The sequence below is a fragment of the Schistocerca americana genome, chromosome 11 (genome assembly GCF_021461395.2).
Source record: "Schistocerca americana isolate TAMUIC-IGC-003095 chromosome 11, iqSchAmer2.1, whole genome shotgun sequence".
Classification (NCBI taxonomy): domain Eukaryota; kingdom Metazoa; phylum Arthropoda; class Insecta; order Orthoptera; family Acrididae; genus Schistocerca; species Schistocerca americana.
The window spans coordinates 148,492,522-148,564,610 of record NC_060129.1 but is presented as its reverse complement, the minus strand read 5'-3'; the positions used below and the strand labels follow the sequence as shown (position 1 = coordinate 148,564,610).

General features: G+C 36.8%; 1 long non-coding RNA gene across 1 annotated transcript; it reads left to right on the top strand.

Moving 5' to 3' along the window:
- The first annotated feature begins 44,353 nt into the window (after nucleotides 1-44,353).
- LOC124553853 lies at nucleotides 44,354-69,459 on the top strand. The gene is made up of 4 exons (XR_006968151.1): nucleotides 44,354-44,421; nucleotides 46,762-46,848; nucleotides 53,107-53,169; nucleotides 69,365-69,459. It is a non-coding gene; the product is annotated as an uncharacterized LOC124553853 (long non-coding RNA).
- The last annotated feature ends 2,630 nt before the right edge of the window (nucleotides 69,460-72,089 follow it).

Sequence of the window (72,089 nt, the reverse complement as noted above, 5' to 3'; positions counted from 1 at the left end):
ATCATGGGTCGAAGCAGATGGGTGGAATCTGACGCTTCTGTATTTGTGACTGACAAGAAAAGGCATGAGAGATCCGTTTCTGGGAAAAGGCTCTATAGGAAATTTTAGGCTGTGCAGGGCTCAGTGTGATCCTTAGCATATTCCTTCAAACCACATTGTTTCCCAATATTCTTAGCTGGTGGAGTCTCCTTACATTTCCTTTCCCCATAATACTCTGTATCAGAAAAATCTACCTTGGACACCTACAAATTCTTTCATCACCACCACTATAGTTTGTCGGTAAACTGAAGAGCGATCGAGCGAGTCCCCACTCTGCCTACCCAGCTACGTCACAAGGCGCTTCTACAGGCTGTTTCACAACGTAGTACCGACGCTGCCGCGGCGCGCGCTTTAAATCTGTGGCGGTGCCGTGTACAGATGCATCTCGGCTGCGTTCAGTTTTAGACCATAAGAAATACAAAAAACAATACCTTCTTCCGAAACACAACATTATAGAGTAAATAATATTAAGATAAGAATGGAAAGCAGGATTATACTACAAACATAGAACTGAATGCCTTTTCATGTGAATGTATTGCATGTTCCTCTTTTGCTATTCATATAACGAACCCCGTATAATGAAATCAATCTGTAGAATTTGAGGCTTGTTCTTACTTTGTGTTTCTACTAAAAGGTACAAATTTTCTTTGAAGGACTGCATTGAAACTTAACAATTTTTGCAACACCAAGAGTGTTTAAAAAATAAGTAGAAATTTACAATTTTGCGTGTTGTATTAGTCCGATTTGCACTACCTTTTTTGTCACTATCTTCGTAAACATGTCTCTAAAGTATATGTACAATGTTATGCATATTGAGTATTTACACTGTTGTCAGCTGTCAATAAGGTTTCATGTGTTTTGGTAGCATCAACGAATATTTGTTTCGTATGAAAATAGATTAGAGAATCTGTATTAAATTTTGTTATCGGAATGGAATGAAGTGTATGAAACTTTTAGAAATGTTAAATATTGCTTTTGGTGAGCCTGTTATAAGTGAACCAAGGGCATACAAGTGGTACAAACATTTCAAAGCAGGCATTAAAAAACATCGGTTTTACAAGCATGGATGAGATTAAAAATACACAGTTCAGAGACCTATTAACTAGCCCAAAGAAACTGTTCCTAAATAATTTCGGGAATCGCAAAAAGTACTGGCACAAGTATATAGTACGCAATGGTGAATATTTTGAAGAGGATAACATTGCTGTAGATTAACAAATAAAGTTCTTACCAAAAAATAAAAATTAATACATGAACGCATCTCATACGTCAAGCTATTTGCTTAGAAGTCCAGAATCGATGTACATGTTTCGAAGAAAATTTCAGCAGTGTTTAGAATAGCTATTGCCCACAAATTTCAAGCAATATGTCTCAGTGTCAAATGAATAGTGACCGAGATAGAGATTTAATGTTCCATAAGCATCAAAGGTTTTACGTGATTTTGAAACTGTCTATAATGATCGGTTTCCTCCCAAGGTCATTAGTTTTCCATCGTGGCGATTCCACTAAACAATGCCGCTTATTTTCGCGTTCCTTCCTTGTGCGTCCTATTGGACGAGGCTAACGTTTGCATAAATTGCAGCCCTTTGATTGTGACTGGTACTATAAGCCAACAGTTCTTCTTGGGTCGCCTCTTTAATGTACGATGTAATAACATTAGAGACGATCGAACGCTCGTTACTCTGCAAATACCTCCTCTTCCTCATATTCTGCACATTTTCTTGCAATGCTAGACGATTATCCATCACTTCCCAATATATCAGTAATTATACATAGTGAACTGACTGACACTGGCAACTAAGATAATACAAACAGAAACGACGTATATCCCTGCACGCCGATCTACACCTCTAGACAGATAACGGGCAACAGAGGTCCTACTTGTTGCAGACTTTCGCAGTTGATGCTAACAAAAGCCTGTCAAGGCTACTTTTATAACATGACATTGTCTAGCATCGGTATACATTTGTGTTTTCACCGCTTCTAGAGAAACTCTCAAGATGAATAATGCAGAGCAAAAGACATCTTTACAGTGTCACATGAGTGTTTTGATCTAGCTACAAAAAACTAATTACAGCACTTTGATGAAGAAAGAAATTAAGGATATATTTTCAAAACAAGCTCAATGAGGAGAGAATTCTCTGTAAAATGTTGATGGCCACACACTGGAACTTAAAAATCCTATTCTCAGAAGTACTGAATCAAGAAGTGAGCTCTAACAGTAACTTTAGCATGTTTTAATTTGCCAGAAGCTGACAGTGACATTCGGCTATAATTACTTCTTTTATGAGCACCAAATCCATAGGCATATGTTGTGTGTTACAGATGTGTCATATTTGAGCCCACACAGTATAACTCTGTGATTATATTAACATTTATGTAATTTATGTGATACCAAATATTTGGAATGGTAATGTGAAGATCTACTGGTTAAAGAGTATTGCAAACATTCCATAGTTAAAACTGTAACACTCCTTTATTCTTATAGTATCAGCATTACCACCATTTCCTTCTTAGGGTTTTAAATTACACTACCAATTACACTTTCATTTAATAGTATGTAAGCTCCTCAAAGGATTTCAACAATAATTCTTGGTCGCCTACCAATTCCCTGTTTTTAATAGATTCTGAATACCTACTGACAAAACAAAAACAGAACAAGAATGGTAATATTGCTAACAAGAACTTTGAGGGTATAAAACCTATTAGTTGAGCAATAGCAAAAATAATACACCAGGAAAACAATATTGTAGGTCATGAGTTTAAATTTCTCCATCAGGCCCCATGACGAATAGACTGCTAAATATTGTTTTTGCTATAAATCCACATATATATCCCTTTTGTCTGAGAAAGCAACTCTGGTCAACTTAAAAATTGACCACAATTATAGCATCTGATTAATTCGTCTAGCAAGCCATACAACTGATCTACAGCAATAGCTAAATCTGCCCTCTAGCAAGTAAAGTCCTACACATATATTACTGTATCATATCCATTAATAATACCACTTTCTAAAAAAACGAACAAATCTAGACATTAACAACTCACCAAACCAAATCTCAAAGTAGAAAGTTAATTCATAACAAGTGATTGCTAACGCCACAATAATTCAAGAACATGTGACAATTTCCTAGTAGACAACAAACCTGTAATCATTAACTACTAGCATGCCAACATCACACTACCAATAAGCTACAGAAATTTTGAAACAAATTAAATATTAGAGAGCAGCATCATATACAAAACACCAATCCATTGCAAATATGTTGCACAGCCAAACGTTACAACTTCATTTGGTCAAAAATCAAATCCAACAGCCAGTACCAAATTTTTTCCGACAAACAACAGGACATGTCATCTGCGTGTTTACACACCACTTTGCACAGAGAAATTAATGAAACAATGGTAAAAAATACAAAAACCTGTTTACCAAGGAGCCTGGTTCAGCATATACTTCATTCTTCTCTTTTTTCAGCCAACTAGTTCCCTTGCAGTCCATGATTGCCCTCCTAAGCCACCGAGAAACAAGAAAGCAGAAGTGATTTGTTTACATTATTACTATTGGACATAGTGCACAGGCAGTGTTATCTGGCTGCAGCAAATGAGTCAATGCATATGGAAAATTTAAAAATGGCTGAGGAACAAAGAACCTGATAAAAAAACTGATTTACAACTTGTTGGTTATAAGGACTCTGAAGCCTCACTGTCATTAATGGAAAACAAAACTCTATTTGAGAGAAAACAAAAACCATACACAATGGAAACAAATGACTTTAAGTTACTGCTTTTACTTAGTAGCATTTGTTTGTTGTATACAATCCTATCCTGAATATAGTAGCTGACATATCGTGCTTTTTCCACATAAATTTCTAGCTGTCATGTGAAGCAACTAAGATGAAGTGAATTTACCAAACAAATCTATTTACTGTAGACAATTTTACGTATGAAGAATAAAAGATTAAACTGAGTCTCAAGCTATATCGAAGTTTGTCAATCTAGCCTGCAAATTAATTAATATATAGAATAATCTAAGAGGTTTATAATTATGTTCTCAGTAATGTATGCAAGGACAGAATAGAATAATTTCTCAATCATACTGGCTGCACTTTCAGTCAATCTATAAACCCATATTTGCTCACGGTATTTAGAAAATAACAGCATGAAAATCCCTCTGTGCAGACAGAACTTTCTTTTTTTTTCAGTCCGTTTAGTATGTATTTTTAACAATTGTTTCCTTATGCTGTCATCTATATTCAACGTTATCAACCCAGTATAGAGCAACGCTGGAATCTTTACCCAGTCACTTAAAAACACGCACTGCTGCCTACACGTTGCATAGCAAAATAAATGATTCTTGACTGTCAAGGTTTAACACCGATTAAATTCGTCTAACAAGACTTACCGAAATTACTTTCTCATAAGAGTACCTATGACAATGTTCTGTGGTGCTGTGATGCTTTTGTCGATGGCAATTACACATACCCTTTAGGCCTTATAGAGTGAATTATATTTCCCATATCCTTCCATAGACTGAAACTGTACATTACTACAAACAGCAGTTAACACTATTTACTAAACTACGGAGCACATAGGCACATTGAAAAAAATCCATGGAAAACAACACAATGAATCCTCTCTACAGCATTCTCTTTCATCCCAACATAACCAATCCCTGGTACTCTGTATTAACGTGTGCTTACAAATCTGATGTATCGGCAGTACAACTGTTTGCGCTACAACCCGGGCGAACTACAGATCAGATTACAGTAAACTCTTACTCTTCCTAGTCCTTCCTTTACAAATATTGTTACCGAACGTCGCATGCACAACGGAAATCAATATAACGATATGAATGCAGAGGGTATGTGAAATTCATGAGGGTCTTTTTTCGTCAATCACAAAGTATTTCATTTGGACCTTCACTTTCTCTAACTACCACAGCATACAGACACTTTTCCGGTAATTACAGACATCCGAAAATTTCAGGTGGTTCTTTTGCTAAATCACGGGAAGCATTTGGCAGTTTTATCGGACGGGATGAGAACAGCAAGCACATTACATACACGTCGATCTGGTATTTTTCGTAATTGACAACAGCACAGGTACATAATGTGCACTAATATGTGTGTCTAGTCACTAGTCACCTCCTGCTCGCAATGCAGGAACACAAGCTCACTGAAAATAACAAGTGCTTGGTTCTGATACACATAATCTGAAATAATTACTTATGAAATTCTAAGGTTACCTCAAATCAAACCAGAGGCGCCAATGTTGATACAACAATTAAATGTGGAATAAACTTACGGTTCAAATGTGCCCAATAAATGACATTAAACCAATGTAATAATTGTATGAACAGTTACTATAGCATTATTACAAGGCATTGGCAAACTACTTCATTCGAGGCAGTTAGCTATAATGATAATAAAAATTAAGTACTGACTTAGTACCAGACTCAATATGCATCGTTACTTGATTACCTGCCTCTATCATCAAATCACTTACATATTACAAGGAAAATGCAATGCAGTTCCCTACAAACGCGTGATGTGAAGTACTAAACTTTAGAAATTACAGGCATCTGCTGCTGTGGTCAAAGTCATTAAATGGCGAAGAAAGAACCTACCACGGAGGTCGTTCTAACATTCTTGGAATCAGAGCTGAATATCTGCTAGGAAGGGAAATGAAAGTCGTTTGTTGGTTAATTTTGGGGAGGGGACCAAAGAGTGAGGTCATCAGTCCCATTGCATTAGGGAAGGAAGGAAGGAAGGAAGTCAGCCGTGACTTTTCAAAGGAACCGTCCTGGCATTTGCATGAAGTGATTTAGGGAAGTCACTGAAAACCCAACCAGGAGACCTGGACTCGCGTTTGAACCGTCGTCCTCCGGATTGCGACTTCATTGTGGTACAACTGTGCCACCTCGCTCGGTCATGAAAGTCGTATGGGAAACTATATGTTTTTTATTACTTTTTTAATAGTAGCAAGTATCGTTTCAAAATCTATAAATAATTGTACATTATTTATGGCTACTATGGTCACACAAATTGAAAAAAAAACATTATTCATCCAATCGGCAATATAACAACTAAAACAATATTGTGAAAAATATATCCCATACTTACTAAATTTTAAAAATAATACTACTAACTAAAACAGAGACTCATGGCTTGAGGTGTAATGTGGAGTGTATGATATGTCAGCTTAATACTGTATTAGGAACCATCTACCAGACTTTAAACAAATTCAAATAAAGCAATGCTTTATACAATTTTAGCATTCACAGAATCCCTCGTTCCTAACTTCATAGCAAATTTGAGAAAGGGAATTTTCGAGCTTTGTCTTTAAAATATTGCCGGTAAATTGAGATTCAAGTACAGAATAAAAAACAGTTGAACGATTAATTAAAAATACAGAGAAAAACCAATCAAACAAGTTTGAATGGATGGTGTCCATCAATTAATGGATAGATTACCTGTAATTAATGGAGAAGGATTAGATGGGAATAAAAAGTATGGTAATGAAAAACTAGGAATAATTTAAGTGGTAACAAATAAATTTAGTGATTTTATTATTAAAAATCTAAGAAGAATTCCACTTTTAATTAGATTTTGAATGATCTTCCTCACACATTTTGGAAAAGTGAAAAATATGGAAAACGCTTAGTAAACAATTTGATTAACAAATTACCATTTGAAATGCATCTACTAAGCTATACGTACTGTGGTCCTGGACCCAAAGAGATGAAAGATTAGGTAGAGACAATCCAGGAATAAATGAATTAGATGAAACTTCCAAAGAGTATGACATCGCCCATCACAACTGTAAATATTCAGAAAAAAGACATGATGCCGATAAAGAACTTCATTTAAATGCAAAAGAAAAAATACACACTTCCAGCGCCTCATTAGCTCAAAAATTTGTTGCAACTGCATTTAAAGGGATAATGTATGAAAAAGTAATATTAGGTGTGAGCTTAGGTGTGGTTGAAAATGGTTGGCGAGTGTAAAAAATGTTGATCCTCATAAATTTTTATCTATATAGATGAATAAATTGAGCATTGATTATACTTTGCTGTCTAATGGCAAAACTAAACCGAAATCAGTTAAAGTTAAGGTAAATAATGAACAACTACATAGTATTGATCAATTTTTAACTGATCCTCAAAAAAGATAGATTAAAAAGCTGGTGGAAATTTACATATTACATTAGGTATTCCAGTTGTGAAAAATATTATCAAATAACTAAAAAAAAAGAAAAATGGCTCTGGAGAAACGAAACATGAAGTTGGATTATTACCATTTCTGCTTCCTGCATTACTGTATTTAGCTGCAGCTGGCTCAATAGGTGGAGGAACTGTTGCTATAGCAAACGCAGTAATAAATAATAAGAAAGTTGAGAAACAATTGGAAGAACAAAAACGTAATTTAGGAATGAAAAAGAAAGGGACAGGAGTAAAAAAATTGCAAAAAATATCCCATATGTGGTCATAATAATTTAAGTAATTTCGATATAGAAGAATAAGTTAAACAATTAAAAATTAATCATTTTGGTGGTGTATTCATGACTGATGAATTACCAAGTTATCCTAGAGCATATGAAACTGGAATAGTTAATGTAGATACATCTGATCATGTTGGTATTCAACAGACCTTTTATTAGAAGAATAAAGGAATAAAATTTGTTTTTGATTCGTTTGGTGGTAATGTACCAAAACAATTAGTTAACTATTTGGAAAAAATGATCTACACAATATTAAAAGAAAACAAAATGTTAATGATGTAAAATGTGGTCATTTCTGTATATTTGTGATAAAACTATTAACAGACAATTATAAGTGTAATGATATTTTGGCTTTAATAAATGGACATTTTTGGAAAGAAGTTACATCCTAAAGACAGTCGAGAATTTTAAAGCAATCAATGATTTTCAAACAAATATAGAAATGAAAATTATGGAACAATTAGCATCAGAATGACAAAAATTAAAATCATCATTAGAGTTGTTTCAAATCAAATTTAGAGATATTCAGTAAGTAGACACAAAAATACATAATGATCAAACATCTTCACAAAGAATTACACATCATTTTTAAAGTAACTATAGGTTATGTTACTTTTAAAGGTAGAATAATTATGAATATAAGTGATACAAATGTTGTAACAGGTGTCGTGAACAAATTATATTTACAGGATGAGTTATCGAATCTTGTTGGAAAAACAGGATACACAAGTATTGTAATACACCTGAATAATTATATCAGTTAAACAGATTTTTATAAAAATATTAATCAACTTAATAAAACTGATCTGTCAAATTACTTTACTAAGATGGAGACAAAGCTTTTTCAGATTATTTCCCAGAATCTCTATACATACATGAGTTAAGTAATGTTAAACACAAAGAAAATTATAAACAATTAACTGAATTTATATTTATACTGTAGGCGAACAAAGAATGCACAGATATGAAACTCCCTGGCAGATTAAAACTTAGTGCCCGACCGAGACTCGAACTCGGGACCTTTGCCTTTCGTGGGCAAGTGCTCTACCATCAGAACTACCGAAGCACGACTCACGCCCGGTCCTCACAGCTTTACTTCTGCCAGTATCTCGTCTCCTACCTTCCAAACTTTACAGAAGCTCTCCTGCGAACCTTGCAGAACTAGCACTCCTGAAAGAAAGGATACTATGGAGACATGGCTTAGCCACAGCCTAGGGGATGTTTCCAGAGTGACATTTTCACTCTGCAGCGGAGTATGCGCTGATATGAAAATCCTTTCTTTCAGGAGTGCTAGCTCTGCAAGGTTCGCAGGAGAGCTTCTGTAAAGTTTGGAATGTAGGAGACGAGATACTGGCAGAAGTAAAGCTGTGAGGACCGGGCGTGAGTCCTGCTTCGGTAGCTCAGATGGTAGAGCACTTGCCCGCGAAAGGCATAGGTCCCGAGTTCGAGTCTTGGTCGGGCACACAGTTTTAATCTGCCAGGGAGTTTCATATCAGCGCACAATCCGCTGCAGAGTGAAAATCTCATTCTGGAAACAACCCCTAGGCTGTGGCTAAGCCATGTCTCCACAGTATCCTTTCTTTCAGGAGTGCTAGTTCTGCAAGGTTCGTAGGAGAGCTTCTGTAAAGTTTGGATGGTAGGAGACGAGATACTGGCAGAAGTAAAGCTGTGAGGAACGGGCGTGAGTCGTGCTTCGGTATCTCAGGTGGTAGAGCAATTGCCCGCGAAAGGCAAAGGTCCCAAGTTCGAGTCTCGGTCCGGCACACAGAGAATTATTGTTGTTGGTAAGAATATTAACAAAGATCTGAAATTTGATGATTTTGATATCACTGTAAGTGTATCTGATAGGCTATATGAAATAGATAAAAGTAACCAATCAACAGTGGTGTTTAAGTGAAATTTTCTTATTGTAAAATTAACAAACAGTTATAACTGTTTCTGCAGATGTAAAATTAATAATATTTGCTGAAAGAAATTAAATCTTCTACCATTTGAAGTGTAAAAAATTCTCTAAAACACATGATCCTCACAGAGTCACCACTAAAAAGACTATAATGGAGTCTTTTGAAAAAATATTTTCTCAGACATCAACAAAAAATTTACAAACAGATAACAGGAATGAAATCTATAATAAGAAAATATGAGGAAAAATTTGTTCTTATTAGTAACTATAAATGGATAGAAATGGTCTCCAAATCAGTTATTGAATGTGGTATCCCAAAACATTTAACAGTAAAAATGAATCTGATAGAAGCTAATGAAGAGTATTATGAGCTGACTGTTGTTGCAGCTAATGAAAAGTCGAAATTTGAAAGAGGTGATAAAGTTAGAATCAGTAAACTTAAAGAAATATTTGAAAAAGGATACATTGCTATTTGGTCAACAAACCTTTTTCAAATTCAATCTGTTATTAATTCTAAATCAATCATATAGCAATCAAGAGAATTAAATGATGAAGATCCTAAAGGAAATTTTTATCAACAAGAATTGATGAAAACAAAATATAGAGATTTCTATCTTGTTGAAAAAGTTTTGTAAAAGGATGTAATAAAGTATATGTTAAATGGTTGGGATCTGATAATTCATACAATGGTTGGGTAAACAAAAATGATATTATCTAATAAAAATCTTTATTCATAAATGGAGTTCCTTAAATATAATAGTAAGATATATAAAATTATATTGTTCAGTCTGTGAAGAATTAACATTAGAGTTTCTAATTGACAAATTGTTTGTTTGGCCTACTTTAAAATTATTAAATAAAAAATATCTTTTTGAGGTGACCTTTAAATATAACAATTTTTAGTTTTTTGTTTAACCTTGTCAGTAAAGAATATCATATTCATATTGAATTGCTCATGTTTTAATTTTTATTTATAATTCTTTCCTTACATTTTTGATTGACAATTGACTTCTAAAACATATAGCTAGCTGTTCTTTATCTTTATATTTTCCCATATAGTCATTTGTAGTTTGTATTCATCATATTGTCTAATGAAGATAAAACTTCCCTAGCTACCCATTTTATAACTTCTGGGTCTCTTCTTTCTCAGAAGATAAAATGAAAATGTAAACAAAATTAATTTACAAATAATTGATATCCTTTTAAGTCTGGCAAATCACTGGTGCTGGAAATATCTTCACATTTTATTTTATCATAAACATCTATATGTTTACAGACTGCATCATTAATCTATTTAGTGAAAATACTTTCAATGCGTTCTGCAATTGTAGCAGTTAAACATATTCTACAAAATAAAATATTACTCATTTGTAATGTAGTTTCAAAATAATGAGATTTTGATGTACAAAGTATTTCTTAAGTAGTAAACCCATAATGATACTGAGTCGGCGGTTCTGTTAAATATAATACGTTACTAGGTCGACTCACAAAATGGTTATTAGTCAGAATTCGTAATTTTCCTTCATCTTCAGTGTTAATAATAACATTTAAATAACAATTTGTACACAATACATTGTATAGAACAGGTTTACGCATATGATCATAATGTCTAAGATAGTAATTGTGTGGTTGGTTCAGTAATATTAATTTATAATTTACATTCATAATTTTAATTTTATATCGTAATTTATGCATTTTATCAAATCATGTCCAAGTGATGGCACTCCAATTAAAATGTCTTTCAAATTCTTTGTTTCTAGTAAATAATTTATGAGTGGTATTTGGTACAGATTTCATTACAGTGTTGTCATATAAATAGCTTGGATATCTCAAACCTTTTAATACTGTTGTTTGTCCACCATACTGCAAGTCTCTTTTAGATACAGGTACTTTTTCGTCAATACATGCGGCCCGGTCTGCACAACAACGATTATATATTTCACTGTTTGGCCCAATGTCTATAGCATTTGTTCATCAGGTAATGACTGCAATCGTTGTTCATTTCAACTGTCCCTTATACACCTACTCGCAACTAATCTCTTTATTTCAGCAATGTCTTTACCTTTAAACAAGGTTTCATTACATTTATCAACAATAACACACACTTGCTTGTTGTGGCATGCAATCTTGTTGTTCTGATTTAATTAAAAAACATTCATTTCAGCATTACACTTTCTTGCAATAGCTGCAATTTATTAAAAATAATTTTTATTAATTCATGAATATTATGAATATAAGTGGCTGCAATAATAATGAAGAAACTTGCACTTTCATTCTTTCTAAGTGTTATCCTAATGAAGATATATCTGTATTTAATAGTCAAGTAACTTAAAAAATTTGAATTCTTTAAATTATCTAACAGATAATGAAACCTGTATTGTTTATGAATACTGTAAGAAACAATTTAGTATCTAAAGTAAGTATGTGGATTATAGGTTTATTGATTTAATTAGGTCTCCTTTCATTGATTTAAATATTTCACAGTCCGCCATGCCAGACCTTGCAGTTCAATAATGAATTTATAGATAAAATTTCGTAAAATATTCCTTCCAAAACTATTTTCATATTTTTTACAAATTGAATACAATTTTTTTCTATATAAATGGCGAGTCAAAATATTCTAAAAGTCAATGATTTCAAAGAAAGAGCTGAGGAGCTGGGAGTTAATGGTTTGTCTACATTAGAAATCGAAAAAATTATTCTGTTGATTAATTATACTTTCGAAAATTTACGTTTTAAGGAATAATATAAATTGTATTCAACAACAACTTAAACATATAGTAACAATATCATTGATTATATTAAAAATGAAAATCCATCCAATGTATTTCAATGGGATTAAGTATCAAATTATTACAAATTACCGGAAAACTTTTTGACAGAAGATCAACATAAATTCAATTGTCAAAATGTATTACAAATTATCAGAAGATTTTAATAGCGAATTCCAAGATGAATCAAAATTAACTTCTACATCAAGTGAAAAAAAGGTCTTATAAGAGAATTTCAAGATTAATTAGATGGGGAAATTGAGTCATATCAAAAATAAGTGTCAGAAAAATACATAAGAGAATTTCCAGTTAAATTGGATTGGATAATATATCAGATTTTCAGAGTTTACCTGAAGGTCTTATGATAGAATTTATGGATAAATTAGATTGAGACATTATATCACATCATTAAAAATTGTCTGAATATTTTATGAGAGAAGTTCAAGAAAAATCATAATGGAAAAGTTATATCACATCACCAAAAATCTCCAAAGATTTTGTGAGGGGATTCGAAGATAAAGGAGACTAGAATAATGTATCAACAAGACAATTACCTGAAGATTTTATAATAGAATCTCAAGATAAAGTTGTTTGGGATTTTTTATCTGAATCATTCTTACAAATCAATAAAAAATCCTTATGACATAATGGATCAGTCTGAAAATAGTGAATTTTCTTTAAGTTTAACTGTGGAAGGTTATCAGTCTATAAAAACTAAATGTAGTCATGTGTTGCAGAAATAGTGTGTTGATAAATGTTGATGGGAAAAAATTCAAGTCTATTTTGTAGAAAAGTTATTAAAAAGATGAAATTAATTTTGACAGAGCAAGAGCTAAAGCTGTCTTTAGACTGCAGACAGCTAAAGCAGTATTCCGTTCGTCTCTGAATCAAGTTAATTCGTTCATAAATCAACTGTTATTGACTGTAACTATTAAAACAAGTCTGTCAACAAATAATTGTTATTGTTTCTTTCATTTGTTGATACAAATTTATTGAATTAGGATTATAATTAAGTTTTAAAATTTCTTCAAAATTTCGATGTTTACCTTCCATTCTGGACAATTGCTTTTGTAAATTTTATTAATTAAATTTTAAATGTAATAAATGGGTTGTTGTGGTTTGATTGATTCATGCATTGCTAAGATTTTTGTTTTGTTGTTGTATGCATTGTCACTAACATTCATTATAATTATAATTCATATCTTTAATTAAATTAATTATAATGAAGTAATATGAGTAAATGGTACTGGTATATTGTTAGCAAAAGTAAATGGCTTCATAAGACAGTCCTTCGACTGCTCAATTTGTTGAGCATAAAAATTAAATCCTTTTTCTATATCTTCTAGTTTTTCTTGTATGGAAAGCATTTTTGATCTAGTTAGCAAACAATATGCTAAATGGAAGGTAGTTCACCATAATCCTGTGGCCTTGATCTATATCTTCTCCAATTTTGCATTGGCAATGCAAACAATGTTATTGTATTTATTAAATAATAGTTTTAATTAAAATAATAAAAATTTACCTAAACAAGTGAAACTTCCAAACAGTAAAAATGTTGTGAAGTGGATAAATCAACTGATAATTTTTATTCACACAAGTGTACAAAGGACAGGCATACACATATTTCTAAGGAACGTGATAAAATTCTGAAAAGAAATATATGTAAGAATAAGTAAGTTCTTCTTGAAGAGATTATATCTAACTATAAGAAACTTTCAAGTGACAAATATTCCAAAAATATTATTGTCAATGAAAAAATATGAAGAACCACAAAGAAGTTAAAAATTCTACTTGTTTTTACTTTAACACTACATCTAGGAACAAGCTCTCTAATGTAAGATTTGACAACAAGAAGATAATAATAAAAGAACAATGGTGTGTAAATGTGGATAAGAAATAATTAACAGCTATCTAAAAAAATCATTTGACAGCCAAACATAACAAAACAACTCAAGATTAAATTTAATTTTGCTAATCCCGTTTTTCACTAATTTAATGTTTCTTTATACTACATAAAAGGAGTGATTTATAGACACCCAAATATGTGATTATTACAAACGGAATAATTTGAGAGGATATATCAGGCTACGGGAAGCTGTTTTAATCACCTTTATTAATGAAAATCACATACCTAAAGCAGGCTCTGCAATTAATGGCAATCTTTGGCAACAGCTGCTGTTTTATGAAATTGGAAATAATGATGAAATTTTTCGAAATGAAGAATCTAAATCACTGAAATATATCCATTTTATAATAGTGAATTTAAGAAGTAAAGACAAAACAACAATTAGAGATCTAGTTGTTACAGCATTTAAAAGTGGATTGCAAAGTATAAATTCTAAAAATAATATAATCTCAGTTGAGCCTAATCATTTCTTAAATGTGGCAATACCAAAAATGATGAAAAGAGAGAAAATTTAAAATTATTTAATGTTTTAAAAATAAATTTTAATATATCTTGTGATGACAGACTGCAGACAAATGATAAACTTTAGCAACCTGAACAACAAAAACAAAGCAGTACTAGCATTATCAACAAGGATTTGCTTAAAACATTGAATTACCAGAAAACATAAAAGAAGAATAAGCATGCCTTAATGTACAAATAACGATCAAAAGTGTTTTCTGTGGTGTACGAAATCTGCATTGTATCCTGTAAATAAATATTCGCAAACGGTTACAAAATATAAGAAAGTCAGTCTTGATCTTGATCAAAACTAAAAAATTTTGAATTTCCTGTGGTGTTTCACAGCACTCAAAAAACTGAGATTAGAAATAATTCATTTGATGGAAAATATCGAGTGTTTTCATTCAAAATTACAAAAATTAAGAAAAAAGAACAGGTAAATTTATTATATTCTAAAATCAATGGAAAGTGGGAAACTCATATTATTGTTGGATTAAAGATTTATCTCAACTCGTTTCGGCCCATATCTCAAAACATAAAGAACAAAATTTATTTGGAATATGTGCTTACCCCATTTCAGCAGTGAAGAATCCATTAGATGGAAACAAACCAAACTGCTTAGTTAACAAACCAATACATGTATAATTACCTTAGAAAGGATCATTTGTAATCGGAACACACTGAAAGTTCCAGTTGTTATCTAGGCAGATTATGAGAGTACATTAAAAAAGGCGATCAACTGTCAACGAAATCCAATAAACAAACTGAAGATTTCTATGAAGACACGAAATCGATGATTGATCACTTTGATACAAGTGACTATCGATCAGATAATATATGCAATAATCCACAACTCAACGAAAAAGTGTAGGAAAACTAAGAGATGAATGTAATGTAAAAATAATATAAGAATTTTTACAACTGAAAGCAAAACTGTAAGCATATAAAGTTGATGATAAAGAGAAAAAATCTAAGGGATTCTAGAAATGTGTTGTTAAAAATAAAACAAGTTTAGAAGACTATAAAAACTGTTTATTCAGCAGCAGAGAACAATACAAAAGATGAATTTGTCTGGAGCCAGACTAGAAATCTGTACGGTTAAGGTAAACATTGAGCACTGAGTCCTCATGATTATAAAAATATGTTCTGGAAAATAGGATAGATACATTATCATATTTAAATTCTTCATTATTATCATCTTCTGTATACTTTCCATATTCCTAATCATTATCTTCTTTAAAAAAGAAACCCCTTAATTCAGGTTTATTATATTTCATTTCTGCTACATATTCAACAATATGAAGTGGTGTAGAATTTTTATTGTTGTTTTCTGAGTCCATTTATAACATAAAATTAACAGTAAAAATATGAATAAAAATTTGTCTTCATAAATGGAGACTTTAGTGAAGAAGCTAACAATAGAAAATTATTATACAGTGCCTTATGGAAACTGAAGTTGTTCTATGACTTCTAATATAAAATAAAAATCCTTAGTATATTGAAAATAGTATATTTATAAATGGTATAAATTTATTAATAGATTTTTGTTGTAATCTCTTTCATCTAAATCTCTAGCTATTTAGTGAGAAACTTTTAAAAATAAAGAATTGACTTTAATATTATTTTGTAATATTTTTTATTGATAATTATAATTTGCTATTTTTTTACAGTCATAAAAAGAGAGAATCTGAAATTTCTATTTCTTCTCATATCTCTACATAAATCCCTTATAACTATCAAATCTAATTTTGTATTCTCCTTCCCCAAAAATTTGCTTCAATACATCAATACTGTTAGGATGGTCCTGACTTCTCAAATGTTCTATAATTAAAGGCGATTTAAAATATTTTTCTACAAATATTACATTCAACTTGTCTCTCTCGTGAATGATTTTTTCTCTCAACAAAAACGTCAAATTACAATTCCTCCCTTACATTAGTCATGTTTGTAAGATTAAAAACTTATAAACTTACTAAATTTTTAATTTATAAAAATGAATATTCTACTGAAGAAGTTTAATGACGCAAGTTATTGCAATTTGTTTAAAAAGATAAGAGAGCAAGAAGTAAATGAACTGTATTACAGTATGTTACAGTATATTTAAAAACTCGATATGGGGAAAAAATTGGTGTGAAGCTTAATAAAGGGTTTAAAATCATTTTGCCTGATAGATACTCAAAATTTATTACTGGTTGGAACTTCCAGTTCTTGATGATGCTACTATTAAACTGATGTATAAAGGAATGAAGAAGCCAAAAAATAATGATTACGAGTTCCATCATCTAAAATTTTTATTCAGAATCTGACTGTGCATTACTTTACTTCAAGTGTATTTGAAAGTATATTTTGAACTTCCTTATTAAATTTATACCTGTGAATTTGCTCTCATATGATGGCATGAGCGCGTAAATTGCGTTTATGTGGTTTTTTAATATGAAAATGCCGTTTTCTGTGTGCATATTTGCCTTTTGTTTTATTTAAAAAATAGGGGCTTTTGATTTTTTACGTTATTTGTGTATAAAAGTCCCTATTTGTAAAACTGCGCTTGTGTCCCAATATACATCTATTTACAGGCGTTCACAACCAGTAACAAGAGTCTTGAGCTCTTCTGTGAATGACCTTGCAGCAAAACATTGCAGCAATATATGGGAAGTATAAGTGTTTATACGAGCTCCTTTTTGGGGTGTAAGGGCAGATGAGGACATGGATACACAGTGATGCTCTCCTGCACACTGCATTTGGGTGCTCAGATTTTTGTGTTTTATTGCTCCTAGAATTTTTGCTGAGGCAGAGCAGTTGACATTTGTGACATTTAGGATTAGAAACGTTGAAGGTTTCCGATATTTCGTGTAATGAGCTCAGGAGACAGTCAGGACCACTTGGTTTTCATATGGGTTGAAGTTTAACCTTATATTCATTCAGTGTCCATTTTGAAAGTGCACACATGTCGATATTTAAATTCTCCACAGCTGTTTTCTAGTTTACTAGTTTTGCACTTAGATATAATTGGAGGCCACCACCATACATGTGGTATTTACAGCATGTCAAAAGTGATGATACATCATTGACATACAATGAAAAGAGTACAGGACCTAATGCTGAACAGTCAGGGGAGGGCAGGGGGGAAGGGAGGGGATGGGTGGAATACATGTTATTGCTTAACACCATTGTCGCATTATAGTGCTGGACACAAGATTTTGGGTGTGAGTAATCACTGCACTGCACTGGGCCAGAAAATTAGACACTGAGTTTGCCAAGTAAAATATCGATGACAACATCGAGAAAGGCTTTACTGAAGTCTAATAAGCGCTTGAGAGTCGCCTCTTGTCTATCTTTGGCAAGCTTGATACCTAAGTGGGGTGACAAGCTGCGATATTTATGGAAACCTGATTGGTATTCCACTAGAAGGTTGTTTGTAATTATGTAGAGGGTTGGCTGGTTGCAGACTATGTACTGTGAGGTCTTGAACAATGTTAGAAGGATTGAAATTGGTCAGTAATGAGAGGGTGCTGTGGCAATGTACTTTTTAGGTGGTGCCTTTACTAGTCTCTGTTATGATGCCTCAGGTGAAACACATGTGGCTAAGGAGTGGTTGAAAATATATAATGGGCAGTAGTGGCTAGTCATTTGGTGTGTCATACCATTGTGCCCAGTGGATGCTGTTCTGATACATTTGATTGCTCTTTTTGCAATATTGTAAATAGCATGCTTTACACAGAATTTTTCATTACTACTGTCATTTATCCCCATGATGTAATCAGTAAGTAACATTTTCGTTTGGGGTCAGCAAATCGTCATTCTCCTTTTCTACAACGCAATTTTCGATTTCATAAATAGTGACCGGTAGACAACTATTCGCTTTACCAAGCACTCAAAACCAGTTGAGGTACTGGCGAGGTCTATATTTTCTCCAGCTGTCCAATTACTATGACTTTTCATCCATATATTTGAGGTTTCACTATGCTTTTACACCTCACAACTCACAAAATTATAAGTAAGCCACATTCAATGCACCAGCGCACATTTAAAACTCATTGTAGACAATGGAAAATCGAGATATACTTTTATTTACTGCCCACAACACTCTCACAGCGTACAGATTAGCTGAATTTCATGACAGCGCACAATAGAGACCTTCGTGCTCAAATGTAACACTTATTTCCAGTAACCATTAAAAAATTAAGTGAAGACAGTTGTAGTTTTAATGATGATGTCTTCTTACTTCTACTGAAAAGTACTCATGAGCTGCCACACAGTACAAATGAAGACCCCTTCAGCAGATGAAAAGAAATGTAACACAATATGCTACTTTCAGTGAGTGTGTATGAGTTGTAGGTAATTATTTGAATTTAGAAGAAGTAAGCTTTTGTCGAGTATGTTTTCTTGTGCAACTGCTTTATTCCATAAATAGCCATTTGACGTTTATGAATATGTCCATTACAAGTGATGTGGAAACTGGGGATTGACTTTTCCATTCCCTAGGAAGACATTTCCGAGACAGAACTCTCACCACTGATGGGTTTTTAGGTGGATGGTGTACACATATAGTCTAGTAGTTTCATCATTCACTCGATCAGTAGCTTCATCTCACTGCATTATAGCTTATTAGTATCGCCCAGTGTTGGTCTTCCTTCCCTGTGAGCTATACAGTGTTCTTAAGCACTAAAATCTCTAATATTCTCGTCATAAAATATAAATTTAATTTTCCATTTTTCATGTTACTAGCAAATTCTGCACTTCATTTAATTTTTCAAATTTCATGTCATTATGAAGATATTTCTTCATTTTATGCATATTTGTGCTTAACATCCGTTTACAATACAAGAATTCATTCTTTTAATGCTGGCAGTAACGAACGAAAAATGCAAGTGCCTTGAGATAAACCACAAGACTGTATCAGTACATATAGTAAATAAATTCATGGTTTATCTGCTCAGCTCCGTTATAGCGTCACTTAATGTTGTCCTTGTTATGGGACTTGAAATGAACATATCGATACTGTAAGAAATGGACCATTTATTTGTGAAATACCATGTGCTGATCGTTTGAATTCCTTTTTGAAACTAAAAGAAAATATCATAGTGCAAACTCCAATTGTTTCAACAAATGCTAAAAGATTTCCTAAATACTAACATTTCAAGAACCTCTGAATCCTATCATCCACTGTTATAGCCCTAAGATGGTTATCCAACAGTTTTCGTACACACCGTGAAGGACAATTTAAAATCAGAGATGGTGACATAGTCTATATTAAACTGAGTGAAAGTCCAAATCCACACAAGCTGTTTATTGTGTTTTCCACTGTATGACGATCGTTTTCATATCACGAAAGTATACCTTCAGGTTATATCTGCATATAGAATGAAACTACAAAAGTAAAAGCGTTAATAGTCAACATAACCTATTGATCGAAGTATACAGTAAAGCGATGTACTCACAAAACTAATAGTTCATGTGCACAAATTCCAATGTACAAGTGCGCATAAAATCATGTGACTCCTTCGTAAAACCTTGGATGAAACAGCAGATGGGCATCCGATCCAAACCATACAAGATCAGTAATACACTCCAAAACACATTCAAAAGACGGGCAGCAGATGAAGATCTTCATATGATAGGATGAAACCTATGAGCAAAAAACATTGCAGAATAAACGTAATGTAAATTAAAACACACCTCACAGTTTCAGTAGTGTATAAGGGAGGAGAAACCTGCGAATGTCAAAATCCTTGGGAGAAACAAACAACTAAGACACACATTCCTTAGAACTCGTCACCATACTAATATATGTTGGTAAATGTCAAATTAAACTACACGTTACAGCACTAGCCACTCACTGAATACTGTGAAGCCAAGCACACGCCATCCCATTGCATCTTGAAGATTCCGACGTCTAGTGGTAGAAACCAAAATTAAAAGGACACACAGACTGGACCTTGGAAATCACAACAAAAGGGATCTCAGTATTAAATAACTATTCTCTACAACACACAGAGAACATTAACTATTACACTTATGAGAAGTAAGATACGCTTAAAATTACTTAGAGCTAAGGAAACCCAACCACCTGGTTACAGCCACAACCCAACTGAAGTCCTAGCCCTGGATAGCAAAATATATTAAACCAATAAAAATATAAAAAATATGTATAAAATACCTGAAAATATAAGAGATATAAAAATATAAAAAAAACAAAATATCTAAAATGGTGTTAAGTGATACTAGACCAGGTTAACATTAAAATCGACCTCTACCCTTTTTTAGTTTATGGCTGCTGTAAGAATGGATGATTTTTGGCATGGCTGACGTTAGACTACCAGAGACCGAATGGTTATCAGTTTGAGTATCTTAAAATAACTCTGACAGGCCGAGTGACACCCATAGCCACAGGTATAAGATTATCAGTTCAGCACTACATGTGAGATTTAAACACCTGCACTGGAAAGATGGTGAAGACATGGAAGCCTAATTAACGTTCATGGATTTGTTCCATGTGATGGGTCCATTACTAGCGATGCCTACAACGCAACATAGGATACTAACAGGATAGAATACTCCAGAGCATAGGAAGTCACACAGCATCCAAAATCATTTACAACCATTGATGGAGGAATTCACCTGCCAGCAGTTAGCCAATGTGATCATTGAACACAATGATATCCCTGAGGTGTGAGTATTTTCATCAAGCTCAAATATCACCAGATGGTACCAAGAACTATAGATTCTGTTGCGAGTGTGACTACCTAAATGGAAGGACTGTCCATGATGCACATAACATCCCTAAAATTAAGCAACATTTAACAATTTGGGCCAATCTAGACACTTCTCAACCATGGGTTTGTAGAGTGACTACCACCAACCTAAAGCAGATCGAAAATATTGGCCAACAGCAGCCTTTTCATGCGGGCATTGGCAGCATCATAGGATGGCATGGCTGGCTACATCGAATCAGTCAGAAGATTCAAGAAAAAAAGATGCTATTTGGCCTAAAGAATGCGATGGCTAAATTGCTTAGACTCTCGGACAGAGTGTTTCAGAAACTGAAACATAAAAAGAAGTGTGGTCTCCCTTGATGACATAATTGTATTTTCAAAGGATATGGAAGAACACGAGTCAACTAGAAAAAGTTTTTAAAAGACTGCAGGTACCACATCTGACACTTAAGTGCGCATTAGTGCCGTTTCACTACAATGGAAGTAAACTATCTCAGTTATGTAATTAATCAGGAAGGAGTAAAACATGATCCACATCTAATATCAGCAGTCTGAGACTTTCTGGCTCTGCAAACTAAGAAACAAGTACAGTCATTCTTAGGTCTCTGCAATTATCATAGACATTTTTGACGAATTTTGCACAAACATCCAAATCGTTGAATCGTGTATTGGGAAAGAAAGGAGTCAAATTCGAATGGTCAGCAGTGTCAAGCCGCATTTGAGAAACTGAAACAATCGTTGATGTATGTCCTGCCTCAGTATTTTCTGAATTTGAACAAGTGTTCATCCTATCACGTCATGTGATCAGAACAGCAATTGGTTGTGTTTTGAGCTAGATTTTGGATAAGACGATACTCGCAGTGGCTTATGTGTCAAGGCAGTAGAACAAGGAGAATGTAACTATTCCACTACAGAGAAGGAAATACTAGCTGTCATTTATTGCATTATCTACTTTCAGTGTTATTTGTATTGACAAACGTTTAAGGTAGTTACGGATCATACTTGCCTTTAGTGATTGTTGAGAGTGAAAGACACTTCCAATACGTTGACACAATGGGTGATGAAGCCACGTGGATTCAGTTGTAAAGTGCTGCATATACATGGGAAAAAGCACACAAATGCAGACACACCAAGCAGGAAGACTGGTGCTCTACAAGCACTGGATGAAAGTCTCTTACAATGGCAAAGGCACAACCAGCTGTAGTAGACTGTCAGGCATTTAGGTCGCACCACAGTTTGATACGCCTGAAGGTTTGTTATGCAGAAGAAGTACGAAATGCAGAGCACACATGGTGGTTCCCACACCAAAGAAATAAAGTATTATGACAGGCACATGACCATGACTACCATGGTGGACATATGACATCAGACAGGTGTGAAACTGACAAGGTTTGGTGGACCACCAGAAAACAAGATGCTCTACAGTAGATGAAAGACAGTGTGCCATGTGCACAAAGAGCAAAGATTGGTGGTGGTGTTAAAACCTTTTGAAATTCTGGGTTTGGATACCTGTGGATAATTTAGTAGGACAGCAGCAGGAAATAAATATATTCTGACGATACTAGCCACTTTTCCCAGTTTGTAGCAATGGTAGTGATTCCAGACAAATGTGCAAGCACATACGAAACGGATGGGTACCTCCTGGATACAAACATTTGGCATTCCCAATGCTACAATTGCAGATCAGTGTACAAATTTTGTGTCAGGTCTGTTGAAGCAGCTGTGTTGCCAGCTTCATATCAGAAAACTATGCACTAGCTCTTTTCATCCTCAACAAATGGGCATACTGAGAGAGTTCATCGCATAGTTTTTAGAATTTTGAGTCATTATGTAAATAATCAGCAAGGTAATTGGGACATGTGTCTTCAATACGTCTTCTCTGCGTATAATTCTAAAGTACACACAGGAACATGTCTTTTACCATTTGAGGTGAAATGTGGTAGGAAGATGCCATCTCCTTTAGAGATTTGGAAACTTAAATTAGGTTCTAATGAGGAATAGGTGGACAAAGTCGGGAAACATTTAAGAGAGGTTTGGCAGAAGATCAAATGAACAAAAAGAAAGGCACTTGAACATCAAGAATGGATGGGGAAACTTACTGCATAACTTCTGCCATATTGAATGGGCCAGTGGGGATTAGTGACAAACCGTTATACACCAAAGTGCAGAACAAAGAAGTTTTTAACTATCATACTTTATATCAAGTGTTGGTATAACTGAAATGTGAAGATGCAGCTTCCAACGAAGACATCTATTATTTATGCCTGCCAAGTCGAACCCCTGAGTGGAGTGATAGTAATTTGTTGCAGATCCCATCACTGTAGGGGCTACACAACAAAATGTGTGTGAGGGCAAAGAAGCCACTATTTTAAAATGATCAGGTTACATGCAGCACATCAGATACACTAAGACTGCATGATAGGTAAACAGTATTTAATTTCTTTAGTCTCGATATGTATTTTTGTCTTCTTGCTTCTGAAAAACAATAACTTATCACTGCATCAAATTCCAGTTGAATGACTATAAAAATCCAGAGCATACACTGTACTACAAAAATGACTGTAGAGATAATTGTTGCTTGATACTTCATTGTATTGTTACGGATCGTCATTCTACCATATTTCTAACATTAATTCCGAAGATTTCTTAATACTGTTGTACTTCAAACCATTATGGAATGAGAGTATTATATACTTTTCTTAGTGGGCTAAGGCTTCCACTTTGTTTTTCTTTCTTGTTTGTTAGTCATTTTTAGATGAACACAGGAGAAAATTCGAGGACAATTTTTTCTGGCTGGAGGGAATGTAGGCTGTATAATAATGATGTTTGATTTAAGATTGTGTATAATAATTACGTACCATGGTATTATTTATGGTTATCCGGCACACTCTGATGACCTGTGCCAGAAGATGCTGACCCTGAGGGTCGTTGGTTCGATTCTGAGATGGAGCGTGCCACACCATGTTGTAGCCGCTTGTTAAGAACGCAGCGACGCGCTGCAGAGTGTCCCAAGCATGGCACTGATGGAAGAATACGCCACCTGGCGCTCTGCTGCAACACGAGCCGTCGTCGTATCTGTGGTCACTGGAATCTGCGTGCTACAATCCTGTGTCGCTCTGCTGTCGCAAGGAATTGAGCGAGTCAGAACACATTGTATTACTCGGTTTGTTTAAAGGGTCTCATGTCTCAATAAATGACTGATAGTGGCACCACCAATGTTTCACTTACACCTCACCCACTGAATCAAGGAAAGAGCCCATCCACCGCCCACAAAGTGTCACTTTCCCTCTCGCCGTCCCCAACAAAATAATGACCTTTGCTCTCCTCTGTCACTGATGCTCAATGTCTAGTGTCACAAAAGCCCAACCCACTACAGTAGAAAGGTCACGTAGTTTAACAGGTATGACCAGCCACCCATAATAAAAGATGATAAAAGTACACTACATGTATGAATATAATAGCTGTCACATGTTCATTATAACTGCTTATGTGTCATGTAGAAAAAAAGGCTGGAAGGATCCATAGGCATAGAAGGCAGAGTATGTGTGTGGGAGAAAAATTTGTCTGAAGAAATCAACGGTGCATCTGAGCAGAGAACTGCAAATACCGCAGTCAGCTGTCTGGTGTATTGTACAAGAACGTCTGCATGTAAAGGGGCATTATAAAATGATCCGCCAGACAGCACATGTGACAACCATCTGGCAGTAGAACGGATGGAATTGAGAGAATTAGCAGACACATTATCTGCACTCAGAAAGAGATTGCAGTTCAAAACTCCTGTGAATTGCGCATGAACAAATTTGGACATGTACATTAGATGGCAACAACTTGCACGTACTCAGTTTATGGTCTGCTGTTGTTGACGTATGTGGTCAGCAGCAATAGTGAATTTAAAATTAGTTGCGACTTTAGATGTTTGGCTGACTGGACGGGAACGTGACATCCTTACCCAGTGCTGAGGTAACACCAATGGCGAGCTGGCTTTACCTACCACGCTGCCAGCGGTTCGGCTGGTAAAGTGTCCCTGTTGCCACACCATGAATAAACAGTACCACGTGATGTCATGCATTAGATCCATCAATGTTTGTCAGCTCTCGTTCTAAAGTCTTATTTCCTGGTGTGGAAGTATTCTGAAGTCGTGAGGTACTATAGTGTTGGCACTGCATTAATAACAACAATGCAGTATATCTGAACACGTGATTTTAAGTAAAAGTATCACCCAATAACACGTTCACTGGCTGGGAAGATAACGTTCTGCTGCAAAACATTCCTAGGAATTCGACAATAGTAATGGACGAAACGCCACACTGCTCTGCTGAGATGCATAAAGCTCCAACAATGCAGTGGAGACAAGTGTATATTTTGCTCTGGGTACAAACAACTGTTCCTTGAGATAAAACTAAACTTAGCATGTATAAGGCGAAGTTAGTGTAATTGTAATGCTGTAGAAGCCAAAATCTTGCACTACCAGGTCGACGAACTGGCTAATGGTAAAGGGAGTATTTTAATCAGACTTCCTCCTTATCATGCACATTTAAATCCGACAGAGAACATGGGCTTAAGTGAAAAGTAATGCGACAAAAACAACAAGAAGTTTATGTTCACTGAGATTGAAATACCAACAAAAGAACCCACTTCAAATGGTACATGGCAGGATTGATCTTGAGATGTCAGCCATACCAAGAAGTTGCGTTGAGGAGACATTGATTCATGAAGACTGTAATACGTTTTGAGAAATGTGTGTCTTCTCTTGTTGCCATATTAAAATATTCTTCCTTTGAGAAAACACAGTAGACTTTAGAAATATTCATCTCACTAAGATTCTAATACATACCAGTAAACGCATCACAAAAAAGCCCTTTGCTTGCAAAAATGGAGGTTGTTGTTGTTGTGGTCCTCAGTCCTGAGACTAGTTTGATGCAGGTCTCCATGCTACTCTATTCTGTGCGAGCTTCTTCATCTCCCAGTACTTACTGCAATCTACATCCGTATGAATCTGCTTAGTGTATTCATCTCTTGGTCTCCCTCTATGATTTTTACCCTCCACGCTGACCTCCAATACTAGATTGGTGATCACTTGATGCCGCAGAACATGTCCTACCAACCGATCCCTTCTTCTAGTCACGTTGTGCCACAAACTTCTCTTCTCCCCAATTCTATTCAATACCTCCTCATTAGTTATGTGATCTACCCATCTAATCTTCAGCATTCTTCTGTAGCACCACATTTCGAAAGCTTCTATTCTCTTCTTGTCTAAACTATTTATCATGCATGTTTCACTTCCATACATGGCTACACTCCATACAAATACTTTCAGAAACGACTTCCTGACACTTAAATCAATACTCGATGTTAACAAATTTCTTTTCTTCAGAAACGCTTTCCTTGCCATTGCCAGTCTACATTTTATTTCCTCTCTATTTCGACCATCATCAGTTATTTTGCTCCCCAAATAGCGAAACTCCTTTACTACTTTTAGTGACTCATTTCCTAATCTAACTCCCTCAGCATTACCCAACTTAATTCGACTACATTCCATTATCCTCGTTTTGCTTTGTTGATGTTCATCTTGTACCCTCCTTTCAACACACTGTCCATTCCGTTCAACTGCTCTTCCAAGTCCTATGCTGTCTCTCACAAAATTACAATGTCATCGGCGAATCTCAAAGTTTTTATTTCTTCTCCATGGATTTTAATACCTACTCCGAACTTTTCTTTTATTTCCTTTACTGCTTGCTCAATATACAGATTGAATTGCATCGGGGACAGGCTACAATCCTGTATCACTCCCTTCGCAACCACTGCTTCCCTTTTGTGTCCCTCGACTCTTGTAACTGTCATCTGGTTTCTGTACAAATTGTAAATAGCCTTTCTCTCCCTGTGTTTTACCCCTGCCACCTTAGGAATTTGAAAGAGAGTATTCCAGTCAACAGTGTCAAAATCTTTCTCTAAGTCTATAAATGCTAGAAACGTAGGTTTGCCTTTCCTTAATCTTTCTTCTAAGATAAGTCATAGGGTCAGTATTGCCTCATGTGTTCCAACATTTCTATGGAATCCAAACTGATCTTCCCCGAGGTCGGCTTCTATCAGTTTTTCCATTCGTCTGTAAAGAATTCGTGTTAGTATTTTGCAGCTATGACTTATTAAACTGATAGTTCGGTAATTTTTACATCTGTCAACACCTGCTTTCCTTGGGCTTGGAATTATTATATTCTTCTTGAAATCTGAGGGAATTTCGACTGTCTCATACATCTTGCTCACCAGATGGTAGAGTTTTGTCAGGACTGGCTCTCCCCAGGCTGTCAGTAGTTCTAATGGAATATTGTCTACTCCCGGGGCCTTGTTGTGGCTTAGGTCATTCAGTGCTCTGTGAAACTCTTCACGCGGTATCATATCTCCCACTTCATCTTCATCTGCATCCTCTTCCATTTCCATAATATTGTCCTCAAGGACATTGCCCCTGTATATACCCTCTATATACTCCTTCCACCTTTCTGCTTTCCCTTCTTTGCTTAGAACTGGATTTCCATCTGAGCTCTTGATATTCATGCAAGTGGTTCTCTTTTCTCCAAAGGTCTCTTTAATTTTCCTGTAGGCAGTATCTATCTTACCCCTAGTGAGATAAGCCTCTACATCCTTACATTTGTCCTCTAGCCATACCTGCTTAGCCAATTTTCACTGCCTGCCGATCTCATTTATGCAATTTTGTATTTTCTCCTTTTGTCAATTAAATTCAGTATCTCTTCTGTTACCCAAGGATTTCTACTAGCCCTCGTCTTTTTACCTACTTGATCCTCTGCTGCCTTCACTATTTCATTCCTCAAAGCTACCCATTCTTCTTCTACTCTATTTCTTTCCCACATTCCTGTCATTTGTTCCCTTATGCTCTCCCTGTAACTCTGTTCAACCCCCTGGTTCTTTCAGTATATCCAGGTCCCATCTCCTTAAATTCCCACCTTTTTGCAGTTTCTTCAGTTTTAATCTACAGTTCATAACCAATAGATTGTGGTCAGAGTCCACATCTGCCCCTGGAAATGTCTTACAATTTAAAACCTTGTTCCTAAATCTCTGTCTTACCTTTATATAATCTATCTGAAACCTTCTAGTATCCCCAGGGTTCTTCCATGTATACAACCTTCTTTCATGATTCTTGAACCAAGTGTTAGGCTCTGTGTAAAATTCTACCAAACAGCTTCCTCTTTCATATCTTAGCCCCAATCCATATTCACCTACTACGTTTCCTTCTCTCTCTTTTCCTACTGTCGAATTCCAGTCACTCATGACTATTAAATTTTCGCCTCCCTTCACTACCTGGAATAATTTATTTTATCTCATCATACATTTCATCAATTTCTTCATCATCTGCAGAGCTAGTTGGCATATAAACTTCTACTACTGTAGTAGGCATGGACTTCGTGTCTATCTTGGCCACAATAATGCGTTCACTATGCTGTTTGTAGTAGCTTACCCCCACTCCTATTTTTTTATTCATTATTAAACCTACTCCTGCATTACCCCTATTTCATTTTGTATTTATAACCCTGTATTCACCTGACCAGAAGTCTTGTTCCTCCTTCCACCGAACTTCACTAATTCCCACTATGTCTAACTTTAACCTATCCATTTCCCTTTTTAAATTTTCTAACCTACTTGCCCGATTAAGGGATCTGACATTCCACGCTCTGATCCGTAGAACAACAGTTTTCTTTCTCCCAGTGGGCATCAATTTCCTCACCACAACAAAAGCAATGTTTATTAAAATCAAATACCTTCTTGTATGATCGGAGATTTGAAGCTAGCTGAAAGTGAAGTGCACTCTTGTCAGAGGAGCACAAGAATGCAAACATAATTAGATCTTCTTTGAAAATATAAGTAAACAAAAGGCGCTGTGACATTACTCCCAAGAGATGCTCATATTGGAAGACAGAATGGATGCTGCTTAATTCAAAACATTTACAGCTGCAGGCTACTTCACCATTAGGTGGTTTTAAATTTTAGTGTGGCATATGGTCTGAAATGACGATAGAGCAAACTTTAATGAGGACAATGAAAGCGAAAGGTGGCTCAACTCACGGATGTCGGTTTTCAGATTCTTTGCTTTCAAACTCGACTTCAGGGATGGAATCCTTACAGGAGATTTGTAAAGAAATGAAAAATTCTCTGGTATATCATAAGGAAGAAGCGAGCAACATGTAGATTTAAGAGCTTCACGCACAGATGGAAATGTAGCAGACAATGACAATCTGAATAATTGGCTGTTATCCATCTTTTTCAAAATGTAATGTGATTACGTCAATAAACAGTGGAGTAATTGGTGATGAATGGGTAAACTTTCATGAGTTATTAGTAGAGGAAATCAAACGGATCACCTGAATTAAAAGAGAGAACTTGAAAAACATCTTATTTCAACGGAACACCAAGGTGCCTTACAACACTTGCGTCCTGCACTACGGCACTCAAGATAGGGAAGAGAAGGATTTATACCATAAACCCATTAACATTATTTTACAGACTATGTGTTACCAAGCAATCTGATAAAGATATGAAGTTCTGTTCCTCATTTGAACTTTCCCCATACCCCATGTCGTTGTTCACAGAAGATGGTCTCAATAAGGGTACCAAATCATATTGCTATGATGCATTCACACTTCTTCAACAGAATGAAGTACACAAAATAAAAAGCCTTGTTGTGAATGGGGGTCACCTGCACCGTAAGGTTGCTTGGCACGTCAAAGAAAATATTGGAATCATCTATATGAAATATTTTGAGGACGGAGATATTAAAATGCAACAGGCAGAAGAAGATGTGGATTCATTAATTGTGAAAACGGCTATTTCCCAAGTTACTGAGTCTGACAGTGTGGCAGTCGTGAGCTTGTACAGTGACTTGCTTGTTCTCCTAATGGGTCGACAAAACAACTACAACAACTTGTGCTTCCATAAACAGGGAAGAGGGAAATCAAGCAGGAGTGTGGTACTCCAGTAATTCTTTCACTTTGTACCCTGCATCTGCTTTTTCAGTTATGCCTTACAAGATGTGGTACCACACCTTCTACTGCTTTTGGCGAATGAAAAAGGAAATTAATAAGCCTTATGGAGCAACAGCCACACATCAAAGTGCAAGGTGCTGAATTCGTTAACACATTAGTCTCTCGAGACGTTATAGCACAGATAGGAGAACAGCTGACGTTAGCACTGTTTGGGAATTCCAACTGTGTATCTTTCTATGAGCTTTTTGTAAAGTCTTCCCAGAGAAAATCTCCCAAACTTGAAAGGCTACTGGCAGCATCTGACGCAGCAAGGCGCCACTCATTGTGATCCCACCATCAGGTTCAATCTTGACTGGGGAAGAAAACCGATCCACGCCAGCTGGGCTGGAAGGAAAACTTATCAGCCTTGTTTCCTATGGCGATGAAGAAAGATGCGGCAGCACTCACGTTACTGAAGATAGTTTCCTACACTTTCAAAACAGGATGCACAGCAATACTTTGATGTCGCAAATATGGACAGAACTACTCCTCCAGATACAAATACTGTTGTGGTTTATCTTGCGTGAATGCCCCAAAAATTGCGTTCAACAGGGCTGAAGAAGAGATCGAAGATAACTTACAGGACAAGGAAGTGGTGAACGTGTCGTAATGGATCCTGAAGATCGGACGCTGGACCGGTAACTGCTGCAGTCTCCCAAACGACCTCGATAGAACTGAAATTTCATGCAATGTGAACTTCTGTTATTTAAATTGTGCTTCTTTAAATACTCTCATGTGCTTTTATTTGTTCATGTGTACATACTTGTGTATTACTCGTATGTAAACAAAAACTGGCCATTACTACGTACTTGGTTTTCATTTTGGGAACCCACTGTCACCAATAAAGTGATGGATAAAAATGAATAAAAATACACACGAATGAAGAAACATGAAAAGATGTATGTAGAAGCACATATGTGCTCATTAGAGAGCCGTCTTCCCACGGGAAATTCATTTCATTGAATAACTTTGCTTATAAAAAAAAGAGATACCTTTGGGTTCAATAGTATGAACACTTTATAGCGACAAAAACAGCAAAACTAGATGCTTTCGTAATATGAAATTTCATGCTCTACAACTTTGGTGACGTTTTCCATTTGGAGTAGGCATTTTTGAGTTACAGGAGTTGAAGACGACTTTTTAGACCAGTTGCTAAAAATGAACGAACTTTGACAACTTACTGCAGCCAGATTGCTACACCGATATTGGCATTTACATAATCATTCGATGTAAAATTTAATGCTCCTTCATTTTGGTAATAGTAAAATTCTGAGTAGCATCCATAGTGACCGAGTAAAGGTGAAAACCCGAAAAAAGTACCAAAATTCCGTGGTTTTCTGTCCACAAAAATTGTCCGGAGGGTTTTAGAGGTCGGAAACTTGGATTATACATGCTCTCAACTATATGCACAAAATGGAAAAATTAAATATTCTATCCCAGCTTTTGCAAGCAAAAGCACCCTGTTACTGGACTAATACAGTTGAAATTGCGGCGGAATAATGACATAATGGATTATTAAACTAACAACTAAGTGCAAGTCAGGTCAATAGTTTGCGGAACAGCCGAGTCCCAGTATAGAGATAGACTTGTAACTTCTTTACTTGTACTGTTACAAAACCTACGGCAGTTCTCTTTTCACAAGTTATCTATGGTTCTCAATAATTACATTATTTCATTCAAAAAGCCTGGAGTCGCTTGAAGAGCGAGGCAGAAATGGAAGTTTCACATATCAATCACATGCCAAAACACTCTAGTGCTATCATTTGACAAAATCTTGTTTCGATATCTCAGACCATTTGTGACGTACGAGGAAGTTTTCACTGACACACGAGGTCGTGATGGAGCTCTTTAAATACATTATATTTTCTCGAGACTGGAAACAGACAGCGATATACTTCCAAGTTTAAAGAATGATTCAATATATTATCTACATTTAATACACAGCAACATGTAATCTGACAAGAATCAAACACAGATTCATAGCGGTACCTATTTTTCACTGCAAACTAAGAATTTCTTGCATAGTTCACCTACTAGCGAAATATCACAATAAATATGACCATTAACGAAATGCTAGGTGTTTCATCTTGAAACTGGCGCATTAAGTTATAAGATACACGAGAACGAGCGTTTACTACCGAATAGTTTCTTTAAAATCGTTTCAGAAAGATCGCAGATTGTCTGGCTTGAGCGGCAGTTAAGGGAGCCTAACTGGTTCTGCGCAGAGTAGGTCTGTACTGGCATTACACTGCGGTCACCTGCTCACCCGCCCAGGACCCATTAGCAAGCTGCACTTCTCTCCACTCAGTCCATACTGAACTGTTGAGAGTCGCAACTTATTTTAAACGCACTTGCACTTCAGGTTTCCATAGTGTAAATTTACCACAGTTTTCAGCGATTAAATTTTCATAAATGTAATAATTAAACAAAAGCTATATTTTGCCAACAAACTTTCTTTTACACAAATTGTTACCGGAAAAGAGTCTTTGTACTGATTATTTCGTATCCTGCAAATAGAAAGAAATAAACAAGCATTTTGTGGTATAAATCATGTGTTTGGTAAGAAAACGTGTCTGTATGGTCATCACAACCCACCGTATCATATTAAAGTCATTGGCAAACGTTTAGTTCTGAGTAATTAAGTATATAACATTATATCTGTACTTTCGATTTCTATACGTAGTGCCATAATTGCTGAAAGGTCATGTTTGATTTGATTTCATCTTTTGCTATATTTCAACATGCCAGGAACGAGAAACTGGCAAGAGTAGGTGAGAGTGCTCGATTAAAAAATGTGAAAAAATGATTAAATGGTTTAAGTCTTACTTCTGACTAGATGAAGGTGTCTCTAACATTACTCTATCAAATGTTTTTTATTTCAGTCTCTGATCACAATATCAATTCTTTAGACAATCACCGGTTTCAGTCCGTAATGACCATCCTCAGATCTTTTTTACACCATGCCCTAAAGTGATAAGGCCATAACGGCATCATCAAAACATATAAATATAATCAGCACTGCATCATCACATGGATCTAAAATAAGGTGTAGAATAGGCCACATCGTCCACATAGTGATAATTGCCACTGGCTACTCATATTTATATGTTTATATGTTTTAACGACAGCATTATGCTCTTATCACTTTAGGACACAGTGTAAAAAAGATCTGAGAATGGTCATTACGGATGGTAACCAGTCTTTGTCTAAAGAATTGATATTGTGATCAGAGACTGAGATAAAAAGCATTTGACATCATTGCATCACTGTTTGTGTACGCGATTATGTCACAATGGTGAAATTACTATATCAGTTGAGTGAATTACTTCCTGTATCATTGACAGCCGATGTCGAAATAAGCCGCCCCATTCTCATGAAGTTCCAGAATTCCTGCAGATCTGTGTCAGTTCCTTCATCAGTAGGGAATACATACCATCACCTTCCTCCCTTTTTCCCAGCCTGGTTTGAATCTAATAATATCTGGCTTGTGCTCATCATTATACTGCCCTAATCCTAAGAGTGACAAACACTGCTTGTCCAGTAGTTCCATAAACAACTGCATCCTCCATGTGCATAATGCTGTAACAGCACAGTTCAGACAAACATGTTCTTGTGATGCCATATGTCATAACTTAAAACAAACAGTTAAGCCCATAATTGAGAACAGATATAGTTCCATGATTGTTACATAAGAAAACAACAATTACTTAATAAATAATAATGACGAGAAGTAGAAACAATTACTTAGTAAATAGAAACTTCGAGTTCTCAGACATTTTTAATTTGAATGAACACCTTTACAAGAAGTCAGACAGCCCACCTCAAGATTTGCGCATAATTACCATCTAGTGTGAATGCCTGGACTCACACCAGGACTATTCTGTCTGCATCATGTAATCAAGTGACGTTAACCAATGTACACTTGGGGCTCTGCTGCATAGGCCTAGGACTACATATTAGGTACATCATGTAATACAGGCTTAAAACAATGCTAGCTACAAGTGACGACTTCAAGAGACTACAAGTGGAAGACAGTTTTTGATAAAGTTGGTTTTCAGTGATGAAGCCACATTTTGTGTGTCTTGAAAGGTCAATTAACCACACAACATTACAGAAGAAATTCGTGGTTCACCTAACATTAACGTCTTTTGTGCCATGTCCTCTTCAAAAGTTTACAGACTAATTTTATTCCTGGAGAAAACTGTGACTGGTTTCGAGTACCTACACACACTGCAGCTGTGGCTTATGCCAGAAGTACAGCAGACAAGTGAAGAGTTCATTTTGCAGCTAGACAATGCTCCACCTTACTTTCGTGAAGACATTTATGGTTATCTCGATACCAAACTACCTCAGTGTCGAAATGCACATCGTGACCCTCTTCTCTAGTGGTCCCCACGGTCGCTTCCCTTAGCTTCATATGATATGTTCTTATGGGGTTAAGTCAAAGATCCCCACGTTCCTGCTTCCATTGCCACTTAATTTGGAAGAGTTGAAAGGAAGGATTAAAATGGTCGCTGACAATGTAATTGGTAATATACAGCGACACTGCCTTGGACAGATTTAGAAGCATAGAAAACGTAACATTATGGCATAAAATAGAAAATTCGGTTTAAAGTTCTTTAGAAGGATGAGAAATGCACTTAACTCTTCCTGAGACTAGCATGAAAGAACGTGAGAAACCAATTTTTAAAAAATTGGATTTGGCTTGTATGCTACACAGTGATAAAAAAATTTCTCTGTATTCCTATCTGATAGTAAATACATAGCAGATAATGTGTATATCTGACACTGAAAAATTTCACAGGAGTATTAGTCATGAGCAGCATGACACCAGTAAATGATGTACTAGAGAACTAGACAGCCTTAAGGTACTGATAATTTTTTTGAGCAGCTCAAGCTAATATGAAGAGCCTAACACATTTTTATTCTTTCATTTTTATACAGTGCGTTTGTGGAGAAAGACGTGTTGCCCTGAGAGGCATGTGGCAGAGACCAAGTGAACTAGTTGTGACATGTTTACCACAAGCAGCCAGAGATGCTAAACACCACTATGAATTTCGAGTCACAAGGTTCCAACATGTCCTTCATTCTTTATGTAAATGTAAACAATGGCATAAGTGTGCACTTTTGCTATGCATTATGACTTTTAACAACTGACAAGCATCAAAAGAGTGCTGTGTTGGAAAGTTCCACAAGGTGCATTTTAGCTGTGTATGTTTTTACTTGTGACAAATCTATTTGTGATGAACTTTTTGACAAACCTGTGTGGAATGTGGAATCCGATTTCCACTCAAATGTGAATATCACATGAGTGATGAATGCACAATGGAACATGATGTAGACCCTAACAAGTTTTTAAAGATCTGAAGGTGACAAACTTAGCTGTTGAAACTGGTCAATAAAAAACAGTTGAGATTTAAATCTGGCCTATAGAACATTTCTTTAAAGTACATAGAGATCTCTGATTCTCATTTCTCATTATAAGAAACTTCAGAGAAGTTATGTGCCAGTTTAAGCTTAGGGAACAGATGTATAATGAGCAGGTTGCTGGAAATACGGGGTGAAGTATCACAAAGGTGCCATCAGAAAACAAATTTTGTGAACAAACAAAACAAAAATTTTGTACACCTGCTTGAGATGTAGTTATGTAGAAACCGATAACTGGCTGTAGTACTTTTTCAATACAAGGAAACTTTTGAAAGTGGGGTCTTCTTAATTGACATTATCAAATTAGAATAAAAAGTGATTGATGAACTTTTGACATAGACTTTCTTCTACCAGTATAAAGCTTCCAGTAGACGCTCAAGTTAATAAAACACACAGACTCTGAGAGGAACAAAGCACAAACTGAGTGTGACTTTACCTTCTGGATTCCTTTTATTTCTAAACTAATTTGTAGTATAAATGTGAAAATGGACAGTTAAATATTCATCTAATGCACTTTGCACATTTCTTTAACACAATTATTTTCTTTCTACATTTTAACGTTTCCTGTCATTGTTAGCACCTTTTTCAAAGAGGACATTTAAGTTTCATTTATCTTCATATTTTTTTCCCAAGGATCGAAGTTCCATGTGACTTTTCAATGTAAATACGTACATTACTTGTAACAATTATTAACAAAAGGTTTACATGAAGTAATTGTATTTTGAATGCTATTAATCGCTTCCTGAAGCAAAATTAAATCAATCGAAGAATAATTATAATTACCAACAGATGAAACTTCATACAGTTTCTGTTATGCCACTTGCAGTGGCGTCACTTTGGTTGCAAGTCACTCCTGCACCCCACATCAGTTAAATATGAGCCAATATTAAAGTTACTCTATAACGAATTTGGAATTATGCTTTGTGCAGGTGCACTTAAAGACACTCTGATACAATTCATTTGCACTGTTAAAAACTACACTTAATCTCTCTAATATCTTTCATTTTCTTTATTAAAAACTACACTTAATCTGAAGTTATACTGTCACTGCAACCTCCTTACGTCCTTCCTCAAATCCAATAGGTCAGTGTCTAACGCTTTGTACTCTGTAATGGAGACACAGGGCATCTGTTTACACTCATATTTAAATCGCCACCACCTTGGGGAGAGCGTGCCACAGAGAACTGCACAAGCCTCTTTGTGGAAACAATAAGGTCACTGACCAACTATTAGGATATACATTAAAACAAGGAGTGCACTTTCATGAAAGCATATTTACGTAAGCATTACAGTCCAGAACTTTTCATTGTGTGATACGTTTTGATCTCTTCCAGGTGGTCTGTTTCCGCTATCATTTTACTCGAATTATTTACAAGTGAATCACTGTCATTATAGAGAGTATGGTAATGGAAATCGTTGTTGTTCTTGTTTACGCCTTGAGATTTCTGTAAAAGCTCTACAATCTCTACCTCAGAAAGGAATGTATATGAAGAACTAGCCATTTTACACCTACTTACTTGAACATGGTAATTACAACTTTTCTGTCAACATTATGGATACAGTTCGACACGAGTTAACACAGACTTCCCTAAATGGGAAGCAGTCAGGTTCGAGAATGGCACATGTAAGAGCTACAAAAAGCACTGGCCATTGGAGTAGGAAGGATTGAAAGCACTGACCATTGGAGTGGGAAGGATTGAAAGCACTGAAACTACAAATCACCTTCCATTAACTATACAACAATATTTACTTACTTAGACAGAAATCTTAACTGTGCATAATATAATGGAACATCATAAACATTCTTTAATAAAAGAGAATATATCAACTGCAATATAATACTACAATGTTAACAACAAACCTGCGTTTCTTTCAGACTATTAACTGTATTTTAGTATGTATATGACGTTGTCTATTGCTGTAATGGCCAAATAACAATAAAATCATTATTATTATTATTATTATTATTATTATTAGTAGTAGTAGTAGTAGTAGTAGTAGTAGTAGTAGTAGTAGTATAAATTAACAATGACATGTCCCAACTGCAGTGGCCAAACATTTCATTGCTAGCAACCCTAAATGTAGAAAGTTAATATTATATTCCTGTTAAAACACATACCATATAGTCACAGTCAGGGTACATGCTGTTTGGAATAAAAACACACATGATGTTGCCAAAGTTACTTAGTACTCACCAATAATGAAATCAAACTCCACATCTCTTTTTCTTTTTTCTTTTTTGCTTAAGTACGGTAACATTACTATTGTGATCAAACTTTCACAACTATCTCTCTGCATTTCAATGAATATGTAGAATATTTTTCTAAATGCACATAAGATGAACTAATACTTTAAGTGGGCTATAATGTAACTCAGTTACAACAAAACAGTTGCAACATAACTTTTAGAAATCAGTCTTTATGGGTGCCAGTTGGACTGGCAGACACACCACTTCCTGTGACTCTAGCACTACAAACAGTACTAAAACCGACACTTTTCATAGAGATCTTTGATATGGTGTAAAACTGAATCTGCATATTATCCTAATACACAGGTATAAATATCAAAGCTACCTGTACTGCATACTAGCTTCAGAAGCACTGAAACCTTAACGACAATTGCTCGATTTACTTCTGACACTAATTAGTATGGGTGAAGGAAAGGGGTGCCAAATAATTAAAACGACTTTATCTTTTATGGCATAGCTAAAAGTTGCTTCACTTGAGTGATACCACAGTAATCGGGGTGCTGCAATTTCTGCATGGTTACAGTTTCCTATATAGCAGCAGCGTCAACTGAAATTATTCAGGCAGGTGTTATGTAGTAGTACACAGCATGGCGCTCAAATTGATTGAGTTAAGAATTAATTACACATGAAAGAAAATGCAAAGGATACCAAAACGGATTTCATACAGGAATAAAATGGAAATTACAAATTCACCTTTAATAGAATTACCATGTAAACATGAAAATTGTTTTATAAATCATTTCTGAATTACAAAAACAAATTTAGAGTACTTCTTGAATCATGTATCAAGCTCCATTTAAAGATGAGGAACACAATTTTTTAATGCAAACCCAGTTTGCCTGAAACTACAGGTGATATATACTGGCATGTCAGCGTTATAGTGCATCTACAGTGTCCTCAAAAATACAGTTTTAAGGTACTTATATGAGATACTGGATGCTGTTTACAGACATAGCAATCATAATAAAATTTTTATCTGTGAACCACTTTCGAATAACAAGAAAAAATGTTGCATAGTTGTAGAGCTGCATATTGGACACTCATAACAAAGATGCATTATAAGTTCGAGTGAAACCGCAAATGACACTTTGATATTTCACATGTGGCATTTACCTGTCGTCCCTCCAATATTTATATCATGTCCCCAAATACAAATTTTTAAATTTCGGCATGTTCTGTTGGATGCTGTTTGCTATGACCAGAAAACACATTTGAGAGCTACTATTTTTTCAGCCTTGCACCCAATGTCAGTTAAAAATGACAAAACATTAATGTTACTCTATAATAAATTTTGGAGTTATGCTTTGTTCAAGTGACTATAATATAATTGAACATTGAATATCCATGTTCCCGTATTGAAAGCTAGCGTCAAGTTAAAAATTTATGCCATCAGTAACCTTCTGTACTTCCTTTCTGAAATTCACTGGATAGATACTCAAATATAATGCGCCAGTACTATGATCTCAATACATTTGCCAATATTGTTTTGATTTTCATCATTTGTAGAATTCAGTGAGTTGCAGTGAAACTACAAATCGCCTTCCAGTAATTACACAATTACACATGCTTACACACAATCAGAACCTACCTATGTACCAGGTAGCACAGATATGATACATTTCTGCCATATAGATTAACCATTTGTGCTCATATCTGCAATCTCAAAAACTTTACCTATGAACAGCTTCGAAAGTAGGAAGTTGATATATGCTCCTATTGAAATAATTTAACTAAAAACACACAGATCATGTTGTAAGAATTGCTTGGTACTCACCTTGTACTCAACCTACAGAATGATACCACACTTCATATCTTCTTGTTGTCACACTGGCTAAGCAGAGTAATAACAGTATTTCTACCCAACTTTCGCAAATTACCACAAAATATTTTAAAGAAAATACAGACTGTTTACTACACAAAAAACAAACAAACACCATCCAAAGAGGCCTTGAAGGTTCAATAGTACTGACTGCCTCCATGTCATCCTCAATCTTTAAACATCGTCAGATGCGGATATGGAGGGGCATGTGGTGAGTACTGCACTCCCCAGCCATTGTCAATTTCCGTGAGCAGCTTTTGTAAACACACATAAAATAAAATAATAGGTTTCTGAAGTATAACTTTTTTCATGTAGTGCCAAACATTTTCAGAAAAACAATCTTTTTAGGTGCCAGATAAATCTGTACACACGCCACTATTCTAACAATTTAACAATTTGTTATGTTCATTGATTTAGACATAGTGGTTAATTCTTAGTTTAGCTTTTGGCACAAATAAATGACAACTGTAGAAAATTTCCCGTGTACCTATATCTACATCTATGGTCTGTAAGCCAGCCTGAAGTCAATGGCATGGGGTATGTCCAAATACCAGTTATTAGTGTTTATTCCCATTTCATTGCCATGGAACATGGGAAGTAGACAACGCCTCTGCATGTGCTGTAATTATTCTAATCTTGCCCTCAGTATACCTATGTGAGCTATGCATAAGGGTCATAATATATTTGCAGAGTCATCATTCAAAGTCGGTTCTTGATACTTTGTTAATAGCCTTTCTTAGGATAGTTTATGTCTATCTTCGAATTCTGCAGCTCAGCTCCTTCAGTATCTCTGTGAAACTCTCACAAAAATCAAACAAACCTGTGACCATTCATGCTGCCCTTTTCTATATACTTTCAATATTCCCTGTTAGTCCTGTCTGGTATGGGTCCCACACACTTGAGAAATATGCTAGAACCAATCACATGACAGATTTGTAAGCAATTTCCTTTATAGACTGATTGCACTTCCCCAGTATTTTACCAATAAACTGGAGTCTACCCTGTGCTTTCCCAACGACTGAGCCACTTCTTATCCCTACAATGTGTTACACCCAGGTATTTGTATGGCTTGCCTATTCTAACTGTGACTCATTAGTATTATAGTCATAGGATACTAAGCTTTGTCGTGTTGAAGTGCACAGTTTTATATTTCTGATCATTTAAGGCAAGTCGTCAGTTATTACATGCCTTTGAAATCTTAGCACGATTGGACTGAAAATTTACACAGCTTCTTTCAGACAGTACTTCATTATGGATAACTGCATCATCTGCAAAAAGTCTGAACTTACTGTTAATATTGTCTGCAAGGTCATTAATATACGCTATGAACAGCAAGATCCTAACACACTTCCCTGGTGCACATCTGAAGTTATTACTACATGTAACGACGACTGTCCATCCAAAATAACATGCTGCATCCTCCCTACCAAAAATACCTCAATCAGTGGCAAAATTCAGTTAATACCCCATATGAACGTACTTTTGATAACAAGCACAGGTGTGATACAGAGTCAGATACTTTTCGAAAATAAATAAATACTGCATCTACCTGACTGCCTTGATCCAAAGATTTTAGAATGTAATGTGAGAAAAGAATGAGTTAGGTTTCACATGACTGATATTTTCGGAATCCTTGCCGGCTGGCATGGAGGATGTAATTCTGTTCGAGATACCTCATCATGTTTGAACTCAGAATATGTACTAAGATTCTACATCAAATCAATGTTAAGGATACTGGAGACTGTAATATTGTGGATCACTTCTACTACCCTCTTATAGATGGGCATGACCTGTGCATTCTTCCAACTACTAAGCAACATGTTTTGTTTGAGGCATCCCACAACAGATTTTAGTTAGAAGTGGGGCTAACTCAGCTGTAAATTCGGTATAGAATCTGTAGGGACTCCATTGGGCCCTCTAGCTTTATTCAAGTGTAAACGATTTCAGTTGTTTATCAGCACCACTGACGCTAGTACTTATTTCCCTCATCTTTCCAGTGTTATGAGGAGTAAATTGTGGCATTTCTCCTGGGTTTTTCTTTGGAATGGAAAATCTGAAAACAGAGTTAAGTATTTCAGATTTTGCTTTGCTACACTCAGTTTTAGATCTTTACATTCCACCAGAAATGCTTTGGGTTTTGTGAAATATCATTCGACATCAGTGGGTGAGGTCTGCCTGGTCTCGCTTCAGCTGTGTTTATTTCTTCACAGCTCCACTCCAGAGTCACAGCATCGATAATCGACGTGGGCAGCTGACAGAACGTTTGACAATGTTCTGCTATGTTGTTGTTGAAAGCTTCACACATTGATCTCTTGACAGACAAATGCGTTTTATTCAGCAATTCTCTATCTACAGCTCTAAGCTTTGTTTTACATCTATTAGGCAGTAGTCTCTTTTCCTTTAGCAGTTTCTTTACAGTAACTGTATACTGTAGAGAGTGCCTTCTATTATGAACTGTTCTACTGGGTACATGTCTATCCAGTGCATGCTCAACTACTCTTTTAAACCTGAGCCAGAGTTCCTCTATGTACTGCTGCCCTGTGCTTAAACTTTCAGTCCCTCATTGAGATATGACACTACTGATTTTTTTTATCTAATTTACTGAACATATATATATATATATATATACACACACACTTGTTTCAGTTATTCTTTGTACTCTGTTAGTCACTGTTGCCACAACTATACCATGTTCACTGATGTGGACATCCTGAAAGAGCTCAGGTCTATTGTCGCCATTAGATACAAAATATTTTCTCATGAGTGAGGTTCTTAACTGTCTGTTCTAGATAGTTTTCAGAGAAGGCATTTGGTAATGTTTCACAGGGTGTCTTACCACACCCATCACTAGCAAAACTGTAATTTTCTCAATTGATTGTTGGATTACTAAAGTTCCCCCAATGAGTACAGTATGATTTGGAAACTTTCGTTCCTGGCGGAGGTTCGAGTCCTCCCTCGGGCATGGATGCGTGTGTTTGTCCTTAGGATAATTTAGGTTAAGTAGTGTGTAAGCTTATGGACTGATGACCTTAACAGTTGAGTCCCTTAAAATTTCACACACATTTGAACACTGAAACTTTCGTTCAAGCGAAACATTCTCACATGCAGCTTCAACTGCCATCATGGTGGCTTTCAGTTTTTTGACTATTGCAACAAATACTCCACCTCCATTTCTCATTAGCCTATTCTTTCGGTATACACTTAAATTTTACCCAGAAATCTCACTGCCAATATTTTCAGGCTCAACCATCCATAATTTTAAGCAACCTTGATGTCTAAACTTCTGTATTTTTAGTGATGGTTTTTGTACTTCCAGAAAAAGGTCGTTCCATACAGTTCAAGGATCTGTAATAGTGTTGCTAACGACAGGTCTTTAAACGTTTTTGGCACTCCAGAACGCACATCACACACAAGACAAATTTACGAAATGGAAACCAAATTACAGCGATGGTGCTTTGAAATTCAGTCAAAAGGACGCAGCCAAATGACGCTATGCAGTGGTGGGAATGGTAAGTGGAGTCACAAAGTAGAATGGAGTTGAACTTTTTGTTGCAAGATAAATGTTGCTTAATTTGTGTTGTGTAACTGAAAACTGTGTTTACACATGCAACTGCCGGGTCACTCCACTATTCCATCATCTGGGGTGTCATATTAGTTACACATGTGCACTGGGCTTAAATCATGAACGATGATTTACTACGAACTATTTCACGTACAGCACTATTAACTTAAGAAAACTCTCAGACATGCACTTTTGTTCATGTTGATATGCTCTGAAGTTAGGAATGAGGGATTCTCTGAATGCTAAAATTGTATAAAGCATTGTTTTATTTTAATTTGTTTAAAATCTGGTAGATGGTCCTAATACAGCATTAAGCTGACATATCATACATTCCACATTACACTTCAAACCATGAGACTCTCTGTTTTCTAGTATTATTTTTAAAATTTAGTAAGTATGGCATATTTTTCGGAATATTGTTTTAGTTGAAGTTTTGTTATATTGCCGATTGAGTGAATAATTTTTTAAAAAAATTGTGTAACCACAGTAGCCATAAATACTGTACACTTATTTATAATTTCGAAACCATACTCTCAACTATTAAAAAAATTGATGAAAAACATATAGTTTCCCATACGACTTTGATGACCGAGCGAGGTGGCGCAGTTATAGCACAATGAACTCGCATTCCGGAGGACGACGGTTCAAACCCGAGTCCAGGCCTCCTGATTGTGTTTCCAGTGACTTCCCTAAATCCCTTCACGCAGATGCTAGGACGGTTCCTTTGAAAAGTCACGGTCGACTTCCTTCAGCAACCTTCCCTTAATTCAATGGGACTGATGACCTTACTGTTTGGTCCCCTCCCCCAAATTAACCAACAAACGACTTTCATTTCTCTACGTGGCAGATATGCAGCTCTGATTCCAAGAATGTTAGAACGACTTCCGTGATAGGTTCTTTCTTCCGCATTTACTAACTTTGACCACAGTAGCAGATGGCGGTAGAGTTTAGCAGTTCGTATCATGCTTTTGTAGGGAATTGCGTTGCATTGTCCGTCTAATATGTAAGTGCTTTGGTGAGAGGGGCAGGAAACAAAAAAAAGGCGCATATTGAGTCTGGTACTAAGTCAGTGCTTAATTTTTGTTATTATTACAGCTAACTGCCTCGAATGAAGTAGTTTGCCAATGCCTTGTAATGATGCTATAGTAACTGCTCGTATAATTATTATATTGGTTTCGTGTCGTTTATTGGGCACATTAGATCCATAAGTTTGTTCCGCAATAATTGTTGTATCAACTTCGGCACCTCTAGTTATGGTTTGAGATAGCCTTAGAATTTCATAAGTAATTATTTCAGGTTATGTGTATCAGAACAAAGCACTTGTTATTTTCAGTGAGCTTGTGTTTCCGCATTGCGAGCAGGAGGTGACTAGTGCCTAGACAAACATATTAGTGCACATTACGTACCTGTGCTGTTCGTCAATTACGTAAAAGACCAGATCGACGTGTGTGTATGTGTTGTGCTTGCTGTTTTCGTCCTGTCCGGTAAAATTGCTAAATGTTTCCCGTGATTTAGCAAAAGAACCGCCTGAAAGTTTGTGTTTTCTGTAACTACCGGAAAAGTGTCTGTATGCTGTGGTAGAGAAAGTGAAGGTCCATGTAAAATACTTTGATTGACGAAAAAAGGCCCTCGTGAATTTCACACACCCTCTGCATTCATATCGTTATATTGATTTGCGTTGTGCATGCGACGTTCGCTAACAATATTTGTAAAGGAACGACTAGGAACAGTAAGAGTTTACTGTAATCTGATCTGTAGTTCGCCCGGGTTGTAGCGCAAACAGTTGTACCGCCGATACATCAGATTTGTTAGCACACGTTAATACAGAGTATCAGAGATTTTTAATGTTGGGATGAAAGAGAATGCTGTAGAGAGAATTCATTGTGTTGTTTTCCATGGATTGTCGATGTGCCTACGTGGTCCATAGTTTAGTAAATAGTGTTAACTGCTGTTTGTAGTGATGTACACGTTTAAATCTGTGGAAGGATATGGGAAATGTAATTGACTCTGTAAGGCCTAAAGGGTATGTGTAATTGCCACCGACAAAAGCATCACAGAACATTGTCATGGGTACTCTTATGAGAAAGTAATTTTGCTAAGTCTTGTTAGACAAATTTAATCGGTGTTAAATCTTGACAGTCAAGAATGATTTATTTTTCTATGCAACGCGGAGGCAGCAGTGTGTGTGTGTTTTAGTGACTGGGTAAAGATTCCAGCGTTGCTCTATACTGGGTTGATAACGTAGAATATGACTCTATAAGGAAGCAGGGGTCGACAGAAGCGTCCGATCCCACGCGTCGGCTTTGACCCGTGACGTAAGGGTGTTGTGTGTGACGTCATGACGGCGCGGAGTTTGGTTTGAGTGTGGCTGTCTGCAGTTCTGTTTTATCTTGTTTTATTTACTTTTCTGATCTGGTCGTTCTATCTCGTGAGATTTTTTTAAATTTAAAAACACTTATTAATTACTTTGATTATCTGTTTCCTCCAATTTCTGTTTTAGTTTATTATATTTATCTTTCTGATCTGTTCGTTCTATCCCGTGAGATTTTTTTTAAGACAAAAAACACTAGAATCAGCTTCTGAAGCATCTTTATTTTCTATGGGTTGCAGGGGTTACGACCCTTGGGGAGGTGGATGGGTATTCATGCATGGCTGTCTTCACTTACACGTCGTAGCTACGCAAGGCGTCTAAATTTGTCTATATTTAGTTTGCCCCACCCAAAACACCCCATTTTCCGTGCTTGTCCCGTTAGTGTCAATAGGCTTCTTGTGGAAAGTGTGTGTGTTTTTGTTTCCGCCATATTTGTGACGTCATGGGTCAAAGTAGACGGGTGGGATCGGACGCTTCCGTATTTCCGGAAGCAGTTGTTAAAAATACATACTAAATGGACTGTAAAAAAGAAAGTTCTGTCTGTATAGGTGGATTTTCATGTTGTGCTTTTCTAAATACCATGAGCAAATGTGTGTTTATAGATTGATTGAAAGTGCAGCAAGTATGATTGAGAAATAATTCTTTTCTGTCCTTGCATACATTGCTGAGGACATAATTATAAATCTCTTAAATTGTTCTGCGTATTAAGGAATTTGCAGGATTGATTGACATGCTTCGATCCATTGTGTGTGGTTTTGTTTTCTCTCAAATTGAATTTTGTTTTCCATTAATGACAGTGAGGCTGCAGAGTCCTTATAACCAGCAAGTTGTAAATCAGTTTTTTATTAGGTTCTTTGTTCCTCAGCTATTTCTAAATTTTTCATATGCGATGGATCATTTGCTGCAGCCAGAAAATACTATGTCGAATAGTTACTATGTGAACAATATCACTTCTGCTTTCTTGTTTTTCAGTGGCTTAGGAGGGCAATCATGGACTGCAAGGGAACTAGTTGGCTGAAAAAAGAGAAGAATGAAGTATATGCTGAACCAGGCTCCTTGGTAAATAGCTTCTTGTATTTTTTACCATTGTTTCTTTAATTTCTCTCTGCAGTGTGGTGTGTAAACACGCAGATCACATGTCCTGCTCCTTGTCAGATGAAAAATTTGGTACTGGCAGTTGGTTTTGATTCTTGACCAAATGAAGTTGTAACTTTTCGCTGTGCAACATATTGGCAATGGATTGGTGCTTTCCAATATTTAATTTGTTTCAAAATTTCTGTAGCTTATTGTTAGTGTGATGTTGGCATGCCAGTAGTTAATGATTACAGGTTTGTTGTCTAGTAGGATATTGTCATATGTTTTTGAATTATTGTGGTGTTAGCAATCACTTGTTACAAATTAATTTTCTACTTCGAGATTTAATTTGGTATGTTGTAAATGTCTAGAGTTGTTCCTTTTTTTTAGAAAGTGGTATTATTAATGGACACGATAAAGTTAAATATGTGTAGGACTTTACTTGCTAGAGGGCAGATGGTTTAGCTACTACTTTAGATCAGTTGTATGGCTTGCTGGCCGAATTGATCAGATGCCATAATTGTGGTCAATTTTTAAGTTGACCAGAGTTTCTTTCTCAGACAAGATTGATACATATGTGGATTTACTGCAAAAACAATATTTGGCAGTCTATTTGTCATGGTGCCTGATGGAGAAATCTAAACTCATGACCTACAATATATTTTTCCTGGTGTATTATTTTTGCTATTGCTCAACTTTTTGGTTTTATACCCTCAGAGTTCTTGTTAGCAATATTACCATTCTTGTTCTGTTTTTGTTTTGTCGGTAGGTATTCAGAATCTATTAAATACAGGGGATTGCTAGGAGACCAAAAATTGTTATTGAAATCCTTTGAGGAGCTTAAATACTATTAAATGAAAGTGTAGTTGGTAGCATAATTTACAACCCTCAGAAGGAAATGGTAGTAATGCTGATACTATAAGAATAAAGGAGTGTTACAGTTTTAACTACGGAATGTTTGCAATGCTCTTTAACCAGTAGATCTTCACATTACCACTCTAAATATTTGGTATCACATAAATTACTTCAATGTTAATATTATCACGGAGTTAAACTGTGTGGGCTCAAATATGACACATCTGTAACACACAACATATGCCTATGGGTTTGATGCTCATACAGGAAGTGATAATAGCAGAATGTCACTTCCAGCTTCTGGCAAATGAAAACATGCTAAAGTTACTGTTAGAGCTCACTTCTTGATTCAGTATTTCTGAGAATAGGATTTTTAAGTTCCAGTGTGTGGCCATCAACATTTTACAGAGAATTCTCTCCTCATTGAGCTTGTTTTGAAAATATATCCTTAATTTCTTTCTTCATCAAAGTGCTGTAATTAGTTTTTTGTTGCTAGACCAAAACACTCATGTGACACTGTAAAGATGTCTTTTGCTCTGCATTATTCATCTTGAGAGTTTCTCTACAAGCAGTGAAAACACAAATGTATACCGATGCTAGACAATGTCATGTTATAAAAGTAGCCTTGACAGGCTTTTGTTAGCGTCAACTGCCAGTCTGCGTCAAGTAGGACCTTCCTCACCCCCCCCCCCCCCCCCCGGTCACCCCACTTACCTTTCTTTCTATGAAGTTGGTGTGTCTAGTGTCTTGCTCATATTCAGGATCTTCATACTTCTAGTGGTATTGTAGGTCTTCCATTGATCTCAAAATGTTGGTAAAGGCAAATAGTAGCAGATTTAGCACACATGTGTTTGGTGTTACAATCTTCTCTTATCACTTCTTTTTGGAACAACTGCAGAAGTGAGGACTACATTCCACCTTCATGTCATGTGTTACATCTGTATTGTAAATGTATCTGTTTGTCCACTTGCTCAAAGCTATGTAACTGAGCAATTGCTGTTCAAGCTTTCAATGTGACTTATCTGAACTGGTCCAATGGTGACAAGCTAAACTTGGTTGCCTCTGTTATGTTTTCCAAAGAACAGAGAAAGTAAAATCAAACATGGAAAATGTCAGGATAGAATAATGATATACAAAGGATACATTCCTACTCAACACATTTGAGAAGGGCTTTGGTTGCAGGTAGATAGAATGAATTGACTGCTAAATATTTAAGCTTTTGGACAAACTCATTTATATGAAGTACAGAACACTAGGGCAAGGACATATCTAATGCAAGCAGAAATCTGTTGGAGTTAGTGATGGCGTAAAATGCTGTGGGGTGGGAAGTGAGGGATAGCAGATGGTGTGCAGCCTGTGGGATTGGTAAAGGACATGAGGGGGGGGGGGACAGAATGGGGCTGCTAGGTGCAGTGTTGGGATGCTGTATGGGGCATGGGGGGGGGGGAGGAGGAGTTGTGGGGTAGGTGTGTGCAGTGCCCAGTGCTAGAATGAGAGTGGGGTAGGGAATAGGTGGGGTCAATCATACAGACTAGTGAACGTTGAGGCTGGGGGGGGGGGGTTATGCGGATGAGTGATATGTTGTTGGAAGAGCTTCCATTTGCACAATTTAGAGAAGCTTGTTATGTGCATGCATTTTTTAATGTGCTCACAAAGATAGAATCTCTGCTCTTATGGGACACCATCTTCAGCCCGTTACAACCTACCCTACCACAAAAGACATCAGTCATTTCCTTTATGGAATATCCACTGTTACTGTTCCTTTACCACTCCGCACACTGCTCATCGTCAGCGCTATCACCCTCTATGATTACATCCCCCAAGACCCATTGCTTAGTCACTCAACAGTACCTTTCCCAGTGTCTGTCTGTCTCCTAACCTACAGCCCCTTCCTGATCGCCATGTTGAACTACATTCTCAGTCACAATTACTTCTCTATTGTAGGCATTACCTACAAATGCCTACAAACAAGTGTGCAGTACATCAAAGGGCATTTGTATGGCATCATATTCTGCTAATTTATTCATAGGCCACCTTGAGAATTCCTTACTAAACACCCAGAATCACAAACCCTTCACCCGGTCAAGATTTGTTGATGACATTTTTGTGATCTTATTGGTTTGCTTGTTTGATCTGATTAGGTCCATCAGGCCCTATATTAAACTGGAACACGGTTTTACAAATACAGTACCCTTTTTCTATCATATTTTTATGAACCTAAGTTTTAATGACAGATAGTATTACAATGATTTGGGTGTCTGAAGTAGCAGTGTCAGTGAATAATACTATGAACTAAAAGTTAATACTGGCAGTACTTCCACTACTGAAGTTGCTACCACTATTGGTGCTGGTACTGGTGGTGATGAAAGAATTTGTAGGTGTTCAAGGTTGATATTTTTCTGATGCAGAGTGTTATGGGGAAAGGAAATATAAGGAGACTCGACCAGCTAAGAATATTGGGAAGCAAGGTGGTTTGAAGGAATATGCTAAGGATCACACTGAGGCCAGCACAGCCTAAATTTCCTTTCGAACCTTTTCCCAGAAACGCATCTCTCGTGACTTGTCTTGTCAGTCACAAACACATAAGCGTCAGATTCCACCCATCTGCTTCGACCCATGACGTCACAAATATGGGGGAAACTGCCATACACTATGACTCTAATATGGCGCCTATGATGTCATTACGTAAACATGACAACTAACATGAAAATACAATTAAAAACTAACACACGCGTTCCACAAAAAACCTAATGAAACTAACGGGACAAACATGGGAAACTGGGGATTTTTGGGGTGAGACAAAGTAAATAGAAACAAATTTAGACACACACCACCATACTAAACCACACAAAATGGCGAAAAAACTGACAACACGAAACTCCTCAAATTCCACTAAACACAATATACTCTGGAATCAGATACATCCCTTGATGTACATAGCTCAACAGTAGCTCCCGATTCCACAAATTGAAATCAAACGCTTCCCTTGACCTGTTATTCATAAGACATCTCCACATAGAGCCGTCCCTGGTCTGAGACGCCAGAACTTTAGTAAGCTGCATTTCTTCGCGACACACTGAACACTTCACAACCTCATCCAAAAATCGAATAGTAGAAGAAATTTTATTAGAGGAAACACACTGTCCCCCATCATCGCAGACAACCAAAAACTGTTGACCGTGTCAGTCATCCATACCTACCAAGGACATAAAAAAAGCAGTTCACCAAAATTCACACGACGAACAAAAAATAATGTCGACATAAAACCAAAATTGTTAACTCCCTGAAAAATATTCTGCTTGAAGCACAGTCACTACAAATACCACACACGAGCAACACTACCACGCAAATGAACCCCATATGCTACATAACACATTACCCATAAAGACACCGCCAGAGAGCACCATTGATCACATCAAAACACCTACAAACATGCAACTCTCGCAAACTAAATTCCGCACCACGATGTCACACACCACAACAGCCTTACATCACAGCTCAAAGCCGACAGGTGGGATTGGATGCTTTGGTCGACCCCCATTTCCTACATACCCATAAAGGAGCACTCCCTTTGAAAATCAATACCACCCATGACTGAAGCAACTGAATCACATTCTCTGCCAGGATTTACCCTGTCACTCCAGCCCTGCTTCCAACCTCTTGCCTAATGTCTCATATCCCTGAAACAGAACTACATGCAGGACATGCATGTTTCCTCCAGCCCTGTCAGATGTCTCCAACACAAACACAGGGCTACCTGTGAAAGCAACCTTGTGATTGGCAACTACCAGCCGGCAACCACTGTGCTGTTCCCTACATAGGCATGACAACTAACATGCTCCGTCTGCAGAAGTGACCACTGCCAAAGTGTTGCCAAGAGAGCTGGACCACCCACTTGCTGAAAGTGCCCCCAGCATGATGTGCTTACATTCAGTGACTGCTTCACAGCTGGCACTATCTGGATTCTACCTTCTACCACAACATATTATTTTCTGTAACCCTTCTAGACTCAACCCATGCTAGTCCATGTCCTCTACCCATACCCATATCCATTTCACTGCTCTCACTTTAGCAAAACACACACACACACACACACACACACACACACACACACACACACTCTCACTTCTTTCCTCCCAGTGAAAGTACTATTTTCCCCTTCTCAATTTCTCTCCTCCCCTTCCCCTCCCACAGTACAGCTTCCCAAAACTGCCTTTAGCAACCCATACTGTCTCTGCCACATCCTTGCATGCTATCACATAGAACACATTATCTTGCCCTCACCCTTCCTCCCCCCTTTACACTGCTATCCTGTCTCCCTACCCTGTGCCTCCTCATACCTCACAACCCACCCTAACATATTGTTGCTCAGGCCAAAAGTAGATGGTCATGTCCCAGTTCCTGGAGACAGTGGCCATGTGTGTGTTCCTTTGAATGTGTTTTCTATTTCAGAAGGGCTTTGTCCAGAAGCTCAAGTTTTTAACACTCCTTCATTGTACCTGTCTGAGAGTCAGTATAGAAAGTAAATGTGCCAAATTTCATGTTGATTGGACAGTGAACTGGGAAAAACACACCAACCAAATCTGCAAGAAAAGTCCTCAAGATTGTTCTACCTCATGTGTAAACTGGGAGGAGTGTTTGGTTGTAACACTCTCTGTATGTCATATTTTGGTTCCTTTGCCAGATACATGTTTATTGCCCTGATATCACTAACATTAAAAAAAAGTCCGCGTGAAAGGCTAGGTGGAACATATAGTGCTGTCTGTATCTTGTTTGCCAGGCTTAGAATACTAACAGTTTTTGATATCTTTATGACTCTGCTGTTGGCATCTGGAAGAATGTTAAAGAATGGGTTGACAGAAAGCAGTTCATGAGCAAGATACTGTAAATAATACAAACATCCACATCCCAAGTCATAGGCTAGCAAGAACAGGAAACTCACGAAGTGAATGGCCTCAAAATCCACGTTACAATTAGTTGTGTGATGTGGGTATTGTTGAATGCAGTATTAAAGATTCTAGTTGTACCCACTGATTTCACTACACTACTGTTTTTTTATATGATGAAGCACATTTCTTATAAAATAGTTAATGATAAGTAAATAATGATTATGGGAGTAGGAAATACGATTGAAAATAGCAGTATAGGAAAATGAAGTGCAAGATGCAAATAAATTTTCAAATATGTTGTCACTGATCATTCATATAACTTTTAGATCACTACCATTGAAATGCACCTTACTGACTGTCATTGAGAAGGCCACTTTCTGAAAAGAAGGAGCCATTTATTCTGTAGAAGTGTCAGACTTAAAATATGTGATACTTTTTTGTAATATATGTAAAATTGACTTCTTAAACTCCTTGCTGTTTTTTTTACTGTTCACCACAGGTACAGTTACACACATCGATCATGAAAGTAAAAGAAGAATGGGATGAGCAATTGGACCAACAGGTAATTCTAGAATTTGTGAGACCGTATGAAATTAAGCAGTGTTAATGTTGTGGCTCAGTTTTGGTGAATATAATATAGATTGGCTTGATGTACTTGCCCATGATAGTCTACCCTCCATAAACCCATAAATCTCTGACTGTCACTTACTACATCCATCTGAACTTGCTTCTTGTCTTCATGTCATAGTCTCCCTTTACACTTTTTACCCTCACATATCCCTCTATTACCAACTTGACTCAGAATTAGTGCTATTAACAGGTCCCTTGTGTTAGTGAAATTGGTCCCTATGTTCCTCCCTCATTTGTTTCGCCTACCCATCAAATCTTCAGCATTCTTCTGTAGCACATTTCAGATGCTTTCATTCTCATCTTCTCTGAATTGCCTATCATTTATATTTGACTTCCATATAAGGCTGCACTACAAATAACTTCAGAAAATACTTCCTAAGACTTAAATTTACATTAGATATGAACAGGCCTCTTTATTAGCCATATGTTCCTTGATATTGCTAGTCTGCACTTTCTTTCTTACTTCGGCCATTGTCAGTTATTTTGATGCCCAAATAGCAAACTTTGTCTACTACATTTAGGGTCTCATTTTCTAGTCGGAACTCAACATTGCCCGATAGCTAGATTCCATTGCTTTTATTGATGTTTGTCATACAATCTCTTCTAGTGATACTATCCCATTTTACTCTTCCAATTTTTACCTCCCACACATTGCTTCATTGACAATTTCAAGATGCCTGTTTTGTTTGATAGAATTACATTGTTGTTGGTAAACAGTTTCCTTTCCTTCATAAATTTCTTCCAGGTTTCCTTCATGTCTTCCTCGTACAGAGTGCATGTCAGATGTAGGGTACAAGCCTGTCTCATTTCCTACTCAATGCTTCCCTTTCATTTCTTTTAGAAACTCTTACAACTGGAGTCTGGTTTCTGTGAAAGTTGCAACCAAACTTTTGCTTCCTGTCTATTTATTCTGCTGCTGTCCAAATTCCAATTCCACATTCTCAAAAGCATTTTAGTAAATCTGCAAAAACTGTAAACACAATTTTCTTTCCAGAATGAGATTTTCACTATGCAGCAGTGTGTGCGCTCTTATGAAACTTCCTGGCAGATTAAAACTGTGTGCCCGACCGAGACTCGAACTCGGGACCTCTGCCTTTCGCGGGCAAGTGCTCTACCAACTGAGCTACCGAAGCAAGACTCACGCCCGGTACTCACAGCTTTACTTCTGCCAGTACCTCGTCTCCTACCTTCCAAACTTTACAGAAGCTCTCCTGCGAACCTTGCAGAACTAGCACTCCTGAAAGAAAGGATATTGCGGAGACATGGCTTAGCCACAGCCTGGGGGATGTTTCCAGAATGAGATTTTCACTCTGCAGCGGAGTGTGCGCTGATATGAAACTTTTGGAATTTAATTTCTGCTCCAAATTTTTCTTTTTTCTTCAATGCTTGCTGAATATACAGATTCAATAGCATCAGGGATAGGCTACAACCCTGTCTCCCTCCCTTCCCGACCACTGCTTCCCTTTCATGCCCTTCGACTCATAACTGCCATCTGGTTTTTGTACAAATTGTAAATAGCCTTTTGTTCCCTGTATTTGACCCCTGCCACCTTCAGAATTTGGAAGAGAGTATACGAGTCAACATTGTCAAAAGGTTCCTCTAAGTCTACAAATGCTAGAAATGTAGGTTTACCTTTCCTTAATCTGTGTTCTGAGATAAGTTGTAGGGTCGGTATTGCCTCATGTTTTCAAAAATTTCTGTGGAATCCATGATTTATCCCAAGGTCAGCTTCTACCAGTTTTTCCATTCATCTGTAATGAATTGGTGTTAGTATTTTCCAGCCACGACTTATTAAACTGATAGTTTGGTAATTTTCATGTCTGTCAACACCTTTGTTCTTTGCGATTGGAATTATTATATTCTTCTTGAAGTCAGGGTATTTTGCCTATCTCCTACATCCTACTCACCACATGGTAGTTCCGTCAGGGCTGGCTCTTCGAAGGCTATCAGTATTTCTAATAGAATGTTGTATACTTCAAGGGCCTTGTGTAGACTCGGGTCTTTCGCTGCTTTGTCAAACTTGTCACACAGTATCATTTCATCTTCATCTACATTCTGTTCAATTTCCATATATTGCCCTCCAGTGCATCGCCCTTTTATACATCCTCTATATAATCCTTCCACCTTTCTACTTTCTCTCCTTTGCTTAGAATTGGTTTTCCATCTGAGCTCTTGATATTCATTCAAGTGCTTCTCTTTTCTCTAAAGGTCTCTTTAATTTTCCTGTAGGCAGTATCTATCTTATCCCTAGTGATACATGCCTACCTTACTAAGGTATGTAATACTCCACACACAGACATATAGACTGCCTGGCCAGCTTTTCCTGATTACATTCTTCTGAGTAGTCTCTGCCTGGAGATCTGAAAGGGGGATTTTTTTTACGAATATTTTGCCTAAGATAATTTTGTGCAATAGAGCTGCATGCTCTTCAGAAGAAACACACACAACTACAGTTACCCTTTGCTTTCAGCAATTTGCAGTATTGGCACAGGAATCTGGTTAATGTTACAAGGCCAGGTCAGTTGATCATCCAGACCATTGCTCTAGCAACTGCTGAAAAGGATTTTGCCCCCTCTTGAGGAACCATGTGTTAGCTTGATTTCTCCTCAGATAATACTTACCTGTGTTTGCACCTAACACTGTTTTCAGTATCGTTGACATGCAAGCAACCCTGCGTCAGCAGTGTCCATGGTTCATTTCGGGTGGGGCCTGTGCACTGATGTTTAAAGTGCTGTCTTTAAGCAGGAGAACTAGTTTTAGCATGTATATCTGTAGAATTACTTCATTATCTGTATGAATACAACAATTCTGTGAGACTGCATTGGTACCCATACAAACTAACAGATGAAAACTGTTGCTATGTCTCCGATTTGAGGCTGTAACTCCTAGTTTCAGGATCAGTTACTTCAACAACTACCCTAACCAAGCATGCCTCCAGGGCTGCCAAGGGGATGTCACTTGCGTGTCCTCATAGATTTTCATCTTAGGTTCAGGATTTGAAGGTCAGTGACCAGCCAAATATTTTGTGAAGCAGTATGACACTGTTCTCCGTAAAAGTAGAAACAAGGAATGCATATGGCAATTGGGTGATTTGTGAGTGCTGGTAAGTATAAAAAATTTATTTGTAGTTGTCTATAGCTGAATGCATAGGACAATAGTATAATAATCATGAAATTGGTGGTTCAGATCACACTAAGTGCTACCAGTTCTTTTAGTTTTATTTACATTCCATATGTAAAACGAATGGTAACTTTAATTCACGCTGAATCATACTTTTTAATACTTATTTTTAATTAAAAGTTACATAAAAAATGCAAGTTCTGTTGAGAAATTACATTTTGGTACAAAAATGAAGAGCATCAAATGGAAAATAAAGAAATCTAACATAAATTCATCAAAATATTTCTTTTAATATGTCAAATGATGAAAAAATAGGTAATTTTCACCAAACCATTAAAATTCAGTATTTGTTAAATTTGCAGTTTTTTGTAGTTTTGGAAGTTTTTAAAAAGTAGTAGTTCCTACTAGGAGATTTGAACCAGGAAGATTCTCATTAAGGCACTTTTGTGCTATACTCTAAATTATCAGCAGTTGTGTTAATAAATAGAAAATATTTTGTGGTAGACAGCACTCAGAAATCTTCTGATCTTAAAGTAAAATTATTTTAGTTGTTTGGTAACTGCATAGTGCTGGTTTAGGAAATTGATGTTCCAGATGTAAATCTGAAAGAAATTAAAGAGGATGATCTGCAAGATCCCCTTTTCAGTCAAGTTCTTACTGTCACAGGGATGTGTCCATAATGCTTAAGGTGACAGCCCATAAAATGTAAGAAATCCAGGTTTAACTCATCAGTGCAGCCCAAATAAATTTTTACATCTGTTGTTACATAGATGATTCTCTAATATTAGGCAGTCATTAGATTGCTATGTGAATGTTACTGATTAGCTTAAATCTTCTGGTATTCACAATTGCAGCGAACTGTGTGTGAATAGAGCAATGACTGTAGGATCCATTTTAATTCTTGCAGAGGAACTATTTTCTTTACAAAATCATATAGGAGAACAAAATTACCTACTGTTTAGGTCTTTAGCCCCAAACATGTTTCCTGTGCCTCCTCTTACAATCTGAAATGACCTGTGCATTTTTCTATTCCCTTGAAAAGCCCTTGTTCCATAAAGTAACAGTTCCATTGCCAGAGGTGGTTCTGCAACATCCACTTGTTTTGTTTAATTTGTTGGCTGCCCCTTCAGGTCTAGTGGTCTACTGTGTAGAATGAGTTACGTTTTTCCTTCTCCCTCTTGTCCCCGCCTTAGTCAATTATGTATCTGTCGTTTTAGTATCTATGCTGTAGTAAAAAATTTGAAATGCATTTTTATGTTCTATAGTGGAGAAACTTCGTAAGGCAAAGCATTGTAATTGTCTTTTCTGTTACTGTCTTCTGTTTTGCTACCAAGTGCATCATCGTCAACTATCATTTGTAGAGATGTCTTTGATCCCTTTTCTAAAATTTTTGTTCAGAAGTTCTGGGGTTTTCGTTTTTTGTTTCATGTTTTGCAAGATTTGATCTTGCTTAGAAATTAATGGAAGGCTTCTTATATAAGCTGTCTTGATGGTTCTCATATGTTCAACTTTTGGTTGGCCATGGGGATTCGGGGGATTTAGTTTCATTTGGCTTTGCTGTACAGGTACTTGCTGTCATGTAACTATGTAATGTTAACATTTGCTGGTCCTCATTGTCTTCCACAACATTCCCCATGCTGTTGGCTGTTATGTCATGTCTGATCACTTTACCAAGTTTGTTAGGGAGAAGTATGTTCCTATTTTTCAGAATTTCTTTTTAACAGTAGCAACCTGTGATCCTTCAGTAGTCCAGTGCTCATATTCCAATCTCTGTATTTAGAGAATTTATTATTTTTGGCATGCCTAGTGCTAACAGAATAAATATTTTCCTTTTGTGTTGGTTTTCTAAACAATTATTTTTTCCACATCACATTTGATACTTTAAAATTATTTTTTCCTCGTATTTGATACTTACCTGCATGCAGATTTCAAATTTCAGTAACATGCAATGAGATAAATGCATATTTACTTCATTGTACAGTACTGATTTTTCATGATGATAAATGTATTATACCTGTGCTCTGTGGTGCATCTTTCTAGTGGGTCCTCTGTATGGAATATCAGATTTTGTAGCTAATTATTTCTAGTTTTTCTTCCAGTGTTGTGTGTACAATCCCACTGTTAGTCAATGAAACTCCGGATCTTGTCTTGAATGCTTACACTCTTTCCTAAGAGTAAGAGGATTGCATATTGAATGGGAGTGAGGCTACAAATTCAAGTGTTTGGGTTCAGTCCCAAGCATCACCTGTAACTTTCTCACATGCAAATTGTATGTGTGGAAAACGAGTTTCCATTCCAGTGTGAAGCTCGAGGTCCTCATGTAACTTACTGTGTCAGTGAGTTCAGAAGTTGGGGGAAGCCAGTGGCTTACCACATCCAGTAAGACAATGCCTAATAGAGCACTAAGGTGTTAATAACTACCTCCAGGTAGTTGAAAGCTTTACTTTTACTTGGGTTTCATTAGATTTTGTGACACTTGACATGTATTTTCCTCAGTTCCAAAATTAGGTGACCCACACTTAGATCTGCATTTATCTACTTATTGTCTTCAGCGGTGGTTTTATAACCTAAAAATTCATTCAGCATGTAGCCTGCTACGTGTTTCGTTTCCTCTTGACCATAGTGCCCTCATGGCCTTTGCAGAGGTACCCTATCATCTTCCACTGAGTAACACAGGTCAGAAAATATGGAGCTGAGATCATCATAAAATAAAAAAATATTCTTATTGGAGCCTTCACCGTGGCACAGGCAGAGGAGAGCTAAAGTATAGAAGTAGAGCTTGTGAGTGTAGTTCTACAAAATGGACATGAAATTTTGTGGTGCAACAAAATTGCTTCATAGGTAGAGATTTGCTGATTAGTCAACCAAACTCATAGGAACATAATTCAGTTGCAAATGACAATCTATCTGTATGTAGAAAAATATCGAGGATCATACATAACCCAGAAATATAGAAAAATTAGGTAATAGTGAAAAGACACACTATTAGATCTAATTTTGTTAGGATCATTATTACTTGAAACATGTAGCTAAATAAAAGTACCCACTGATGAAGGCAGAAAAGTGCTGAAACATATCTGGGCATTTATAAACAAGTTGTTTGCATAACAGGTGGATCTGAAATCCCAGCAGTTGTAGTCTATATTACCCAAACTCACCATTGGAACACCACATCTCGGATGGAACCTTGGCAAACACAAGATATTGACATGCCTCTTATGCCCTGTACTTTTACACTCAACACATTATTTTGTTTCTGTAATCTTATTACATAAATAGCTTCGTAGTTGCAAGTAGCATTTGTTGGAAAAATGATGTAGGGATATGCATCACTTCTCTATGGTGGCATGTATCACCACATTTCTTAATAGTGGTGTGTATCACTACACAAGGCTGCTGTGTGCCTGAGTCTCTCTTCTGACACTGAATTTCCCAGTGAAGAGCAACCCCTCACTGCTTGGTTGGATATTGCAGTGAGGCATTCTTCAGGCCCAAATATACAGGTTGGATTAGTTTGGGTGTCCACTTAACAATGCTGAGCACATCATGCCCCTTAACAAGGCAAACTGGAATAATCTTGCAGCCAGTACCCTCCCTTTCCTTTTGGCTGAAAACAAACCAGCAAGGTCAAAAACACTAGAAAGTTTATAGGCCTGTAGCATCTTCATTGGAACCAGGAGCTTCTGTTGTTCCTTAGTCCTTGCCATGGAGACATGGTAAGTGCGGGTACTTTATATGTACATTCGTTACTTTGAAATGGCTTTAATGTGCCCCCCATTAATAACATAGTTCCTCAAGTCAACTCCAGTAGATAGGTTTATTAGCTAAACTTTACAAACAGTTCTCCACGTACTGCACTTGTTTATGGTAGAAAGTAGATATTTGTAATGTCTCTGGATCAGTTTGTTGACAGATAATGGGAAGATATTAAATCATAGACAATGCACAGCTGTCAACCAGCTCATTCATGCCATTAACATACAAACTAATCATTTTGTGGATGGCCTTTCCTTCACAGCATGCTTTTGACACATGACAATTCTGTTAATGTTATATAATCATGTGTGTATACAGAACATATGTGCAACTTTAATTTTGAAATTTTATTAATTTTATCTGGTATACAAATCCCAGTTTTGGTGAGTGGTATTGTCTGCATAGTTCTACTTCATGTTCTCCTGCTGCTTCCAAGAGGTTCTTGTATAGGGGTGTAGAGGAGTGTTTCACTGCCTCACTTCCATTATTATCAACAGCTTTCTCTCAGAGATTAAATCTATGTTGTGACAGACTGATATATAGCCTTGTGAGTTTTAGGGTAACCTGGAAACTGACACCTTTCTTTTCCCTTATTTCCTGTTTTTGTCCACAGTCCTGCAGGATACAAATCAATATCAGAAAGAAAAGTGCAAAAATAATTGATGTGAACCCAGTGTTGCATTATGTGTTACATGTTTTTGTTTGGTCCCTGCAAACAGGGTTTTTCCACAGGAGCCCTGATTTTTTTTATCCTGTATTCTTAAGCCTTCTGGGATCTATGTTGGTGGCAGTGTATCGTTCTACAGTCAGTTGCATAAGCTGGCTATCTGTGCTTTCCCACTAGCAGTTTGCAAGAATATGTTCCTTCCATGGGAACCAAAAAATACTGCCCAGTTCCCTTTACACAGGTCCCACTACCTGTGTAGCCACTTCCTGTGTATAGTGGACCCCTGACCTATTAAGCAGAATCCAGAAACCCACCACCCTATTTGCAAGTCAAGGAATCTTCAGCCTACGTGGTTGCAGAACCATTTGGACCCTTGATCTGAGCCATCCACTGGCCTCTGTACCCAAGGACCACAGTTGGTTATGTATACGATGCTACAGATGGCAAGCTCTGCCTTCATCTCACAACCAAGACTTGGTCTTTACTACTAGCCACTACAGCTAGTCAATCAAAATCATAGAATCTCTTCCAATCCAATACATCTTTTTAGTTCCAACATGAGCCACTACCTGCACTAAGCAGCACCCTTTGTTCTTCATGGTACCTGGAAGCACCCATTCCCAATCTAGGATAATCCCTTCAAAAATTCCTCCTGATATGTGCACACTGCACACTGGATTCCTTCCCCTTCTTGGCACCTATATTCCCTGATATTGGTACTCCCAACTACCAGTAAATCCACCCTGTGTGAAGGCCCAGACCTTGTGAGCTGAGAGACTTGCTCTGGAGAAGAAGAGTGCCTTCATCTGGCTAAGCCACAAATAGCACCCAGAATTTGTTTGCTGTACTATCTGGGGTGGAACTCTGAACAGCCCCTCAGAAATTCTTTTGCTGGAGGTACCTATCACTCAACCACAGGTGACAGGTCACCTCCAGTGCAGGCAGTTCCAAGGAGGGCTACAGTAGTGGACCAATCGGGGGATGTGTGGGACATAGTAGACATCTAGTCTTCCATAATGATGCCAATTGGCAACAGCCTCAAGCAGTGTGACCAAAGCCAACACCACCTGGAGCTGTTTGCTAAGTCACGAACTAGGCTCAAATCTGAACAGAGCAGTCAACCCCTATTCATATCAAAGATGGAAAAACTGCACACTATCCAGTTATTAGGATGCTAGACTGTGCCTGGTAAGTATTCAGACATGAAAGAAATTAGAAAGTAAACTGTATCCACACAGATAACAGAAAATAAGTTGCTGCTGTTTGAGGCTTGTAAATACAATTTGCAAACAAATGGTGTACTCATTTTATCTGCAGCAGCACATAAGATTGGCACTCTGGTGGTCCAGCCAAACTGACCCTGTCAAAGCAAAGCAAAAACAAAAAAATACCAGTATGATAAAAGGATCAATAAAAGTGTTAGTCAGGTACTCCATGCCACACTGTGGAACGAACAGTTCTCAAGATAAAACACAAACACTAGCCCTAACTGGGACATTTGCAACTTGGTCAGTTATAGCAATCAACTCCATCCAGATAGGATGCCTCTTTCTTCCAGATGCTGCACCAAGCTCACTTATGTTTTATAATTTTATAATTTATCTCTTTTAAACCATTTAATGACATTGGTCCTCTGCTCAGACCCTACTGTGTCAGTGCAGCACTCTTAATTCCTGCTCTTCACAGAAAACTGCTTCACTAAAAGCCCATAGTCTCACTTGATAGCCACACTGTTCACTCGAGTTATGGTTTGTCAAATGATAGCATTTATGTCATAGTGTCAGACAAGCAGTGTACAGTGTCAAATTTTGCACTGGGGTGTGCAAAGTCGGAACTGATTTTTTTCCAGTGTAAACCAGTTCCCATTAATGCAGCTACCAAGTTTTGCTTTGATATGATCATCAAAGTCCACACTGAACCTGTGCGAGTAGCTGCTCTTTAATTACAACCACCTGGTGCTTAAGTCCCATATGTATACCTTCCATATGTGTCTTCTCAAAATTAGATTTACTGCAGATTTCTTGAACACATTTAAACAGTCATTCTTCCTGTGGTCCATGTGTGAATACAACGGGGAAGAAGCCAGTGGGATGTTACCTCTGCCATGCACATCACAGTGGTTTGCAGAATTAAGATGTGAATGTACACAGACACTCACAGTTAACATTAACATTAACATTTCCAAAATATATAAAAAAAACAAATTCTACAAATTTGTGCCAGTTACCTTATGGCAAACGTACATGCTCGCCAGGTAGGACTTGCAAATTTTTACAACTCTCCTTTCAAGGCAACAATTTCTACCCATAATGAAATGGCAGTTAAACACACTAATAACCAACTACCTGTATAAAACACATAAGCACATTGAGTAAAAAAAATTGGCAGTAAACAGCTCTGTACTGATTGTTGCCATCAAGTCTGTGGAAAGTGGTAGTTGACACTGAACAATAGAAGGTGTGAGGTCCCCCACACCAGAATTTTAGAACTCCACTTTTGGTTTACATGATAAATCATACAGATTTGATGGTTGCTGTACAGTATGGGATCCTTAGTAGATAGGATTAATGGAGGGTACCGAGAAAGTTCAAAGAAGGAAAGCTTGTTTTGTATTATTGCAAAGTAGTGGGAAAAGTGTCATGTGTACATTATGAGTTGATGTAAGGGGAAGAAAGGTGTTTCTCTTTGTATTGAGTTCTTTCCTCAAAATTTCAATCACCAGCTTTTTTCCTCTGAATGCCAAAATATGTTTTGACACCCAACTACACCAGGAGAAATGATGATAAAATAAAAGAAATCAGGGCATACACAAAGGGAATTGGTAACTTATGTGCCCAGATAATCTTAGCAGTACTAGATCAGTCTCTGGCCATTCATACACACACAAGTAGTCTCAAGGGGCAGCATGAGACTTTCATCTGTATCTCCTAACTGTTACTGACAATTAGCAGTGCAGTTCTTCACATTCCACTACTCTGAAGGGAAGGGAACTGTAGCTGTGTGTGTGTGTGTGTGTGTGTGTGTGTGTGTGTGTGTGTGTGTGTGTTGGGGGAGGGGGTAAGGTGGAAGGGTGGAAGTGCAGTCTACTGATTGCAAGTACAGCAGACATCCTTTTAGTACACTCAAAGTGTAGATTCTAACTCAGCTGGAGATGTGTTGTATTATTATAGGTGAATGGAAGGGAAAATGGAAAAAGAGTGAACAGCATCTACATCCATGTCCTCATAAAAATCCATACTCTGGAATCTGCTGAGAGTTACAAGGCAGATAGTACTTCCTACTGCACCAGTAAGTAGGGCTTCTTCCATTCCATTCACATACAGAGTGTAGGAAAATTGTTGTGAAAATGACTGTGCATGCTGTAATTAGTGAAGTCTTGCCCTTATGCTCCCAGGGAAGTGATACGTAATAGGATGATATATATTTCTAGATTCATCACTTACAGCTGGTTCTTAAATCTCTGTAAATAGTATTTCATAGGATAGTTTGCATCAATGTTAAAGCATCTGTGTGTCTTGTTTCCTAGCATCTGCACGACACTGTCAATTGTGAAAATTTGTGTTGCTCATCTTTGTATATGTTGAGTATTCTGTGACAATCATATGTGGTGCAGGTGCCACACACCTGAGCAGGCTTCTAGTATGGATTGAACAAATGTTTTATAAGCAATCTCCTTTGTGGACTGGTTGCATTTTACCAGTATTTTACCAGTTAACCAAAGTGTGCTATAAAAGTGCAATTTTACATTTGTGAACAGACCGATGGCCTCAGCAGTTTAAATCACTTAGGAATTCAATTCCGCCCCCCCCCCCCCCCCACACACACACACTATATAAATATATATATATATTTTCGGAACATTTACAGCAAGTTCACAATCTCTGCACGACTTTGAATTCTTATCCAGCTGTGACTGACCGTTCATGCAGCGTTTCCCAGTATAGGGTGACAAAATATAAACAGCATCACAAATGACCTGCAAGCAGCAAATTCGAATTCCTGGCTTTTGTACAATAATTAAACTGTGCCATCATGATCCAGTACAGGTGACACTCTTTCTGCCTTAACACTGCATAACATGAACATGAGAACTACAGAGGAATGTATTTGATACCTTATGAGATAGGAAAATGCTGATTTGTTCTATATGCATGGGAATCTTTTGTGGCTTTTTAACACAGTGAGACCATTAATTAATGTGAGAGAGGGAGAAAGAGTTGGTTATTTGAAAAGAATTTTTAACAACACATAAATGAGGGGAAGAACAATTGTATGTGTTAAGAATGTCATAAGAAATATTTAATATTGGAAAATTTTTTCAGTTCTCACAAACATCTCTAATCTCCAGGAAGTGAGAAATTTCAGTCACTGGGCACTGGTTGCAGATCAACCAGATACTTCGTTCATAATTGTTTCCGCCTCATGAATGCATTATCATCATTGGTATAATGAATGGAAACCACCATCTGCATCACTATTTTCTGTAATAAAGATGATCAGTTCTCGTGGGAATTGCAGATCAGCCCCATATAAAAATTGGAAAAGTAAGAATGAGGGCAGGCAATATAAATATTATGTGAGTATAACACTATAAAAATAGTGATAATGTTACAAGAAATAACATCAACGTTCTGATGATTCATTAATTCACTGACAGCAACATAATTACACAGCTTTACAACATGTTTTCAACAGTAGGCAGCAACAACATGACACATTTACCAATCCAGTCCCTTTCCCACCAACACTGTCACATTTACAAACTAAGTACTTCTCAGCCCCGCTTTAAGGCTTGTGCTTTACACTATAGCTCACATAATACATGCAGTGAGCATTGATTTAATAATCTGAACATAACACCACTATATAGGGCAGGGCCGGCCAGAAATTCTGCACGCGTGCGGTGCTCCTGCACATGTGCAACTTCCGGGTCACAGCATGCATGCCGCAGCCGTCAGCGTTCATGTAGTGCATGTTTCTATCCATAGATGTCGCTTTATCCACTTGCTGGGATACTCTGTACTGGCGCATTCTAGTGCTCTTTCCACAGCTTGCAAGCCAACCATGGGAAGGTATTTCACGTATTAAACATTTAAAATACTGTCACAGTCTACTCATTGAGACGTCTACTTTTATGTTAACAGTTTAACCCAGTAAGACAAGTAATACAGTTAACAACCGTGGGTTTTTATTAAGGCAGCTTGACTGACGGCATGTAGATACGAGTAATGTTTTTGATCTAGTATTTAAGAAAGAGAGCACTTAGTGACTTGCAATGAATGTTATTCATGATTTCAAATAACATTAAACTAATGCAAGGTTTCCTATAACTAATTCTCGGTGCCCTCAGTCACACCCACATAATTTCTGTCTCACTGAGCTCCGAACAGAATGATAACCGCAGACCTCTCGATCACCTGTAATGTCAATACCATTATTGCTACATCTTTCATCAGCTCTGTCTGAATTCTGCATAATAACTGACAATTCGATGAATGTTACGTTTTATCGACTTCAGCTGAGCGTAGCCCTTCACACATAAAAAAAAAACCTAAATGTAAGTATACATTGGAACAATCGGTTTAATGACCAACTTCCCTGATACTAATGTAACATGGAGCAGAATGAGGCACTAATGCACAGTTAGTAAACAATCATTTTTAAGTATCAAAGGAATAAATCCAAACACGTTTATCACTGGTCATGAGAAATGATAATAGAGTTGATGTGTCTCATCCATTTTCTTAAGGACATTTAATTTTGCTTGTCGTTCTTCACTGTTGAGTACACTACTCGTCTTTGTGATATGTATTGTAGTGTCTTTCAATTGAAAACTTACGCTGGCCGCCTATTATTTGGCGGCATAGCAAACACTGAGTTTTCACCAACGGCTACAAAAAAGAATTGCAGTTCCCAGTCATTTCTAAACAACTGAGAACATAGATCTCCTGTCCTTTGCTTTTTCACAGTACCTGCCATTTCTCAATACATCTGTTAAGGTTACGGTTACCAGGGGTAAATGAGACTGGGTATGTTGTGCTCTTGCTTGTACCACATAAACAGGGAAGTGGAGCTGCCGCCGTTCAATTAGGACACGTCTAATAACAGATGTCGCTGTTGCACACGTGCACAAGTGTGCAGCACTTCCGCACGTCTGCACACTGTGCAGCGTTTGGCCGGCCCTGATATAGGGTGTTTTCTCCACCATTTACAAACAGGGATTGATTGAGGAGAGGATACAAAACAGAAAAGGTCTTATGTCCAGAAATGCATGATTTCCATGCTAGAGACCATTTGTTAAATCATACATTGTTACAGAGATTGTGGTCTAATATGTACCGTACCATCCAGCCAGTCAGTCATTGTATGCATGGTTTCTCATACATCATGCTATAGGATCCTCTCTTGCCATAGTAATTGTTAATGTGTCATATCAACTGCATTTGATATTGAGCAAGGAACTTTGTTTTCTATGCCAGTAATTCCTAGACACTGCTGGACCTTTTTATTCAGTTGTGTACTGTACCATAAGAAGGGAATGAAACAAGTGTCATTCTGGCTTGCTCTAGCTTGATAATTACTTGAATCAATTTATGCTAGACATTGCTAGGAGTGGCATTGTGACTGGAGTACACTAAAATAGGGTGAATACGGTTATAAATCAGAGCAACATGTATGAACACCAGAGCAATGAAAGGCAAAGTTATTACTACAATCGTCTGAAGTATATACCCATAAATTGACGAAACAAACTTTCAGCAAAGTGTTGTTCAAATGTAGCTTTCCTTGTGCTTTACTTCAACCAAAATCAGCGTATCTTTGTTTTCATTTTGTCCTTTCCGAAAATAATTCCTAATTTTTCTATGGGCTCTTTGTTAATTTCACATGAGCATTTGAGATCATTTGATTTTGGAGATGTTTCAGAAGGTTGTTGCAACAATGCGTGCTTCAAACAATGTCTATATCCTTTGAGCTACTATTTTTCAAGAGCATGCTATCCAGAATAAATTCATTGTCACATCACATAATGCATTCTATTGCTGTTTTTAAATTGGCATTTCTTTAACATAGTGACAAATATGATTTTCTGTTTTTACTGAGTTTACAATGATCTAGGACATTTGTCTGAGCTATCTTATGGTTTTCATCTGAGACTTGTTTTTGGAAGAGATTGATTTCGGCATTTGCTGTCCTTAATTTATCACGTAATCTGACAATTTCCAGTTCCTGGCACATCAACATTGTTGTAATGTGATTACTACTCCGTCCAGTACTGATCAGCTCCCTACATTTTCCTCAGCTGAAAAAGCACTGGCAGACATTGAAACTGCAGCTTGTTTACTGTCTTCTTTGAACGGCTTCCCTTAAGCAAGTGCTTCTCTGACGATTTTCTTTTGTGTAATATTTTCGTTAGATATTTCAGTAAACTGGGAAATACACAATGAACCACTGAGCCACTCTGGTTTTAAGAGACCACCCTTGTCTTAAAATTTCAACTTGTTTACTGGTGATAAAGATTTGTTGTTCCTCACTGAAATGTGAATCACACACAAAAACAACTGTCAGACTGTCTTTCTCAGGAATTGCTGTCAACCATTTTTAAATTCTACTTTAGTTTTTGGAGACGTGCAAAATATTTACCCTTAGTTTCTCTTCACCCATATCGGTTCACTGGATCAGAAAACGTGGACATGTTTTGTTCGTTTTCTTCTATAAATACCAGTAACTATAACTCTCAGCACCTCCTTATAATCACAGCCTTCAACTCTTAACCATTCACTCAAAAGTCCATAAACAATCTTTCGAAATAAGTTGAGACAGAAGCAACAAACACCATCCAATTCCATGTCCACTTGAGTCTCAAGTGACAGTGCTCGTCTTAGTTCTTAAGTATATGAAAATGGTACCTGTTCTTTCGGACAGGTACAAAAGAACAGATACCATACATATATATGTAATGAGTATAATGGGCAGGGGCACTAAGACTATAGCGCAGGACAATAGGTTGGAAATGTGGGTCTCATGGTAGGCATGCCAGAGATAAGTCCCTGCAGTCACACTATCCTCTGTGTCGTGGGTGGCCCAGATGGATTGAGCATCTGCCATTTATGCAGGACATCCCAGGTTTGAGTCCTGGATGGGGCACACATTTTCACCTGTCGCCGTTCACTTATATCAATGCCAGTGTGCAGCTGGGGGTATTCATTTCATTGCAGTTCTTGGGCTTACCACCTTTACTGTCCTATGTTAATGCACAGGGAGTAGCACACTCCCTCTTCTTCTTGGTATGGGCAAACTGTGAGCATACCAAATGAAGGATAAGGGTCAGCAAGCACTATGAAGTATACTATGTACTGACTGATTATATGTAAAATTAGTGCAGTATGGCACTGTGTGAAATTACAGTGATACATGTTGGCAGAATACCTGCTCAATAAATTATATTTTTTAAATTGTTGTGTGTGTACATGATACAAATCGCTGAAAATTTGTATGATATTCATAAAAAACGAATGTTAGGAGCCAAGTCATAAGTACAGAAGGGTGCAAGCAGTTTTAACTGTGAGTTTTTTCTTTCTTTCAGTGTCTTGAAGATAACTTAGGAACTTCTTGGCCAAATGATTTTATCAAGGAGGATCCTGAACTAAATTTGGAGGTGGATGAAACTGAGAATACTGTAAGCACTCCCACCTCTGATTCATTGCATGTAGAGTGATAAAAATGTATTTGTGTATTTGCTTAATGTAAGACATGCATTACCGTGGGACAGGCACAGATTCAGTTTTCTTAACATAAGTGCAATTAATAATTTTACAGTACTCTTGTGCTATTCCACTTGATGTGGATCAGCAACTGTTACTTGCATATTGTTCTGAGTAGAATCCAAACAGAATTTGTAACAATATGTTTAACCATGTTTTCAGTGACCCTTCTGGATGTTAAACATTTTGTATAAGTGTAAACTCTGAGAGTGTAGGTCATTTCAAAAATATTCCTCCTTCGATTAACTTATGATTAATGGATTGCAGAAGAATACATTGGACATGATTCATCTTTTCAGTGAATCATTGATATTTGTCAGTTTGAACCAAAAATTTTCAAAGGTGCTAAAGGTATGAAGTGTGATACTATTCATAAACTTCTCACAGGAATAAAACCTAACTAACTATTGGGGAATATAAGGAAGAGGACTGAAAAACCTACATCAGAAGACATGCTATGCGAGACACTTCATGGTGCATGGCAGTGGGTATGTTCCACCACTATTAGTCATTTCCTTTCATTTTCCACTGGCAAGCAGACTGAGGGAAAAGCAACTGTCTGTTTCCTCCATACAAGCCGTAATTTCTATTGTCTTGGTGGTGTCTGTAAAGGACCATCAGGCACATTGATGCCTGGTGATTGTGCAAGCATACCAGTCAAGGAAACAATTTATCATGCTAGGGACAGTGCTTATGGTATATAAAAAAAAGTGAATCTGGCATAACTGGTTCCTGCATCGCATTTTCTCTTCCCAAATTAAGCATTTGTTTGTTAGGCTTCATTTTGTTGTATATGCATGGTGCAATAATAATTTTCTGTGGGGCACAGCCATAGTAGTTTTGCATATGGAATTCAGTTTGGAGAATGTGTTCAATATTGAAATCAATTCATTTAGCAAATATGTTCCTTTACTGTCACTGCTCTGATATTTTCCCACATTAAATCAGTCCACAATAAGAGGTAAATCGACATTTTAGACTATTAACTTAGTTTTTGGCATTGTGCTTCATAAAATTTTCCATTAGTAAACATGCCTCTGCATCATTTCCAAGTTGCTGCCTTCATGCTATTATGTGGAAAATTAATCTGTAATGCATAACTTTAATTCCATTTTGTCCATTATCTTTACAATCCACAGTGCACCAGAAAAAAGGTATTTGTCTATGTTTACAAGTTCACCATCCATGACTATACTGCCCAACAGCAACCTTACATAATTGATTTCTTCCCATTGTTACATCAAAACTCACTATTTATGGTACACATCAAAACTCTCTCGTCCAGAATATTAAAATTCCTAAATCCTATTAATCATTTTCAGTTTCAGTATACACAAACAGGTGATTTCATTAACAAAAGACATTAGATGAAAAAACAGTAAACAGAAAAATAAAACTGTCTGTCTCTGACAGTTCTGGAGGATACACAAAGTGTGATGCATTATATTATAGGAAAGTAGTAGTATCCAAATCAGACACACAAAGTTTCATTATGTTTCCCTTATACACACTGATCAACATTTACATCTGCAGTGAGCCTCAAATGCCAGTTCCCTAAATCCTCTAGACATTGACTCTCGAAAAGAACATCTTCCCTCTAAGGATTCCTGTTTGAGTTCCTGAACCATACCCATAACATTTGTGTGCTAATCAAAGCTAATAGTAGCAAATCTAAAAGCATGCCATTGAACTGCTTCAATGTCTGACTGGTGGGATGCCATGCGTATGTTCCAACAAAAAAATTTTGGAAAACAGGAGTTCAATACAGAATGTATGACAATGGTGGGATAAAGCTGGGAGAATGACATCAAAAACACTACCACAGAAATTAAACCTGTGAAGAACCTACAAAAATGAAATTTTCTTAACTCCACTTCATGTGAGTTTCAGATATACCATGTTGTTATAGCCAATAAGGATACAAAAATACTCAGTGTAAGAACAAAGGAATTTTTTACTGATTTCAACGTCTCCTGCATATAAGAAACACACACGAATAAATCACTAATCATTAATCCATTAACACTCGTATTATGAGTAAAAAATTTTTCAACAAATTATTCGTTCATATACCATGAATTGTAAGAAACTTGCAGACATAATAAAAATCATTATGAAATTAAGCTAATGACAAAGGAGGAGAGAACACAGGTAGTAGAACATTGCCTATGATCAGTGTGTAGTAGATGCGAGGGAACAAGCATTGAAAATTTTAAATAGTTACAAACCCCAGAAAATGGCAGGAATTCTTGAAAGTATAGAAAAGAATGTTCAATGCTATAAAAGAGTGTAAACTGGGTCACTTGAAACCAACAAAAAATAACAATTTTCGTCCATTACTTTCACTCAGATCTTGACTGTGTGCCTCTGAAAGAACTAGCTTTTGGAGGCAAAACAATTCAGATTAAAAATCATCTGTTGAAGAACTGAAGGAAATCAGTACTTTGGAAAATAGCAAGTCATCTGCAGAAGACATAAACTCATAGCAGAAGTATAGAGATATGGATTCTGAGCAACAGTAATCTCACACAAGCAACTGGCAGAATT